At 36.7% G+C, this 72089-nt stretch overlaps 1 protein-coding gene and 1 pseudogene across 5 annotated transcripts; both read left to right on the plus strand.

The window, feature by feature from the left end:
* The first annotated feature begins 14811 nt into the window (after positions 1 to 14811).
* On the plus strand, positions 14812 to 21493 carry LOC145132644 (receptor-like protein EIX2). Of its 4 annotated transcripts, XR_013718167.1 has the most exons (4): positions 14814 to 18040; positions 20835 to 21019; positions 21131 to 21261; positions 21357 to 21493. XR_013718167.1 is itself a non-coding variant. In XM_079067511.1 (2 exons), the coding sequence occupies exons 1-2, from the start codon at positions 14941 to 14943 to the stop codon at positions 17603 to 17605; spliced, it is 2574 nt and encodes an 857-aa protein (XP_078923637.1). In that variant the 5' UTR covers positions 14812 to 14940; the 3' UTR covers positions 17606 to 17737. The 4 variants fall into 4 exon arrangements, 2 of the variants coding, with proteins under 2 accessions (XP_078923637.1, XP_078923636.1); XR_013718168.1 differs by lacking the exons at positions 20835 to 21019; positions 21131 to 21261; positions 21357 to 21493 and adding exons at positions 18926 to 19202; positions 19293 to 19571 and having other exon boundaries at positions 14815 to 18040; XM_079067511.1 differs by lacking the exons at positions 20835 to 21019; positions 21131 to 21261; positions 21357 to 21493 and having other exon boundaries at positions 14812 to 17502; positions 17594 to 17737.
* A 4192-nt stretch (positions 21494 to 25685) lies between these two features.
* LOC145130305 (heterogeneous nuclear ribonucleoprotein 1 pseudogene) lies at positions 25686 to 26734 on the plus strand (annotated as a pseudogene). The gene is made up of 2 exons (XR_013717758.1): positions 25686 to 25923; positions 26099 to 26734. The product of XR_013717758.1 is annotated as a heterogeneous nuclear ribonucleoprotein 1 pseudogene (transcript).
* Positions 26735 to 72089: the final 45355 nt, after the last annotated feature.

A 72089-nucleotide genomic window follows, 5' to 3' on the forward strand; every position in this document is an offset into this window, starting at 1 on the left:
TCATAAATACAATGTTATTCGGTTTTTTTATTTGTATTGCTCTTTTAAATTATTGACTGCTGTCAATTTGACATATTTGTTATTTACTTACTTAAACTTATTTTTCATGTTTTTTTTATTTTTTATTTTTTTGTTTTTGTTAAATATGTGCTTATGTTCGTTTCCATTTAGTGATTACTACTTTTTTTTGTTTCTCATTAGCACCTCACATTTGACCATTTAGTGTGGCAAATAATATTGGTTTCTCAGAATTTTATAATTGATTGGATTTCATGGAATAAAATGATGTAATAAGATGAAATATAATTTTTTGTATTTTAATAGTACCTGATGAATAAAATAAAAAGAATAAAAGGCTAATGGAATTGTCATCTAAAAGTGTACTTGATGAATACGTTATATAAAACATGGAATTTTTTTTTGTATTGCAATGAGTAAAGGGGCAAAATTGTCATTTAGATTTAAGTAAGATTTCATTTTTCTGTATTTTATTTAAACCGACTATTTAATGGCAGTAATTTTAATTTTAAATTTGTGTACTGTTGTATTTTTTTGAAACTATTAGTTTATCCCTTTAAACATCTATATTATTTCGTTGAGTCACGTGTGTTTAACAAGAGTCAATGACAATCATTATCAACTGTTGGATTGTATTTGCGTAGACTCGTCTTCACTCATGGTCAGTTATATGTAGTTGTTTCTCGCGTGACAAGTAAAAAAATGGTTGAAGGTACTCATATGTGACGAGGAAGATCGTCCAACCAATAAAACAAAAAATGTTGTCTACAAAGAGGTCCTTCAACAATTATAGATAATCAGATATTTTGTTTTATTTTTTTAGACATTTCAATATAATCAATAATACGAAGTCTCTTTATGTTACTTTACCCTTTTTTTTGTCGACTTTTTATAACTTTATATGTATTTTTTTATATGTTCTCCCGCGTTTTACGCGGGTCATAATCTAGTGATACAATTATATTTCAACTATTTTTTAAAAGTATATACATATTATATCATCCTACTTTGCAAATCTGCAATAGGATCCCAATATTTGACTTTACCGGTTAGACTTTGGCTAAAAAGTTACTTCTTCATCCCTTAATCTTTGGCTTAAGCCACTGAGTTTGTTATTCCACAAACAAGATTTTATAACAATAATTTTTTATTGTTGTTCGTAACAAACTATGTTGACCAAGTCTATTATTGTCAATTTGTTTTAAGTTTAAATAACAAACTATGTTGACCAAGTTTATTATTGTTAATTTGTTTTAAGTTTAAAGGTAATCTCCTTAATCTTTGGCTTAAGCTACTGAGTTTGTTATTCCATAAACAAGATTTTATAACAATAATTTTTTTTATTGTTCGTAACAAACTATGTTGACCAAGTCTATTATTCTCAATTTGTTTTAAACTTAAATAACAAACTATGTTGACCAAGTCTATTATTGTAAATTTGTTTTAAGCTTAAAGGTAATTTCCTTATGCCCAAGGGTATAATTGTCAACACGAGCACATACTCTACAAATTTTAATTTCTTTCATGAATCTTATATTCTTATTTATGCAGATTATCATTCCAATTATACCGTCAATCATAAACACTTTCTAAAATAGTTATATGTATATTTATCATGTTTCAATACATAGAATCCAGACATTTGTGATTAAATCGTTTAATAAGGAAATATTATCTTTAAATCTTTTCAAATTCATGTACCCTTATCAATTTCAAATCCGGTCATTTAATTATATCTTATTAATTATGGATGTAAATCATATATTTTTTTATAACTATTTTAACTTAATATAGTATCAGGACTCATGTTTTCCAATTATACCCTTTTCCATATTTTGTTATGATACACAGATATAGATATCTTATAAAATCACTGTTTACCATTCTATATATCCTTATTAACCATATATAATATTACGTATCATACAAATCACGAAAAAAATTGTTTCTTCAACCTCTCAATCACGAAAAAAAATTGTTTCTTCAACCTCTCTTTACACTTGTTGCTGCCTACTTCCATCATCTATCATCCATAACAGGTTTCATTATCCTCTGCAATGTTTGTTTTTGTTGTTATATTATGAATCATGTATGGAATGGTGTTTTGAATATGTTTATCATGTATGCAAATTGCTTTATTTTTTCCTTTCTTTCATGTTAAAATATTTAATAATTCTAACTCTTCTTAATTCACATTCTGTCATCAAACTTCCCTTGCCGAATGCTATTTGATTTCCGTCTTTATTGAATTGAAAACTATTTTTTTGGTGAAGGTGCGGTTTACACTTTTTCCTTCATTAAAACAACAATCATGACAGCAACAATCGCTGTCAAGGTGCATAAAACCAACATGCTGGAAATATATCGATGTATTAGGCAACAATGTTTACAAATAATATGGACCATTTATGTTACAATCTCCTAAATGAACATGTATTCAATATATTCTGCCACATGGATCATAATATATTTTTACTTTCAATGTTGTCCCATATTATCATTAATAACAATTATATTTCAACTATTTTTTAAAAGTAAATACACATTATATCATCCTACTTTGCAAATCTGCAGTAGGATCCCAATATTTGACTTTACCGCTTAGACTTTGGCCTAAAAGTTACGTCTTCATGCCTTAATCTTTGGCTTAAATCACTGAGTTTGTTATTGTAACACCGTAATTTTCAAACAAATTTTTCATTTAAAAATCGCATACTCTTCATAACATATTGTATAAAAATCTCGTTTATTCAATTTACAAAACACAACTCCATTAATAATCCAAGATCCTCAAACATAACTCTTTCTCTGGTGTGTACAATCAAGCCGGTACCGTACCGCGATCCTGAGAAACCTGAAACACATAGCACATAACACGGTAAGCACAAAGCTTAGTGAGATCCCCAAAATACCACATACAACACATAAGCCACTCGAGGCTATAACTCGGTATGACCCTTCGGTCAATGTGTCTCAGCGGAACCCTCCAGTCCCGTAACTCGTTGGACCCTCCAGTCCGGTCTAACTCGTTTGACCCTCCGGTCCGGTCTACTCGAGGACCCTCTGCCCTCGTAAGTCGTTGGACCCTCCGGTCCGGTCTATATAACACATAGCATACATATATCACAATGCACATAATCTCAAACATACACATAACACATAAGACCCTCCGGTCTGCACATAGATACCACTCTAGGTAATGTATAGTGAGAAGACTCACCTGGCAAGCCAGCAAATGACAGTTTCGTACTCGGAAATCTCGAACTAGCCTCCGCCTATCATATAGGATAAATATCTCTAATTAATGCTCTATTAATACTCGCCTATTCCAAAGGCCACCCTCTTTCTTTGTCTAACTTTTGAAGTGAATTAAAGACCATTTTACCCCTCCATGGTCTCCATCACTCATGTTGACCAGAACCCCAAAGTCAACAGAAGTCAAACTCAAGTCAAAAGTCCATGTTTGACCTGACTCGTCGAGTGCACTCATGCAACTCGTCGAGTCCCCACTTTTCCTCAGAAGTCTCAAGAAAGTCCGGCTCAGCTCGTCGAGTTGACCTCCAACTCGCCGAGTTATCACATGATCACACTCATCGGGACAAACCCTAACCGACTCGTCGAGTCAGGCCATGGACTCGGCGAGTCCCTTCGATCAGATTCCTCATTCAAACGATTTGAGGCAGATCCATCACCCTAAACACTAGATCTACCATCCTAAGGGTCGATTGTCACGTAAAGCTGCAAGCTTTACGTTTAAACATGACATATAGGGCTCATAATGCCAAAATAACTCTAACAATGATGATTAACCACAATAACTCTTATATGGCAAAATAAAGCTATAATCTTTGGACTCTCTTGTGACATCCCCATTTTCACGGCCAGAAAAGACCGATCTTGTTTATGCTTTATAAAAATCAGAGTACCTCTTTTAATAAAAATGTTGCGGAATTTGTTCCCAGTAAAACATGATAAATAGTTATCAAAGCATTTCCGAAGAAATGTATTTTTATTCATTTTAAAACATTTGGGATGTCATTGTCAATACAGAAACATAAGCATAAACATGACTTACATTTATTTACACTAGTGATCTACACCTCTTTAATCTCTTAGTGTAATGTAACTTCGTATCGGCACCTGTGATTCAAATAAGCTTGAATGGGTCAGGTTGGGAAACCTGGTGAGTACATAGGGATTTCAACCCACAATAATATAATTATTATGTTTAAACATCAAACAATAAACCCAATTACCTATCCTCATTATCTTCTTTACTCTTAAGGATCTACCCTAAGAATCAGCTATTCCTCGTTCATTCATTCCTAAGGATTATCCTAAGGAATAGGCACGAAATCCATCGTTGCTAATGACACATCTGTCAAGCACAACTGCTAATATTATCACTTAGGCGCATCTGCCAGAATTGTGACATTCTTTATGGGGCGCATCTTCCGGTATAGTTCTTTAGGGGCATCTGCCGGGGTTATGAGGTTCTCTATTAGGCGCTTCTGCCGGTAGAGTCCTTTAGGCGCATCTGCCAGGGTTATCTCGTTTATTGACAGTATCGTTTTCGAGAGTCCACTCGCAATACAGGTCAATGGGTTTTTAGAGTACAACGGTGAACACATCGTTCACAACACCTACAGGCTGCGAGCCTGCTAGTGTTCCACTGGACTGTCTAGAATAGTCCGTGGTTGTCATTCATACTCTGATAGATGACGGGGCCAACATTTGGGTAAAAGGCTTCTCACATCGTCCACCTCTCACCCTCACCTCATGGTCTATTTCACCTCTCACCTCATCATCCGACTCATATTTCATCTACCCATGTTTTACCCAACATATTTTGTAGATATAAAATATATATATATATATATAAAGTTTAAATCATTTAAAACATTTATAAAATTGTTCATCCAACATAGATAGCAAGTATACAGATAATATTCACACATAGCACGTAATTTATATTAAATACTTCATATCTATGTGTAAGATGAAGTAACTATGCATTCACCTGATAAGGTGGTCACTCGGTAGTCGGATAGCGCTTCGTTAATCTTAAAACAATTTCTCTCGGACAAAACCTAGTATCATTACCACTAGAGTTTAGTCTAACGTTAACCGCGACTAATTAATAGTCTAGCTATTATTACTATTATATAAGCGTTAAGCAACACTCTTATATAACTCATAATAATATCCCAAATAATTATTTTAAGGTCCTAATAATGTTACTATATTAAAACATAAGCTATACTAAAGATAGGGTAGGCATAACTCACTTACAACGGGTTTTTCACAAAACCGGGCTTCGCTGGAGCAGCGTTCCCGAGCCGAAAGGCTCTTTTCTCGGAGCCGTCAGGCGCTCTGGGGCTTCCGCCTCGTACTAGGGAGTTACCTTAGGCTTTGGGGGGGTTTTGGGGCTTAGAGAGATGTTCTAGAGAGAGAAAGAAGGGATTGAAGGTGTGAGGAATGAGCTTCACCCGAGACCTCTATTTATAGGTTGCCTGGGGCATCAACACGTCGTGGTGCCTCTCACCACGTCGTGGTGTTGCGTAGGCTCCAAGGTTTCGTCTGGTGCTGACACGTGGCATCGCACATAGGGTGGAAATCAGCCGATTTTCAAAAATTCATAACTTTCGCATACGAGCTCCGTTTTCGACGTTCTTTATATCCACGCGTAGGTAAAAATAAGATCTACAACTTTCATTTTGACTCCGTTGGCTAATTCTCGACCAATCTTAAATTTAACAGTACGAGGAGATTATACTGTTAAATGACCGCGAAAAATTCGTAACTCCTTTATACGGACTCCGTTTCCGTCTGTCTTTTTACCGTTGAGCTCTTATTAATGAGATCTTCAACTTCCATTTAGGTCGCGTAGGCCAAAAACCGCTCGAACTAAAATTCGAGTTTCGGGTCGTGCACTGCTATGCCAAATCTTAGAAAATTCATAACTTCTTCATACGAAGTCAGATTTGGGCGTTCTTTTTATGAACGCTCTCGGTTTAACGTCTTCTATGACTTTCATTAAGATAGATAAGGCTAAAAGTCACTCTATCGTAAATTCCCTATTTACGTCTCCCGGTGCCGTGCCAGTTTTGCCGTAAAACTTCGACGGGTCATAACTTCTTCGTTATAACTCGGATTTCGGCGTTCTTTATATGTACGGAAACCTTGAGACATATTCTAATACTTGGTTAAGATTATTTATTCTAAATAATCTTTTTGTCAAAAAGTCGTTTTCGACCCTATTATCTCTAAATTGACTAGCCCGGATCTACGGGCGTTACAATTATCTCCCCCTTAGGATGATTACGTCCCGGAATCATCAACGAAACAGGTCTCACATGATGAATCCATACGTTATCTCTTCATCCTATGTAATAACCGTAACTTTGATGTTTGCTTCGAATGAGTATATAACTCTTGGACTCCTTGACTGCAAGCGGTACTCGATCTTTGTACCTGCTCGTTAGACTTCAAATTATGACATTCGAGTCACAATCTCTCTGGAGACTCCTTCTTCTTCTTAGCAAACTGAAGATAAGTTCTTTTATTACTACAATGGACTGATGTGTCGTGTTCTAATGACCTCTCATCGTATGATGCAACGCTTAGACTCAGGTCTTTTAGAGTCAAATTCCAGAACGGAATATACCTTCCTTCATGTTCTAATGTGATATAATCACATTCTATCACGTAGAACTTCTAGGTACAAGCTTCTAATTTTAACAACGGTTGAGATACTTCTATTGATCGCTTCGACTATCTTTCACTTCTGACTTAAGTCAGATGCTACATCGAACTTGGTTCTCTGAACCACGTAACATACTCATCTTAGTCGGACTCGATTTGATATGACCACTAGGGTCGAAACAAAAATCATCTTCTTAGTCATTACCGAAACAATGGTAACGACATACTTGAATAAAACGAAATCAATTACTAGCTTCTTGGTAACCTTGTGACTTTCCCTGATCCAAGTACGAGTCCTGTGCTTCCGGTAGTATAGGCCTCTACTACCATTCACACCTACTCATACTCGTCCCAAGTATTTTGTCTTAGTTTTTCCAAGTCATTATCACAAAACCAATTTTAACACATACAAATGTGTCCAAACAATCATATAATTTTCCCTAGACTCTACTAGCACTTCTTCCATGCGTATCTTCAATCATCAATTCTGCTTCAACTTGGTTGGTGGTGGAAATGTCATACGATGGGACAACTTCAGGAATTATGCCAATCGTTCCATCATCCCGCCAATCGAAGGTGGACTTCGGATGTACCGTACTCTTCTAAACACACTATTATTTTACCCTACATATTCTAAAGGCAAGATACCACTCTTACGATATCTTCTGATAGGTGTCATTCACTATCATAAGCTTTTTCATTTCCTCCATTTACTCAATTTGCTACGAGCCTTCACCTTGACGTTACGTTCACGGAAGCATGCGTTCAGCGCATCGAGACGAGAATATAGATAGAGAAGATTTAGACGCATAATCCTCCTTATTACTCCGAAAATTTACATAACAGTTCTAATACCGTATTTAAACGTTTAGAAATCTAAACACATAAAGTTTCTAGATCCGGTCGGCAACAGACCATAGATCCGATCATATAATGAATATCATAAATCATTTAGCACATAAAAGCATGTTAGGTATTTTCCCTAAATAAGCTAGTGCTTGTGTCTATTCAGGTGTATTACCTAAATTTTATTAGACGCACTCCTCACAATCATTGCTTAGCATTCTAAGTTTAAGTCTAGAAATAAATCCATATTCCTAGTTCGCTTAAACTAATGCTCTGATACCAACTGTGACATCCCCATTTTCACGGCCAGAAAAGACCGATCTTGTTTATGCTTTATAAAAATCAGAGTACCTCTTTTAATAAAAATGTTGCGGAATTTGTTCCCAGTAAAACATGATAAATAGTTATCAAAGCATTTCCGAAGAAATGTATTTTTATTCATTTTAAAACATTTGGGATGTCATTGTCAATACAAAAACATAAGCATAAACATAACTTACATTTATTTACACTAGTGATCTACACCTCTTTAATCTCTCAGTGTAATGTAACTTCGTATCGGCACCTGTGATTCAAATAAGCTTGAGTGGGTCAGGTTGGGAAACCTGGTGAGTACATAGGGTTTTCAACCCACAATAATATAATTATTATGTTTAAACATCAAACAATAAACCCAATTACCCATCCCCATTATCTTCTTTACTCTTAAGGATCTACCCTAAGAATCAGCTATTCCTCGTTCATTCATTCCTAAGGATTATCCTAAGGAATAGGCACGAAATCCATCGTTGCTAATGACACATCTGTCAAGCACAACTGCTAATATTATCACTTACGCGCATCTGCCAGAATTCTGACATTCTTTATGGGGCGCATCTGTCGGTATAGTTTTTTAGGCGCATCTGCCGGGGTTATGAGGTTCTCTATTAGGCGCTTCTGCCGGTAGAGTCCTTTAGGCGCATCTGCTAGGGTTATCTCGTTTATTGACAGCATCGTTTTCGAGAGTCCACTCGCAATACAGGTCAATGGGTTTTTAGAGTACACCGGTGAACACATCGTTCACAACACCTACAGGTTGCGAGCTTGCTAGTGTTCCATTGGATTGTCTAGAATAGTCTGTGGTTGTCATTCATACTCTGCTAGATGACGGGGCCAACATTTGGGTAAAAGGCTTCTCACATCGTCCACCTCTCACCCTCACCTCATGGTCTATTTCACCTCTCACCTCATCATCCGACTCATATTTCATCTACCTATGTTTTACCCAACATATTTTGTAGATATAAAATATATATATATATAAAGTTTAAATCATTTAAAACATTTATAAAATTGTTCATCCAGCATAGATAGCAAGTATACAGATAATATTCACACATAGCACGTAATTTATATTAAATACTTCATATCTATGTGTAAGATGAAGTAACTATGCACTCACCTGATAAGGTGGTCACTCAGTAGTCGGATAGCGCTTCGTTAATCTTAAAACAATTTCCCTCGGACAAAATCTAGTATCATTACCACTAGAGTTTAGTCTAACGTTAACCGTGACTAATTAATAGTCTAGCTATTATTACTATGGTATCAAAGCAAAACTCGATCCTCCCCTAACCCTAATCTCTCATCATCGGCAACCTCTCTTCTCCAACTCCGATCTCCACTTTCTCCTTGCTATTTCTTCTTGTGTCAATTACTCTCCACCCTATTCTTACTGTCACCAATATTCACAACTTCATACCCCTCAAACTCGATATGGAGAATAGCTCCTACACCACCTGGTCAGAGCTCTTCAAGATTCATTTTCAAGCCTTTGAATTCATTGACTTCATCATCCACCCTACACCTGCTGATGCGTCATCGTCTAAAAAAGAAAAAAAGAAGACACCGACTTATCCTAAACTTCAGTCTCGCCTCGATGCCTTGGTACTTTAGTGGATCTACAACACTATCTCCCATGACCTCCTTCACACCATTCTCACTCCCGACTCCACCGCTGTCAAAGCTCGGGCAGCCAGTGCAAACATTTACCAAGACAACAATAACTCCAGAGCTGTCTATTTGGAGCAAAAACTGACCACAATCCGTCTTGACAATTTCACCAACATCACGTCCTATTGTCAAGCCATGAAACTATTTGCTGACGAACTTGCTAATGTGGGGGCTCCGGTATCCAAAAAACGCCTTGTTCTATAAATCATTGCAGGTCTTTACGAGCAATACGATGGGATTACTATGCTGATTAAACAACCTGATCCTCTTCCCGACTTCTATGATGTCCAATCCAAGCTTATAATGGAGGAAACCCGAAAGTTCAACCATGCATCCCACACAATGTTAATTTCTACTACCACCCCAAAAACCACTCCTTCACCTTAGCCACGGTCTGATAGTGGTGGTAGAGGTTGTGGCAATTTCAACAATCAGGGACGTGGCCAAGGTAGAGGATGGGGTAGCCATAGACGAGGTCGTGGCTCACAAAATCAACATCAACATCAGGGGTCTTTTTCTTTTTACCGTGGACCTTCTCCTTGGAATGGCTGGTAGCAACCACACCTTTTCCAAGGTACTTCCTGTCCAGCACCATCATCGCATCCACCATACGGAGAACGTCCACTCCGGGCTGTTCCACCTTGTTCTTACCCAACGCTGCCACAAATGACACCACCACTGTCATCAGCGCCTCATCAAGCATACGTTGGTATTCTTAGTCCTCGCCCTCCCTCTTCTTATGAAAGTTACAGTATTGGCCACACCCCTACTGATATTGAAAAAGCGTTACACACCACGCCCCTCAACCCACCGGACAACAACTGGTACATGGACACAGGAGCCACATCCCACATGACAAACAACTCAAGTACTCTCTCGTCTAATTTTAATAATAACTAATTAAATGATATCATGGTTGGTGATGGCTCTCGAATACCCATACATAGATCCAGCCATATCATTTTAAATTCCCATTTTCAACCACTCAAACATAACAACATTCTTTACTCTCCTCACCTTATCAAAAATTTATTATCAACAACCATATTTCCATTGAATTTGATGCCTTTGGTTTTCTTGTGAAGGACTACCGGACGCGGACACCTATCTCTGATATAATAGCACCAGGGATCTTTACCCGTTTCTTCCTTCTTCTTTTCAAGTTGTTGCCCCACTTGCTTTTTTAGTTATCTCTCAAAATGTCTGACACCAACGTCTTGGACACCTGGGACCAGATTTACTTAGTCGTTTAAAGAAAAATAATGTTATCAATTGTCAAACTACTTCCAGGATTTCTGTTTTTCATTCTAGTATTTTTGGCAAACAAATAAAAATGCCTTTTTTTATTTTGTGTCATATACTTCCTTACCTTTTGACATCATTCATAGTGACTTATGGACATCACCTATACTATCCACTAGCGGACACAAATATTAAATATTATTGTTAGATGACTACACAAATTTTTTGTGGACTTACCCCCTAACCCGCAAGTCCGATGTATATGGCATTTTTCCAAATTTGCTACTTATATCTCAACTCAGTTTGAACGTAAAATCAAAAAAATTTGGTGTGATAATGGGACCAAGTACAACAACGTCCATTTTCACAATTTTTGTAAACAAAATGGAATGATGTTTCTAGATTCTTGCTCACATACCTCTCCTCAAAACGGGAAAGCGGAAAGAAAAATTCGTTCTATTAACAACATCATTAGAACCCTACTCTCCCACTCTTCTGTCCCTTCCTCGTTTTGGCACCATGCCGTTCAAATGGCTACATATCTTCTTAACATCCTTCCCGCCAAAACCAAAATCTATCTCACTCCTACATCCCTTCTATATCCTAAACACCTGTCCTACAACCACTTGCGTACTTTCAGGTGTCTTTGTTTCCCTCTCACCCCTTCTTCTTCCGACAATAAACTTGAAAATAGGTCCTCCCCGTGTGTTTTCGTTGGTTACCCCTCCAACCACCGGGGGTACAAATGCTACAGCCTCTCTACTCACAAAATCATAATTTCCCATCATGTTGTTTTCGATGAAAGTGTCTACCCTTTTAAATCTACCTCTACACCCACCATATCTTACTCTTTCCTTCAAACCGACTCGCACCCACTTTTATGGTCTTCCGCTACCCCGACAACCAACACTCTCACCCCGTCACCGATCGAAACCGGACCAGCTGTCACCTCCCTTCCCCCTCTTGTACGAACCTACTCCCAACGACCAACACTCACCAACCGAACACCCCAAACCACTAATCCGCAGCCTTTCTCGCCTCCTGCTCCTACCACTCAAACAACCTCTAACCTCCTCCACCAGGACTATTCACACATGCTCCATGGATGGCATTACTAAGCCAATCCGACAACTAAACCTTTACATAAACACCTCTCTTGAACCCATTCCAAAAACTCCAGTTGCCGCCCTCTCTAGCCACCTTGGAACCAAGCCATGCGCGATGAATTTAATGTTATTATTGCTAATGAGACTTAGGAACTTGTACCTCGTCAACCTAATATGAATGTAATAAGATATATGTAGATTTTTAAGCAAAAACTAACCTCTGACGGTCACCTTGAGCGGTACAAGGCTCGTCTTGTTTGTGATGACAGGTCTCAACATGTTAGCGTTGACTGTGGCGGAACTTTTATTCTGGTTGTTAGACCGGCTACTATATTTATCGTAGTCTAGTCGAAGCCCTCTAATATTTATCTTTCACACGACCAGATCTTACTTATGTTGTTCAACAGGTTTGCATGTTTATGCACGCCCCTCACATTCATCATTTCAATGCATTGAAGAGAATTCTCTGGTACGTCCAAGGTACCTTATCCTTCAGATTACACATGACACAACCTAGTACTATGTCTCTCATCGGCTACACAGATGCTGATTGGGCTGGATATCCCGACACACACCGATCCACATCAGGCTATTTTCTCTACCATGGGGATAACCTTATCTCATGGGCATCCAAAAGACAATCTACTATATCGAGGTCTAGTGCTGAAACCGAGTACCAGGGGTAGCTAACAGTGTCTCCGAGTTGTGTTGGGTTCGCAGTCTGCTCCTAAAACTTTATCACCCTCTAATTAAAACCTCTATCGTATATTATGACAACGTGAGTGCTATATATTTGTCTGGTAACCTAATTCAACATCAACGCACCAAACATGTCGAAATTGACATCCATTTTGTTAGGGAGAAAGTTCGCAAAGGACAAGTTTGTGTTTTACATGTTTCATCTCGGTTCCAAATAACAAATATTTTTACGGAGGGGTTGCCACGTGTTCTTTTCGAAGATTTTCGGTCCAGTCTTAACCTACTTTCTCATCCGGTTACAACTACGGGGGTGTAATAGATATCACCGAGTTATAGCATGTATATCATATATAATCATTCAAAATATTGTATAGATTTTTTAGATTATCTTCCCTAATGGATGAAACTCAAAAGTTAGGTCAAGGGGGATTTACGATCGGCCGCAAAAGACATCCCACCAAAGGCTTTCCCAATCTTTCATTAGAATTTGTGGATTAAACAAAAGAAGTTAATTGAGAAATTGGATCTTCTCTGTTCGTCTTACTTTCCTAGCTCAGTAACGTTATTACTTATTACATATTATCTTTTAAGATTAATAAGATTTCATATTACCATGATTTTTTTCCTTTCATTAACCAATAATATTTTCATTAGCAAAACTATCGAACTTTGTTGTTCTCGCCACACTAGAATTCTCGTATGACCCGCCCTTACTAAGACGATCAAAGACGCTTACCCTCCCAAAAGCCAATTTGACATAAAACGAAAGCAAGAATAAGAGAAAACTCAAAAAGAATTTTTATCGTTCAATTCAAGATGCATCTAGTGGCCTTATATATAGGGAGAAGCTAAATTTAACAGGTAGGGCCAAATTTGAAAAATTGAAATTAACAATTTTGAAATTAGACAACTAAATTAATAAAAGAAAATTTAAAATTCAAGAAATGGCATATTCTGTCATTATGATGGGATCACATAAATCTTCGAAATGGGTTGAAATCGTGATCGAAAAGGTGGTAGGAAATTATAGGGTTTGTGGTGGAGATCTGGATACCAACTTGGATCATGATATCACTTTCTGAACTGATATTTCTACCCTATGTCTGGGTTACAAGAAATTCAGCCTAGGATAATCCAAGTGGACACTTACGATTTTAGGCACAGAAATCGCAAACCAATATGCTAGAGGATTCTGAGAGTATGATGAAAAACGAGAGCTTAAGAATGTGACTATCTTATGAAAAGAAGAGTCGTTTATATAATAAACGATATTAGGGTTTCATTAGGGTTGGGCCACTATGGATTCCTTTGGAAGCAAGTCAGGGTAATCCGGATTTTAATGAGGATTTAGGGTTACCAAAACTAACGAGTTTCGTTAGTTTTACCATAATCACCCTCAAGAATCGGAATATCCCACTATGTACCCATATGTAAAATTCGGAGAGGCCAGCCCTAAGGCTCTGCCCCTTGGACCCCGCTAGGGGCGCTGCCCCTAGACCCCGCCAAAGGGGCGCTGCCCCTTTGGAAACCCCGGACCCAGGGGCGCTGCCCCCGGACCCCCGACTAGTCGTCGAACCGGCTACTAGTTTGATCTTATACATGCGTGCACTCCGCACCAACCCGTACACATATTAGAAAACAAACTAAGAAGCCCCTTAGCTCACATGCTAATTCCAGTTACATAAAATGACATGGTGACACTAAAATCACCAACAAAAGGGCCTTGAATTTTGATTTACTATCTACTTAATTAACACAGTTTGGAGTATTCAACTTAGCACTAAGTTTTGTTTCTGTAACAAACATAACCGACTGCAACATGTTATGTAAAAATATTTTTGTTTTCTACTGCCTAATACATCGTAGAATTTTGTTGTTGCTATTTGGTCACGAAAATTTCATCGCCATCCCTTAAAAATCTTTCACTTTTCGATCGTTTAAACTTTAGTTTCAAAGTTGTTGGAAAGTAAATCGTATTGGATTATCCATGGATATTTTCTTCACTTGAACTAGAAGAGTCTTTCACTAATTTTGTCGCTAAAATTTTGCCACAGTACAATATGACACCGGTTTTTTTTGTTTTTTATTTTATTTTTTGTTGACAAAATTATTCACACGAATGAGCTACGGATTTAATATTTATGTATATATAATGAATGGTAGGTAGTTTACTTGACTTAACTTTTGTAGCCTTAAAAGTCAACAAGAAGACTTGATCAAACATCACTTATGCATTGACCGAGAAAACTAGCTAGTTTATTCTTTCCCATCGATTCATCATATGGACGCCCAGTTTCTAATTACTTGAATTAAACTAGGCTGGGATTGAATCATGGGGCTTCATCTCATTCTTTTTACCCTGTTCTTGATTGCCTTTGCCACCATAGATACGTGTGTAGGTGCTCAAAATGTCACAGTAGTAGGTTGCTCTGAAGATGAAGAACTAGCTCTACTCAAGTTTAAACGCAGCATCAAAGATGACTTCAAAATGCTATCTTCATGGGTTGGCACTGATTGTTGCTCATGGAAAGGAGTCCGTTGTGATGATTACACAGGAAGTGTTGTTGGCCTACATCTCAGAGGTAATATAACACGTTCTTATTCATGTAATAATGGAGGCTATGGCTACATCTCAGTTGTTGAAGACAATAATAGCCTTGTTAATATTAGTGAAGACTATTACTTAGTTGGTGAAGAGGTGAGCTCCTCTTTAGCAGATTTGAGTCACTTAAAATCCCTTGACTTGAGTGGGAATGATTTTCATGGAATCCGGATTCCAGAGTTCATTGGATCCTTGAAACATCTAAGTTACCTCAATCTCTCTAACGCAGGTTTCACTGGTATTATTCCACATCACATTGGAAATCTTTCCAATTTGAAGTCTCTCGATCTCAATTCATTATCAGAATCACAAAAGTTGATAATGGATGATATGGCATGGATTTCTGGCCTTTCTTCACTCGATCATCTTGACTTAAATGGAGTGGATCTTAGTGGAGCACCAAATCGTCACATGGTGCTTTACATGATTCCTTCGTTACTTGATTTAAGTTTGTCATGTTGTGGTATTTCAAATGTCGATCTTGTTCCTTATGTTAATTTGAGTAAAATCCTCCCCAATGTCATAAACCTGGATCTTAGCTTCAATTCAATTGAAGGAAAATTTCCTTCTGTTTTAACAAACATGAGTTCCTTATCGACCCTTGATCTTTCGGGAAACATTTTAAGTTCATCGATTCCTGTCATACATAGCTTGTTAAACCTTGACCTTTCTTATAACAACTTTGAGCATATTGGAATCTGGAAACAATGTCACCTTAAAAATTTGATTGTTTGGGACAATAATCTTGGAAAAGAAATGATTGGATCATCAACAAACGTATCCACATGTCCAAATTATTCGTTTGAGATATTGGATTTATCTTGGAATGGATTAAATGATTTAAGTCTTGAATCCCTTGGAAGACTAACGCGTTTAAGAGTATTACATCTCGGGTCAAACAGACTAAAAGGTCAAATCCATGAAGCTTTGGGAAGATTAAAATTGTTACAAGTAATAGATTTATCTTTCAACCAATTAAACGGACCCATTCCGGCATTTCTCGGGCAGCTGACCGAACTCGATCTTTCTTATAATTACTTGACCGGTCCAATTCCAGAATCTTTTGGAAATTTAGTAGATTTAACGGTTTTGAATCTGAAATCCAATCGATTAACGGGTCCCATCCCAGAATCTCTAAAAAGACTTGATTCACTACAAGTATTTTCAGTGTCTTCAAATTTGTTAAATGGGAATATTCCAGTTTCATTTGGGCAATTCACCGAACTCAATTTTCTAGATGTCTCAAACAATTCTTTAGAAGGATTAGTTTCTGAATCCCATTTTGCTAATCTTTCAAGGTTGAAGTACTTGGATATGAGTTCGAATAAGAATTTGACATTCCATGTTTCTGGTGATTGGATACCTCGATTCCAGTTAAAAACCGTTCGACTCGGTTCTTGCAAGATTTCAGATGAATTTCCACAGTGGATTCAAACCCAAAGGAATCTTGATGAGTTAGTGTTGTCGAATGCTAGCATTTCTGGAGCTTTACCCACATGGTTGCATCAGATGCCCATCATTCGTTTCTTAGATCTCTCTCACAATAATCTCAGTGGATCATTGAGAAACCTTCCAAATGGGTTTACAGACGAGTATGGAGGTTCACTATATCTTCAAAATAACCTTTTCAATGGGTTGATTCCTATGTCATTGTGCAAAAGGACTTCTTTGGAGATTCTTGATCTTTCCAGAAATAGGTTAACTGGGAAAATTCCGAATTGTTTAGAGAATCTGAAAAACTTGCGTATGATGTTATTCGGTTCAAATCGGCTGTCTGGTGTTATTCCAAGATCATTAGGTCATGTTTCTCCATCATTGTCATGGTTGAATTTGAATGACAATAGCTTTACTGGAGAGATTCCTCAAGATTTGGGGAAGTTAAGAGCGTTGAGAGTTTTAGATTTTGGTGATAACAAATTCTCTGGAAACATACCGAAATGGATCGGAGAAAATGTAACGACTTTGATGGTTCTTAGGTTGCATAACAATAACTTCACCGGAAGAATTCCACAATCTTTATGCAGAAATTCAAATCTTCAAATTTTAGATGTTGCATACAACGGATTAACAGGATCTATCCCTCGTTGTTTTGGAGAGTTGAATGGCATGATTGAGAAAAGAGAGCAAGATATTCGTAATGGAAGTTCCAGTTCTGGGGAGACAGTGATTCAGGTGATGAAAGGAGTTGATCTTGAATATACAAAAACTTTGGGTTTAGTTTATAACATGGATCTTTCAAGCAATAAACTTATGGGAGAAATACCTAAAGAGCTAACTTCACTTTCTTTGTTGGTGGGTCTTAATTTGTCTCATAATCATCTAATTGGGGTTATTCCAGAAAGAATCGGAAACATGAAGTCGTTATTTTCCCTTGATTTCTCAGGAAATGAATTGAGTGGGTTGATCCCTCAAACGTTAGCAGCTTTGAATTTCTTGAGCCATTTGAATTTGTCACACAACAACTTGTCAGGACGAATTCCAACAGGAAATCAATTGCAAACCCTAACAGATCCATCGATATATGCTGGTAATATATATCTTTGTGGTGCTCCACTCCCGAATGATTGTTCCTATGATTATGAAGATCCAAGAACCAGAACAAGCAACAACAAACTCGAAGCAAATGATGTGTCTGAGATATGGTTTTACTTGGGTGCTATGTGTGGTTTATCAGTAGGGTTTTGGGGTGTTATTGGAGTTTTGGTGTTCAAGAAGCAATGGAGAAAGAAGCTTTTCATGTTCGTCGAAGTAACCATGGACATGGTAAAGGTTGCAGTCACCATTAGAGTTTCCAAGATGAAAAGAGGGAGAGAAGCTGCATAGATTCTTTGTAAGTGTGGAACATCTGTTATAAGTAGCCTTATATACTTCCCTGCTGTGTTATTATGAGATAATAATTCAAATTATATAATGACAAAATTGCAAAAATGGTCCCTTTGTATGTAAATTTTTGGGGTTTTAGTCCAAACCCCGAGTTTTTTGGATTCATGGTCCTTTTGGAATTGTTTGTATGTGGAAATGGTCCCCGGATTTAACTTCCGTTAAGTTGTTACTGTTAACCCTCTCATGTGCCTCCTACATGAGGGTATATTTGTCTTTTCACTTATAAATGACCATTTTTGCACCTGAAAAAAATATATCTTTTTTTAAAAAAAAAAATTAATACCTATTTATTTATTTTAATAATTAAAAAATAAAAGAGGTCTCTCTCTCTCTCTCTCTTTGGGGTAAACCTGAAGAAACACACACATTACACTCCAATTCCCTGCCACGTACCCATCTCTAACCTTTGGCAGAAAAATTCAAGAAGATAATCAATCTTGGACCAGTCACCACCGTTCTTCCTTTTAGCTACCCGTGAGTAAGATACATCATCTTCTTCGGAAGTGGAGTTGGAATTTTTCTGGGTCAATCTTTGATGGATCAAGATTGATTAATATCTCTTCATCTCTATCTTCAAGATCTATATCTCCATGGATTCGAGCATAGTTCATTACAGCTTCCCAGATTTCTGATGTGGGTTTTAAATGGTAATGTCTAGATGTACTCCAAAGCTTGATCAAGGTGTCCAGATTTCCCAAAAATGGGTAAAACCCCTAAATAATGTTCGATTGTGGGGGAAATTCCATATTCTTTTTCACTTGTGCAACAACTGGTTCTAATCACAATGGTGATGAATTTGCTGATGATGAACTTTTGATGAATCGATACGTAGGGGTAGGATTCGAAATGTGCTCTAGCGGTGAAGGCTGAAGCTGTGGAGGTTGAAGCTGTGGCGGTGGTTTAGTTCAAGGGCTCCGGAAGCGATATGGTGAGCGTGTGTGAAACTCGAACCTTGGAACAATTCATTCTGGAGGACGTGGGTTATTGATCAGTGATTTCCCATTAACCCAAATCTGGAATCAAATACCAAATCTGGAGAACCCTAAAACCTAATAAACCAACAAGGTCTTCTTCAATTTCGTCATCATCGTCTTCATCTTCTTCATCGGGTATGTTTCTCAAATACACATTTTTCTTAATGATGTTGAAATTGTAAAATTGTGTGATGTGGGTTTGGTGTTACTTGGTCAAATACACAGGAAAACGTCAACAATCATCTTGGGCCTTTGATTTGTCTAAGTGCATTTGAGTTATCTGGTGCAGACGTAAAGAGATGATGATTAAACACAACTGATTGATCAAGATGAAATTAGGAGAGAACCAATTTGGGATCCGATTGGATGCACAGGAGTTGGAGAAGATTACAAAGAAGGATGACATGGTTGATGAACGAGTAGTTTAATTTGTATTTTATTTTAGAGATTTGGTTTGTGATCGGGTGAATCGATGACAATATTTAGTCTAGATTTGTTTTGCAATCGACAGTGTGTGTTTATGTGTAGGTCAAAGTTGCGTTTGGAGAGAGAGAGAGAGAGGGAGGGAGAGAGACCTCTTTTATTTTTTTGATTATTAAAATAAATAAATAAGTATTAATTTTTTTTTAAAAAAAAAAGGGATATATTTTTTCAGATGCAAAAATTGTCCTTTAGAAGTGAAAAGACAAAATATACCCTCATGTGGGAGGAACATGAGAGGGTTAACAGCAACAACTTAACGGAAGTTAAATCCAGGGACTATTTCTCCATTCAAACCACTTCAAAAGGACCATGAATCCAAAAAACTCGGGGTTTGGACTAAAACCCCAAAAATTTGCATACGACAGGGACCATTTTTGCAATTTTGTCTTATATAATACTAGTATACTAAATCTAAAGCTCCTTATAAATAGCGACTACTGGTTGATTTTTTTTGTTTTTTTTATGCGATATTTGTTTTTTAATTTACTTTTTGCCCGATCCATAAATGGTGTATGAGTCATTGGCCACTGTTTCTATTTCCCAATAGCATTACTCCACTACACCATCGACTCCATATTTGTTGCTCGATTCCATATGTACACGTAATTCTTCACCGTCTTCTTCTTCCAATCAATCTCTTCCCCCACCTTCTAAATATACCGACACTTCCATCTCACATACCAAACCCGTCTGCCTCTAAATTCCTCTCATACTCGAATTCCCCTAGATTTGGAGAGAACGGTGATTTCAGGGAAACGATCAGACCATACTGTTCTCGCTTCTGCTTCTTCTCGATCGACAACAATAGAAACTTAGGAAGGTGCTGATGCATATGCCGAATTGTGATTTTTTAGGGTTTATCTACGTCCATGTTTCACCTCCAATCGGTTCCTCTCTTTCTATCAAGTAAGTTGATTTGAATTCATATTTTGCTGAACAGGTGGTGAAATCATGTGATTGTGTTGTGTGGCCTTCATTTATGGTGTTTCTCCGACTGGTGGTGATGATTCAACATGAAACAGACAACTACGCCTAAATTAGAGACATCCCATGATAAATCGGTTGTCGTCCTTTTGTCGTTCTTCAGGCCAGATATGTTTCTTCTTCGTCTTTGTTTTTCTATATTAAGTTTCCCTCGCTTAATCTGCTATGTTTTCTAAATCTTTGTTCCTTGTTTTCTTTCTGGTGCTTACTTTTGGTATACGCATCGAAATAGAGTTTTTTTTTTTAATGTTTTATGCTTCCGAATTTTAATTGTTTGCTCTGATTTTGGTTGGTGGTTAGTTTTGATCATCATCTCCCACCTCCACCGTCGTCTACCTCCGCTAGGATTGTGTTTGCTGTAATCGCCAATGATTTCCGCTGAGTTACCGTCTTCTCCACTTATACATTTGTCAGTGAATTAATCAGCCATTTCGATGCAAGAAGAAATGAAGGGGCATCTATCAACTACAAGAGCCAATTTCTAGGTTAATATTCATGATTGATTCATCTCTTTCCTATTTTTTTACTTCTGTTAGCAATTTGGGTTTTGACGTTTTCATTTAACAGCCATTAACTGACAGCTCCATTGATTACAGTCGTTGGATTGCTGGACATTCTTATATCTGATGAATGTCTAATAAACGAACAATATGCAACAATTAGCCAAATTCATTGACGTTCAACAACTTTCCTTCGTCTCCCCAACATTATTTTGGACATTAGCAAGGTGAGATTAGCTGAACAATTTATAATTTCATCTTATTTTTTATCCATTTCCAATTATATGATCCACATTAACATGATTATATATGGAATTTGCAGGTTGAATCAGGAAAATTGGTACCGGAAGAAGCTGAATTTAACATGGGAAGAGAACTTGAAGGACTGCAAGATATGTTCACTGTACAGTGCAAAATGCATGATGTGGAAACTGTCATAGATCTCTCTGGTTGTAACGTCCGTAAATTTCACAAAAATTTCAAACTTTTTAAACATTCCAAAAACCATTCATTGTTTACAAATTGTTTTCAAAATTGTTTAACATCAGAGAAATCCCAGAAATCATAACATAAAATGTGAGGAGGTGCACGATCAAGCCTTCGTCTTCCCGCGATCATCTGAAGTACTTGAAACAAAATCCATAATTGTAAGCCCAAAGCTTAGTGAGTTCCCCCAAAATACTGATATATAATAAATAATACACATAATAACAACATGTAATGGGTCCACAACTTTACAGACTGGATTACCCCTGAGCCCACAGTATGAGTCTGGCTTGCCTTACATGCCCACAGCTCATATCTGGCTTGCCCCCCGAGCCCACAGCATAATTCTGGCTTGCTCTTGAGCCCACAACTTATGTCTGGCTTGCTCCTTTAGTCCTCAGACTGGAATATAAATGATTGGCCCTCCGTGCGGTGACCAACAAACCCAAGAGTATGCCAAATATGAGCTGAGGGCCATGGAGAGCATGTCAGACTCATACTAAGGACTCCTAAGCATTCCAGATGCGAGCTGAGGGCCAGGAGAGCATGCCAGACTCGGACATGTAACTGATAAATATACATACAAATAAGCAGACAATATCACAAGTAGTCCTACAGATCTACCAGACTAGCATATCAACTAGCATGTATATCTAACTCATACTCAGTATATCAATAACTACTAGGATATCAATCCAATTGGTCGGCCTTGGTGCCTTCGACCCCTAAGTATAGTGAGGAAACTCACCTCACAAGTAGCACTGATTGTCAAGATCCAACTCTCGAATCACAGCTCCGGACTCAACCGCCTACAACCACCATGTGACTCATTTCATTAAAATCCCAAATTACCAAAAATACCCTTAAAGTCAACCTTGGTCAAAGTCAGAGTCCACAGTCAAGGTCAACAGTCCATGTTGACCCCAATTCGTCGAGTGCATCTCCTGACTCATCGAGTTTCTTCATGTCACAGAAAATCGTGAAAACCTCGAGTTAACTCGTTGAGTTACCAAAGCAACTCGTCAAGTTCTTCAGCATCCAGAAAGCGGGAAAACCCTCACCAACTCGTCGAGTTGGCAGGGCAACTCGTCGAGTTTTCCTAGCCTTAATGCATGCAGACGCTTCCAAGCGAGTCTAATGCTCCAAACTATAGATCTGGTCCCCTAGGACTGAGATATCGCGTAAAGTTGTCAACTTTACGTCCATGCATGGCATTAAAAAGGATAAAACACTCAAATAAGGCTTATCAAGGGACCTATGGCATGAAGGAGGACCAATACTTGATAAATATGGCAAATTTATGTCAAAAGGGGCCATAAAACGTCCAGATCTGAAACCATGGCTTCATAATATGCTCAAATCCAAGAATGGTCCCAAAATAAGCTAATAATGGCCATAACTTCTAAAAGAAGAGATCTAGAAGAAGGGATGATCAAGATAACGACTTTATACCTCCAAGTGGTTGTAACAACACTGAAAATCCCGGATCTAAAGCTTCTCCCTTCAACCTTGCACCACCAACTTCAAGCTCCTTCAAGAAAAGCACCAAAGAACACTCTTTAAGCTCACAAACACTCAAAATGGGGAAAGAGGCGCGATTAGGGTTTTCTTTGGACTAAGGGGACAATGAGGGAGACCACAAATAAGTCATAAGTTATTTAAATAGGGTGAAAAACCCTGAAAATTAGGGTTTCATAAACAGTCGTCAACTCGTCGAGTTGGGGCCTTCCAACTCGTCGAGTAGACCCTGAAAATGTGCGGCCATTGAAACTCTACACGTCGAGTTGAGGCCTTCCAAAAGGGTTAGGTGATCGTCGGTCAAAAGGGTTATGGTGAACACAAACAACAAGTTCGATGATATATTGAGTACAAAAAAAAGGAAAATGATCAAATATGAACAGGCTCAATAATTAGTTACCCCTGAGTCATTTTCCCACTTTCGAATAATGAATTCCAGGAAACAACTATAACCAAATCCAATTAACGCACGCCACAATAAAATAAATAATTCTTGATTGGAGCTTTACTTTGAGGTCTTGTGGGTTTATGTATATCGTTTCCCTATGTATGTAACAAAAGATTATATTATGTTTCTCTTGTTGGAATAAAAATGTAGACCTTTTTGTGGTTATAATGTTATATTATTGTTTAATTAAAAGTTTTTTTTAAGGCGATGATTACAATTTGGCATTAAGATTTTGTTTTACATGTATAAGCTAGCTTATTTTTTAAGTTTATTGTAATTAGGAGTTGTTTGATATGTTTTTTACTGGATTTGGTAAGAGTTATCATGTCTGACTCGATCAGATTCAAACTTTTTGATACCAAAATTAGAAACTTTTGATTTGGTCATATAACCTTTAATTATAACACACATTGATTCAATCGGCTATTTACTCAATCAAATATGATTCAATCACTAATTATCAAACAATCTTTAAATGTTTGCTGAGAAATAAAATAGTTTATTATAAACTATAAATTAATTTTTTGATAAACTATTTGAGATAACTTATTTAAGTTTATAAACTAAAAAATTTAAGATAACTCATTAAACAAAGCTTAAATATGCAAACTTTAATACAGGTTTTTTGAACCAAAGTTGGACTCAAGGGGTGTTGATCGAGTAAAATTTCTGGGTTTCGGGTAGAATGAGTCGGGTAGTTTGGGTATTTCCTTAAAATAATAATACCCGATACCCGACCTATATTGTAATTCGGGTTCTCGGGTTTCAGGTATTCGGGTTTTAGGTCGGCTCGGGTATTTTCGGATATACCCGAAAATTACTGAAGTGTCACTTATTGATTTTTTTAATTTTTTTTTTGCATTTCGGTTGCTTTAATAAAAAATTTGGTAGCAAAATATTTCATACAATTAACAAGTACATATACGATAACAATACAAGTCATTATAATAAGTTATGTGATTTTTGCATTCAATTTCAAATTTTGATAATAAAAAAATAGTTTATAGACTACATGATCAATGTTTGATCAAATTTAGATTAACCAAACATGTTACATGATTTAATGCAAAAGGTGACTACATGAAAGTTATAAATAAATTTTTTTTAGCATTTAACTAAATTGCAGGGACCAATTATATAGTTATATTTCAATTCACAAAGAAGAAATGTAGACTAGTTGACAAAAAATTAAGAAACAGGTGCATAGTTGAAAAAAAGAAACAGATCCGTAGTGCACAAAAAAAATGAAGGGGAATGATCTAACATCTCATTCATGTATATATTCGTTGTAACATTTTGTTCAAAACTCCATTTCATTTTCAACAATTTCTAAATGTATTTACTATATATCGTTAAAATAATGAAGCCATATAACAATTGGTTTAAAGTATAAGGAACAATAATTATGTAAAATAATGATACAATTTTCATAGTTATTATAACTAGTGTATTAATTAGTTTTTTTTTTTTAATCGGGTATACCCGAATTTTTTTAAACCTACCCAATACCCGACCTATTTAAATATCGGGTTACCCGATTACCCGAATTTTCAAACCCGATACCCGATGTACCCGACCCGATCTACCCGAATTCAAAATGGGTCGGATCGGGTAAACGGGTATCGGGTATTTTCAACAGGCCTAGACTCAACAATAGTATATGGGTCATTTACGTAAATTGGTTAAAATTTGGATAATTACGGACCGACTCCACAGAAAGTAACCTAGGTCTATAGAAGTCTCCTGGAAGTCGGGAGTCGCCACCTCAAAGTCCGTCTATATCCGACGCCCCAAATCATCCCTTTTTTATCGATGCTTGACCTACATTCCTATCAATATACCTCTCAATTCTCCTGCGGTTGAAACCCTACAGACCAATTAACCTTTCACTGAATTTCGCCTCATAAAGCCCCAGCACAGTAAAAAAAAAAAGGGTTTATGTTCTTCCTTCTTGAACTGCCAATTTCACAACAAATACGCAAAACCCTTCTGGATTCTACTAAAACCCCAGGAAACCAAACATTGTTTTTCTTTATTTTTGACAGTTGTTTCTTCTGATGAGTTCTATCGTGGGGCTTTTTAAGATGGATTTATTTAGGGCAAATTCCAATCTTTTTCAACACCAAAACCCCTCTATCGGTTTCGCCTGAAACACAGGATTTGTTTCTGTGTAGGTAGATTCTTTTATGCTTTATTAAAGTTTAGGAATAAAATGGAGGGTTGTGATCAAAACAAGGTATTTGTGGGAGGATTATCATGGGAGACAACAGAGGATGTGTTGAGAGAACACTTCAGAAAGTATGGAAAGGTTATGGACGCTGTAATTGCTAAAGATAGAATCACTGGTACCTCTCGTGGATTTGCGTTTGTTTCCTTCTCTGAAGCATCGGCTCTGAATGAACTTCTTCTTAATACTCATACGATTCTTGGGAGAACGGTTTGTTTTCTTTAATCGCCCACTTATTACTTCTAATTTGTTTAATCAGTCTGTTTGATTTCTTTAATCAATATATTTGCATGTTGTTGTTTAAGATAATCCTTGACTAAATTGCTTGACTGTTTAATTAAATTACGATAATTCTTTTTGACATATTTTTTCTGATTCTTAACAGGTTGAAGTGAAAAAGGCTGTACCAAGACACGAATACAACCAAAACAGATTAAATAAAAAGGTTAAAACTAACGATGTTGTTATTAGCAACAATAATATAAAAATTAAGAAGATTTTTGTAGGGGGGTTACCTGCTAACATAACAGAAGAAGAATTCAAGGTCTATTTTGAAAAATTCGGTAGAATTACAGATGTAGTTGTGATGCGTGACAACATAACACATAGGCCAAGGGGTTTTGGTTTTATCACTTTTGATTCTGAAGATTCTGTTGAACAAGTTATGCAAAAAAGTTTCCATGAATTATATGGGAAGCTTGTGGAGGTCAAAAGGGTTGTACCAAAAGATGATAATGGTGGTGTTGGTGGTGGGAATGGAATCAGCAATTACCTCTCTGGTGGGAATGGAATAGGCAATTACTTTGTTCCTGTTTATGGTGGTTATCCTTATGGTTATTATGGAGGGTTTAACTATGGTTTGGGTCCATGGGGTTACCCATATCATGTGGGTGTTTATCCTAGTTACATGAATAATGGATACGGATTAATGGGTATGGGTGGGATTATGGGGTCTATGTCAAATGGAAAACCGATTCAACTCAGTGAGCAACATGGAGCATCTTCTGAGATTTGTAGATAATTCTTTGGTGAGAAGAGTAGCTAACAAGTAACAAGATGAAGAGGTTAGTGGATTCACATAGCTTTACCATTCTTGTGTGATTAACCTTTTTTAGGTGAATCTAACATATTATAAAGATGGTTTTTTCTGATGTATGATTTCTGGTTTTAATAATTGATGGATTTGGATTTGAATTTATGTAACCTCACTTTTGTGGGAATGTCTATAAGTTTTTGAGTTTTATTATGGGGATTGTTTGAATAAAATCTTGCATGCTGTAAATAGTAAATACTTATTTGAACAATCCATACAAAGTTTAAGGGATTGTTGTTTTAATATTCCACTTTACTAACAACTTCGCCATTTAATTCCTATAGTCTATTGAACACTACAAAGTTAAATAGATTTCCACATCAACATCATATTTCTCATTCAACCATTTCATGGACATTCAACTCTAAATGCATTGTATGCCAATTTGGCATCACATTATGATTGAATTTAGTGCATTTAACTCTCCACCTCATTCAAACCTTCCAATTGAACTATCACGAATGTTTTTTAAAGATGTCAAAAATATGATCAGTTTGTTGAATATGCCTTTCTATTTTGGTCATTTTATGACTAACCCAATTAAATACATAGTTTTAATATTATTTATGCCGACAATATAAGTAACACATTTGCATAGGGAACTTTTTAGTACTTTTGTAATTTAGATAGACACATCATATAAAACTAGGTGTGATAATCTTGTGTTGATTAAAAAAAAGTTAAATATAAATGTGTAACCTTAAGCATTTTTGTAAAGTAAAATTTTAAAATAAATACAAATGGTATGATAAATAAGTAAATAATTCAATCTATACTGATAAAAAAAATTATTGATATATTTTAAATAATTGTGTTGAATCCTTGATGGTGATTTTGTAGAGGAAAAGCTTTCAAAATCAACCAAAGTAATCGTGGTAATGTGATGATGAATGAATTAAATATGAAATCATATATACATTAAATTAAAATTGAATTTTGGAAAGGATTTGTAAGATTGAAATAGGCCAGAAATTGGGTGATTGATAGCGTTTCCTATTAAAATCGATATAAGCAACATAAGATATTTTGGAAAGGATAAAGAAGTAGATGCCAATTTCGAATTTTATACTCAAATTGATGCATGTTATGAGCTAAAAGATTGGAAACTATCGGTGACTTTTTAGAATTTAGAATAAGTAAAGAATAAAAGTATTCATTGCAATTTACTATCATATTAATTGCATTTAATACATCCACCTCCACCCTTACTAATAAAACAATAGTTCACTTGTCAATTTCAAATTCATACACATCAACATTTGTCACGTGTCATTTTGTCAGACATTTTATAAGAATTTGAATATTGATTACCGTTTTTTAGCAAAAAATTATCTCGGATATTGCTTTCCAAAATACCATATATAACGATTTCAATAAATTAAATTCATTTCAATGCATTGAATACATTCTACCCCTAAAAATATTCATCTCTTATAACAAATTTACAGCTTCTAATCCATAGAATCCGGTATTGAGATTTAAATTTTTTATACCATCATCTCTAGATAAGGTAATGTCATAATATACAATCCTTTAAATTAGGTATTTCAAAAAATAATAAAGCCATCCATCTAAAAATCCGGTATCACATCCTCCTTTAACGTGATAAGGCTAATATCTCCCAATATTTATAAAAATTTTGACGATTTGCATTTGATTAATCTACAAATATATAGCTGCATACGATAAAAAGCCTTCACAGTTTCATCATTCGTTCTATTGTTGTTTCATCATCATGTTTCTATTCCATCTGCTAATAAACAATTTCAACACAGTAAGTATTTCATCTGTTTCTTCTTGTTTTTCCTGTTTCTACCTTCTTCTTTTTTTCTATTCCATCTGTTTCTACCTTTTTTTTTTCTATTCCATCTGTTTCTACCTTCTACGTATTGTCCCAAAAAGACAAAAAAATAAATAAATAAATAACACAACCGCTGTATATCACGTAAAATTAGAATATTATTATGGAACTTTTTTGTTTATATTGTTTCTACTCGTTTCATGTTCAAAATTTGATAAAATACCTTTTTACATATCAGAATCCTATACATGACGATTTCCAAAAAATATAATGTATGGATTCTTTCTGTAACTGTTTTATGTCACAGTAACTGTTTCTGTAATAAACTCTCACACGTGGACTATTTATGTAAAATTATGTATCATTAACTTGGGATTCGGTTCTCTAGCATAAAAACATAATAACAAGAACAAGATATACATATTAATTTGTTCAAAATTGTATATAAAAATGTAATATCTTCATTAAAAGTTTGCAACTTTTTGCTTTTTTTTTTTTTTAATTATATCCCAATATTTCAAACTTCGAATCCAAAAATCTTTTTTGTTTCAACACTGATAAACATATTCAATCAATAGTTAAACGTGTTCTTTTTTAATAAATGAAAACTATTTTTCATAAACTAATTACAAAAAATATTAACAGTTAACTACTTTCTATAAACTAATTACCAAAAAAATAAATAATCTCTTAAAATTTTCAAGTCTTTATTTTATTTTATGTTCTCAACCTTGCAATAAAAAAATGCATTTTTTAACAACATTGTCCAATAATAAAGTAATATATTTAATAATATTTAAATACTTATTAAATAAAAAATAACCATAATTATGGCCATAACATATATACAGAATATACAAATCAAGTTTTTTTTTTACAATATCTCTATATAAAGATTCATTTCATCAATAATACAATAAATAGCAATATACTTCAATATTTATATCTAATACTAATATAGCATACATCTTACTTTGAGTTTTATTTCCTTTTTTTTCTTTTTAAGCATTGTACTTTCAAAAGTACAATGTTATATGATTGTGTATGTATTTGAAGTACATTACCATTTTATTGTCAACTTTCCTTTATTGTACATTTGTATTTTGACTTGCATACTTGAACCTTATTCTTCCAAATATTTTTTTATCGTCAAAATTAGTTTATGTTGGTTTTAATTATGGTTCGAATTGCAAAATTGAAAACTAAGTTTGAAATATTGTTGGAAGCTTAGAGTGGGCTCACAAAAAAGTTTATAACACAAAATGATATTTTATTGAACTCACACACACACAGAGAATACAAAGAGTTGTTGTTCTGTTTCTTTCACTCTTATTTTCTTCCTCACACAACTTATATTTCCTATAACAAGCTTCATCTATTTATAGTACTATTTGTACACTGACTTCATTAAATCAAGCCTACCATTTATTCTTGTGTTCCTACCATTCTTCAACATCCAACATCTGACATCAACATTCTTAGACTTCAACAACTTTCTTGGACTTCAACAACCACCTGTAGCAGCTTTCTTTGACAATGTGTTTCCTTTGAAAGTTGGGTTTGTTTTCTAACACTCCCCCTCAAAACCAACTTCGCATGCCAATCATCTTCACCAATTTTTCAAATCTATCTGTCTTCCAAGGTTTCGTGAAAATATCTGCTAGTTGTTCTTCATATACCACAGTGCACTACTTCAACTATTTTATCTTTCACCCGTTTTCGAATAAAATGATACTTTATGTTAATATGTTTGCTTCAATTGTGTGAAACTGGATTCTTCGTGAGTGAAATGACAGATTTATTATCAACATATATTGTAACTGGATCTTTGTTTATAAGATTCATTTCACTCAAAATATTCTTCAACCATATAGCTTGACATGCATATACTGTGACTGCCATGTACCCTGCTTCACATGTTGAGAGGGCAATTGTTTGTTGCTTCTTTGAAGACCATGAAAATACCGTCGAACCAATGTGAAAAACATATTCGGAAGTACTCTTACCATCATCCATATCTCCACCATAGTCGCTATTTGAATAGCCAACCAATTTTGCATATTGTGAGTATGAGTAAAGCAAACCCTGATTCAACGTACCTTTGATGTATCTCAAAATTCTTTTAGCTGCAATGAAATGGTCTTGATTTGTATTCTCCATGTATCTACTGACTATGCCAACTGCATACATAATGTCTGGACCCGTAAAGGTCAAGTATCTTAGACTTCCCACCAAGCTTTTGAACAATGTTGAGTTTACAGGTTCTCTAAATGATTCAACACTTAGCTTCATTCCTGCTTCTGCTGGTGTGCTGACTGGTTTACAGTCTTCCATTCTGAACTTTTGTAAGATCTGTGTCGCATACCTCTTTTGCGACATAAATATTCCATTTTTGCTTTGATTTACTTCGACTCTAAGAAAGTATGACATTTGGCCAATATTTGTCATCTCAAATTCTGTAGTTATCACTTTCTTAAAGTCATTAAACATACCTAGACTGTTTCCGGTGAAGATCATGTCATCCACATACAAACATACAATCATAATATCTCCATTTTGATTTATTTTTGTATATAGTGAATGCTCGTATGGACTCTTCACAAATCCATCCTTCTGGAAGTGTTTATCTATTCTTGTGTTCCAAGCTCTCGGAGCTTGCTTCAAACCATATAAGGATTTCTTCAATCAACAGACTTTATTTTCTTGATCTTTTTGAACATAACCTTCAGGTTGCTCAATATAAACTTCCTCTTCAAGATATCCATTTAGGAATGCTGACTTCACATCCATTTGATAAATCTTCCATTGATTCTGAGCTGCTCTTGTTGTCAGAAGTCTGATTGTATCAACTCTTGCTATTGGAGCAAATACTTCATCATAATCAACTCCATATCTCTGCTTGTAGCCTTTTGCAACTAATCTTGCCTTGTACTTTTCCACTTTTCCTTTCTGATTGGTCTTTGTATTATAGACCCATTTGACACCACTTGCTTTGTGTCCCTTTGGAAGACTTGTAATCTCCCACGTATCATTTTCTTGATTGAGTTGATTTCTTCATCCATAGCCTTACTCCACTTGCTTTCTTCTCTAGCTTCTTCATATGTTACTGGATCATATTCAACCATTAAACAAAATAGTGAATAGTCAAATGGTGAATGTAATGGACTCATTGCATCATAGATGTCATCTAGACTTCTTATTTTTGATGGTGCTTCTCCTGAACTGTTGTTGCTATTACTGCTTTGCGAAGTCGATGGTGTTCATGCAGGAGTTGTTGGACTAGAACTTGATGGAGGAGTCTGATCATTACTTTCATTATCTGGTGTGTTGAAATAATCATTATCTTCGTCAAAGAATAGACCTTGAGTTTTTCTTTCTTCGTTGCTCCATCTCCAATAATCAGCTTCATCAAATTCAACATCTCGTGAAATAATCACCTTTTTCGTCAATGGATTGTATAACCTGTACGCCTTGCTGCTTTTATCATATCTAATAAAGATACACTTCTACCCTCCGTCATCTAGCTTCTTTCTCTTTTGATCAGGAACGTGGGCATATGCGATACACCCAAAAATTCTGAGATGCCCAACTCCTAGTTTGCGACCACACCATGCTTTATTTGGAGTCTTGAATCTTACACTTATAGTTGGACATCGAATCAACAAATAAACAACACATAGAACGGCTTTTGCCCAAAAATTTCTTGGCAAATGTTTTCCCTTCATCATGCTTCTCGCCATATCAAGAATTGTGCGGTTTTTCCTTTCTGCAACACCATTTTGTTGTGGCGTATATGTTGTTGTAAGCTGATGAATGATTCCATGCTCTTTACAAAAATCATTAAACAAGTTTGATGTGTATTTGCCACCCCTATCAGATCTGAGTATCTTCAAATATTCCCCACTTTGAATTCTTTAAACTTATCAAGAGCTTCTGATTTTTCTTTGATAATGTACGCCCAACTCTTCCTACTGAAATCATCAATGAATGTTAGGTAGTACCAATTTTGACCAAGTGAAGGTATATCGTATGGTCCATCAATATTTGAATGAACAAGCTCTAATGGCCTTTTAGCTCTCCAAGATCTTCCAACTGGAAAACTTTGTCGGTGTTGTTTTCCTTTTGATAACAACTTCAAACCAGAGAATCCAAGGTGACCAAACCTTAAATGCCATAACCATGAGTCATCTTTAATGACTGCCTTCAAACACCTTTGCACCTCTGTTTATATATTAATGGGGAACAATCGATTCTTTGTCATTTGAACATTAGCAATCAGTTCTTGAAATTGATTTTTGACTGTAAGAGAATTATCTCTCATACGAATATCATATCCTTTTTTAAGAAGCTGACCAAGACTAATGATATTCGTTTTCATAGCAGGTACATAATAAACATCATGTATATACTTTTTATCACCATTCTTTGAGGGAATCATAATTGTACCTTTGCCTTTGACAAGAATCTTTGATAAATCACCAAAGCTAACGTCTCCATTGACCGTCTCGTCCAACTTCACAAATAGATCCTTATAACCACACATGTGGTTACTTGCACCATTATCAAAATACCAAATATTTTGCTTTCCTTCATCTCCTTTGTATGTGAGAAATATAGCAAGTCCGACATCTTTATCTTTATCTTCAGTTGCTATTGTAAACTGACTTATTTCTTCCATTTTTGGATATTTGCACTCATAACTAAAATGACCATAGTTATTATAGTTGTAGCATTGAACCTGAGACTTGTCACTTTGTTGTTAAAACCTGCCTCTTCCGCTTCCTCTGTTTTGAAATCCTCAGCCACAACCAGATGGCTGATATCTTTCATTTGCTTGACTTCTATCAAAAGATTCTCTACCTTGACCTCTTCTATCAGATCCACCTCTGTAGCCACCTCTATGACCACCACGATTTCCTCTTCCTCGTACATAGCTGTTGCTTGCTTGATTTTCATTGATGGACATCTTGCTTTGTAAAGCATGCTCCAACTTGCTAGCATCATTATACTGGTTCATTCTCTGTTCATATGCTTGAAGACTGCCCACAAGCTCATCAATTGAAAATTGAGACAAATCGTTTGACTCTTCAATGGCTGTGACTACATAATCGAATTTTCTTATTAATGAACGAAGTAATTTTTCCATCACCCTTACTTTATCAAGAGCTTCTCCATTTCTTTTCATCTCGTTTGCCACCATTTTCAAGCAAGTAACATAATCATTAATATTGTCCGAACTTTTCATCTTTTAACATTTCAAATTCAGCTCGAAGTGATTGGAGTCGTACCTTCTTCGCCTTTTCTGCTCCATGGAGTGATTTCTGTAGTATTTCCCAAGCTACCTTCGAAATCTTTGCATCTGATATTTTCTCAAAGGTTGATTCGTCAACACCTTGGAAAATCAAAAATAGAGCTTTCTTATCTCTTTTTCGTGACTCCTTTAACTTTGTCCTTTGAGCATCTGTTAAAGTGGATTCAGCTGTTGCGTCTACCGGCTCAATGTACCCGTCTTCAACTATATCCCATATATCTTGAGAACCGAGATCACCTTCATTTGAATACTCCAGTTCCCATAATTTGTTGGTGTCGATTTTGGGATTTGTGGTTGAATCATATTCGTCATCTCTTTGTTTTCTATAATTTTTCAGAAATATATGACAAAATCGAGCTTTTCTGAAATATAGGGACTAAACTGCAACTTTTCTGGAATTTAGGGATGAAACTGCACTTTTCTAAAGAATAGGGACCTGTCTGCAACTTTCTGGAACTTCAGGGGGGCTAAATTGCAATTTTTCAGAAATCTAGCCACTGATGACGTCACTGCTACAGTACCCGCTACAGTGTCCGCTACAGTGTCGTGTTTTCCGGTAAAGCTCCGGTGCTACAGTGTCGTCTTCTCTGGCGAAGTGGTTTTTCCGGCAAATATTCCGACAAAGTTTGACCAACTTTGACCGGCGATTTGGAGGCCTTCTGGTGGTCAAAAAATTCCAAAAAATATATTTTCGGAATCCTTGAAACGAGCCCTTTCCAACCGTGTATCCAAAAATGGATTCTGAGAAAAAACAAATCGAGCCAATTTTTTTTTGAAACGGCAAACTATCTAAACCTACTCCTAAATACCACCTATGTCTCCTAAGAGACTTGAACCCATGACCTCTTATTTGAGAGGATCACTCCTTACTGCTAGACCAAAAGCCTTTTGGTAATTCGAGCCAAATGACACGGTACGCAACCAGGCTGTGATACCACTTGTTGGAAGCTTAGAGTGGTGTCACGGACCGAGTTTCTGGAAAATTCCACGTTCATCTAGAGAACTCCGGAATGATCAAGTATCCTCGAGAAGTCTCCGAAGAGATCAATAATACTCTACGAGACCCCGGAAGACGCTAGAAAATTATAGGTGTCCGCGGAACATGATGGAACGATCCGGAATAATCAAGAGAGCACTAGAGGAAGCTAGAACGATACGGAAGACCCTAGACCATCTTAGAATCCTCTAGGACACAAAAGAGTAGTATAGAACCTTATAGAATTTTGTAAGTAGAATAAGATCTTGTAAGAATGATCTAGAATACTCGGGAATGTCCGTAACCTGGAAACTTCTCTTGAAGAGGTGTAAGGTTCCTATAAATATAGAGAAGGGCTCATTTTCCCAAACCATCGAGAAGTTGCATTGTAAAGAAGTTGAGTTATATAATAGAAGATTTCTTTCTTAATTCGTAGCATTCCTTTTCGTACTTGAAGTGTCCTTTGTCGTGACTCTTGCTTCCTAATTTCGTTAGTACATCTAGATCGTCGAAGTTAGCCTGACTTAGTCGGAGAAGCACTAAGTGGCACATGGAATTGACTAGTCTAAAAGAGTCATCCCGTGACACGTGGTATCAGAGCCTGGTTCGTACAAGCAAGAGATCATAGTCATGTAAGGAGGAAGTAGTGAAATGACCAACATTCTCCCTGTCGCCGAAGAGAAATGACGGAAGTCAAGGAGGAGGGACCAATCCATTGACCCTTTGGCAAGCTTAGAAAACAAGCTTACAAAGGTGGAGATTAGCATCAATGAGATCCTTGAGTGGAAGGATACCGTCGATCAGTTCGTTGCATAGATTAGTGACACGAGCGATGGATTGAAGGAGACCATCGGTGTCATCAAGGAAGATGTACTTGGACTTATCAACACCTTACGGAATGAGTTCCGTGAGAAGGTTGCTACGCTGGAATCCGAAGTAAACTTGTGCAAGGCAGCAATCGTCGGAGGAGTCGTTGCGAGTAAGTTGCCGCACACGGAAGCACCCAAAACATTGAAGTATGGAGGAAAACGCGACCCTAAAGAACTCGACGAATTCTTTTGGTCGATGGAATGTTACTTCAATGCTAGTCAAGTAAAGGAAGACAAGACGAAGGTCGATACGACAGTCCTTTACCTATGTGAAAGTGCAGCTCTATGGTGGAGAAGGAAGCACGAAGACATTAAAAAAGGCTTATACACCATAGACACCTGGGAAGAGTTCAAGAGGCAACTTAAGAGACAATTTTGCCCACATAATGTCGTAGACATAGCAATGAAGAAACTATGTGGGCTAAAGCATATTGGATCCATCTGATACTATATAGTCGAGTTCACGAGCTTGATGCTAGAGTTACCCGACATGCAAGAGAAGGACAAACTTTTCTATTTCATGGATAGACTACAATCTTGGGCCTACAACGAGCTCAAGAGGAGAAATGTCAGAGACATCGACGAAGCTATTGCCGTAGCAGAAGATCTAATGGAGTTTCGGAGAGAAACCACGGTTAAGAGAAATAGTGGGGGAGAGCAATCTACATCTGAAGGAAGATATCGAGATTGTCCGAAAAAGAAGACCTTTTAGGAGATGGTGTAGCAAGAAGAAGAAGAAAAAGAAGCTCACATGAGTTCCATGCGACTTATAAACTCTATGGCAAAAGACGAGACGAGGGAATCGAAAGGGAGTGGTTCTAAGATAGGAAGTCTCATGCTAATCGAAGCCAAGGTAAATGGAAGAAATACTAAGGCGCTAATAGATTCAGGTGCGACTCATAATTTCCTTTCTGAAAACGAAGCTAAGAGATTGGGGATTAGCTACACGAAAGAAGAAGGGCGATTGAATGTTGTCAATTCTCCATCCAATCCTATCCTAGGAGTTTCACGCGGAGTACCCATGAAAATCGCGGAATGGGAAGACAATATTGACCTATTAGTCGTACCGATGGACGACTATAGCATGGTAGGAATGGAATTCCTTGATGAAGTACGTCCATGGTCATTTGAAAGTGATAACACCATGCGTATTACTAAAGGTACAGTCATTCACATCGTACCAATAGAAAGGAGTAGAACAAGGTCTCGAACGCTATCATCGATGAAGTTTAACAAAGACATTAGGGAAGTTGGGAAGATACGGGAAAATACCCTAAGTTGGAAAAAGAAAGATAATTCACAAGAGACTAGTGATCAAACCAGGAAGTATGTGAAACCAAACAACATAGTTAAAGGTGTCGACACATATCGGTGAGAGATGGAGTCACGATCAACCTTAAGGATTGCTCCGATATGTCATGAGGCTACAAGAAGACCCACAACAGGCGAGGAAGTAACAACACAAGTGACAAATACTAAAAGACTTGATGATGACGTCAAGGGTTTAAGTGGGGGAGGGTGTCACAGACCGAGTTTCTGGAAAATTCCACGTTCGTCTAGAGAACTCCGAAACGATCAAGTATCCTCACACAACTTTTATTTCCTATAACAATCTGATCTATTTATAGTACTATCTCTACACTGACTTCATTAAATCAAGTCTACCATTTATTCTTGTGTTTATACCATTCTTCAACAACCAACATCTGACAGCAACATTCTTGGACTTCAACAACTTTCTTGGACTTCAACAACCACATGTAGCAGCTTTCTTTGACAATGTGTTTACTTTGCAAGTTGGGTTTGTTTTCTAACAAATATAAGTACCTAACTTTTAATTATAACTAGTGTAGGATCCCATGCGCTACATGGGTTAGATGGGTGTTTGTTTTTCTGTTGAATGTGTATGTTTGGATGAATTGAAGGGATAAAGTGGATGTGGGTTAGATGGGTGTTTATTTTTATGTTGAATGTGTATGTTTGGGAAATGAAGGGATAGAATGGATGATAATATTTGAAAAGCTTATAAGACATAATATTGGGATCTTCATTATGCTGAATGGGCCAGGTGTAGGTGTTTCTAGCCTTTGTAAACGGGGTGGGAGATTGTTTGATATAAGATTTATAGACATAAGCTATTTGTTTATGAAGTAATATTATTTTTTTTATAAAAAGTTTTTTACATGCTTTTTCACATAGCTATTTTGTTAATGGGGCCATTAGTGGTTTGTTAGTGACAACGAGTGGAGTAAGTACGTTTTTTTATTTAATATTATGTGGACAAGCACTATATTACGTACATAGGTACTACATCAAAAGAACATGGATTTCTAGTTGGGAGGGTGAGTTTCCATTGTCCTCTTGTACTTGCCAATCCTTTAATTTATGGATTGAGGCGAGCATGAACGATATGTTGTCCGCCATGGAGACATCTTCGACCTCCGCTTATTGCTGAATGCTTTTTATGGAGTTGTAGTTCTCGTCGTGTGTGTCTATTGGGATAGTACCTTCCTTGGTATTTGGCATGTTGAATCCTTCTTCAAGCTTTTTCTGAGCAGCTTCTATAATATCGGTTATCTCTTGGACGTACTCGATAAGTGCCTTGAGTATGGTGTGAACGTCTTCATTCTTCATGTTTTTCTTTTGAGGGATGGAGTTGTGTTATTTGTCTAGGTAGATTAATGAATATGTTGTGTGCTTCTATGGATGTTTTGTTTGCCTTTGGGAAATGGCCAGGTGGATTTGATAATAGTTGTGGTGTAAGTACGTGGCCTTGTATATCTTTCGAAGTGTATTGGATGTTAGATTAGTAAGTCTATTTTCATGATGTGCTGGCTTTTGTTGGTAACTGTGGTAATAGCCTGTGATGTAGCTTTTGATAGTAGGTGTATCATTCCAATAAAGTTGTGGACATTGTTTTGTTTCGTGTTAGCCGGTAGTCAATATTCCTCAAAGCGTTACATGCATTTCTTATTTATTTTATGGTGTTTTTAGTCGATTGGTTTTCTTAATTTTTGTAATGAATACTTTTGTAACATTTTTATCTTTCGTTGTTATACCGATGTTATTTTGCATAAAACGTAGGTTTTGCAATAGGCGGATAGAAAATAGTAAATTTAGGTTTTACATACATGTGAAACTGAAGGATACAACTGAACTGGAAGAGAAGTACTTAATTATTATAACAAGCATACGATCATAATATAATGCATGGTGCTACGCATAAGTGATGTTCTATCTATCTGTCTGGAGCGTCCCTATCCATGTGCCTGAGTGTGGAACTGCATCGTTGATTTGAGGCGGGTACTGGGATTCGACAGTCATTTCTTTGACTATACTTGTAGATAGGTAAATGGAAATATTTTTTTTATTGGAATCCTTTCAGATAAGTTATAGATGATTAAATATGAGGTAGTTGCTGCATAATTACCTGAATAAATTACATTTACTATAGCCAGAGACGATGGGATGTTTCGTTTTCTTTAAAATATTTTGTGAAAGATTGTTTTGCTTTAGATATTGTTAGAGGTTATATTTTATGGAGGTTTGCTCTATTCAAAATTCAAATAACTGAGGGTAAATGGGAAGTAATGTTTCGTCATGGGTATAAGGGTATTAGAATAGGTAATGACTGTCAGGAATATTTAGTGATGGATATAAATGGCTCTCTGAAATTGCAATAGACTATAACGTATGTTGGAAGAAAAAAATATATAAATAAATAAATAAACTTTTCAAGAGTGAAAAAGTTGAAACGTATCGGATAAATGACAAGATATTAAGTTGGGCTACCATTTTTCGGTAATTGTTTGTTAATTGGGCCTATCATAATTCTTCTATCATGTATCAATGGGCCACAAGTGGCGAATGTTATGACTTTTGTCCGTGTTAAAATCATGTTTGCAAAAGCTAAATGTTTAAATTTTGTTATGATTGGAGATTTACATATTTGTATTTGATATCCATTCTTATCAATGTAGTTTGTGATACCAACAAAACATGCATTAGAGTTGTACATCAATTTATATATATAAGCTGCTTACATACTCAAAAGGTATGTAATAATGTGTCTTTAGTCATTCCATATCATATCAAAATAGGATAGCCCTCATTATGTCATAAGACGACATTGATCGCTTTCACTGCTTGCGTTTATGCGTGCCTTCTTTATCAGAAGCTGATTTATCTGTATTCAAATAGGAATATGTCACACCTGAGTACTCTTTCTATTGTTCAAAAGAAAAAACATTCACGTATACCTTCAAAGGACAAATTCCTTGCAAACATTGTGCTATGAGATAAGGATGATAGTGGAATGTTGGTACGACCTTTGGTAATCGTCTGTTGTGTCGAGGGAAATGGAGTTGCTAGAATTACAGATTAACTTATGGAGGTTCCATCTTCGATACCAATGACTATGAATCGAATGTTGTTCTTGGTGGAGGATCTCATCATATGAACAAACATATGTCCGAGTTTCCCTTCGCATTGTTTGATGATAAGCGGTAAGGTTTTTTTGTCCCTGTTAGAGACATCTGATATTATTTTATCAGGACCATCACCAAATAGTTTATGTGTTGTGTTATCAGATAAGGTCGTTGTTATAAATCATGTAGGATCGGTTATAGTTACATTCAGTTTAAACCTGCATACGAAATAGTTGTCATTGCTATTAGTTGTTAATGGTGTAATCTAATAGTTTAAAGTATGAGTGCTTACTGAAAGATTAGGGAGTCTAGTATTCCATGTCTAGTACAAAACCATTCATCACCCTGTTCACATATCGGATCCTTACGGTTGTTATATATGACCTGGTACCAATAATCCTTAAACGTAATTTTTGATATTGTTCCTCTAATAGAAAAAGTTTTCCCCTGTCAACATTGATAAGCTCGTGTTTATTATGTAGTACAATGTATAATTATGGAAAAGGTAATGATGTATGTCATACCAGTAGATCATAATGACTCTTGTTCATAATGTCTTTTAACATTGATGAGATTCCAGAAGTTGTAGTTGGACGTTTTAAGGACCCACTAAAGCTATAAAAGGAGAGAAAGTGTGTATGACAATAATAATGTCAAATATAGTGTCAAGTTTTTTGTAGGCATTATATACCTTTGTCTCATAATTGTTGTCTCTGTAATTTGTTAGAAAGTCAAGGTAATAAAAGGCTTGAAAATTATGAGAATCATGTGTACACTTTCAGATTAAAGTATTTTGGTGGTACTCTCAATCTTCTTTAATCGGATAAGACTCAGAGAGACAAGAACAAAGAGTGTTTTGATGATGTTTCGTATGTACTAGAAAATGAGTCCAAAAACCGATTTTATGATCTCTGTCTGAAAACTTTCATATGACAGTATAGAACTGTCACAAACCACCAAAACGGTCATAAAAACGAGTATTTAGATAAAAGTCAAAATGGGTCAATTCTCAAAAAACCGGATTTCTGATGCATTTTTTATATAGTAACATAAACAAGTGTGTACTCCACACCTTCCTTACTTGTTTAATATTTATCAAGTCACTTTTGGTCAACAAATTAATCTCATTACACTTAAATAAATTTGATGATAACAAATCACCAACATAATTTGGGGGTTGACATACACGTGGATTGCGCTTGAAGAACCATATCGGACAACACCTATGACAATTGCGATGAAAAGTGATTATCAGTAAGGATGTGTGAAAATGTAAAACCTATATTCGTTGCTATATGTATGTGTATGTTATTTGTACTGCTACCGAAAGAAGATGGTTTTAAGCTGGTAATAGCAATAATCGTTGTTGTAGGAGGTGGTGCAAGTTCTTCACGATTAAATTTGTCAAGGTCATCGATGCATTCCTTCCAAAGATTAATTGCGAGTTCATCGCCACTAATATATGTTCAAAATATAAAGACATGACAGTAATAATTGAACAGACAAAGAAAATTCGTGTTTATATAATGTTTGTTGGATTAGGTGTCAAAGTCCATAACAATAATTGGTATAAACTTGAATTGATAGTAGCACAATCGTTTTGGTTGCCTTCAAACCTAACAATTGAATAGGATAACTTTTAGATAGAGAAGAATGATTTATTAATTTATTACTTGGTTAATAAATTAATTAGAAATCAAAATAAATGATTTATTAATGTATTACAGAAATAATATATTAATTAGAAATCATATTTTTTAATTAATATTTAATCAGAAATTAATTTGGAATTAATTTTGGGATTAAAGTAATTAATTAACACTACAGGGACTAAAGGTGACAATGTTCAATAGTTGAGCATTGGGCTATTCTAAAACCTCCCTAAAGAGGGGGAACGAATTCTAGATGATCTATAGGGTTTCCTTGTTCTCTAAGGGTGCCTTGGATGCCTTAGGGGGGAAGTTAAGGGATTAGGGTTATCTTAGATACATCTGCCTTATCTAATACCTTCCTAACACCTATATAAACCCTCCTTTGGGTTAAATTTCGGTTATGACTCCTCTAAGAGCCTAAGGGCCAAAATTTCTCTTCTATTACTCTCTCTCTCTCTCTCTCTCTATAGTATTCCTTGGTTGCTTGAGTTTGTTTGTGAACCATTAGAGGCGCGACACTTGTGGCGCTTGCTACCAAAAGTCATTCAAGCAAGGATTCAAGATTATTTACAATAACAATCTTAAAGGTATATATTATTACCCAATTATGTGTTTTTCGATTATTATCCATAGATCTAGGGTTTATACTTTGTTGTTCATTATTGTATGTTCAATTAGAGAAAACGTAGATCTTTAATTAGGGTTGCATGCACACATAGGAATGTATGTTTTGCTCAAAACTCATCAGTGGTATTAGAGCCTAAGTTTAGTTTTCTATTGAATGGATACTAATATGAAATTGAACAAGGAGGAGAAAAACAGAATCGTCATTCTGTTATTCGAACACATCGTGGTGTTCTTCGAACACGACGTGTTGGATTGCAACACGACGTGTTGGTCCTCCAACTCGGCGTGTTTGCGTTTCAGATCTTGATTTCGGATTTTCTTGCCTAACTTGATTTATTTGGTTAATATTTAGTAATTATATTTTATTAAACGTCCCATAATCTGATTTTTGGTAATATTAGATAATTAAATAAGACCTAAATGTTAGGAGATAATTATGAATTGGATAATGTTGATTTTATTTAATTATAATTATCCTTATGGATATGATTAATAATTTAATTAATTTTTAATTAAAGGATAATTAATATATCCATTATTGGTTACTAAATAATTAATTTGATTATTAATTGGACTTAATAATTAATGTTAATTTTAGGGTTGTTTGAGATTTAAATTAAAAGTTTAATTTTTGAAATTTAAAATGTAAACCCTAAATTACATTTTTATGGATCTTATTATTAATTTAATTAATTGATTAATTAAAGGATAATTAATAAATTCTTTAATAAATCCATAATTGGTTTAAATTAAAGGATAATTAATAAATCCATAATTGGTTTAAATTTAATTAAGTTAAAAAGTTTAATTTATTAAAGAATTAAAACCCTTGCTATTTTAAAATGTTTTAAAATACACCCTTATAGTATATGTAGCATTAAAAGTTTAATATTACTATATATATATATATATATATATATATATATATATATATATATATATATATATATAAGACAAGTCAGTCGAACCGCTAGTACGTCTCATTCACGAAGTCATGCTATAAGGAGAGTTTAAGGAAGCGGCCTGTAAAATGACTGTCATTGGGTATCCATTCTTACCCACCGCTCTCTTATATAGTGGAGGGTCGTTATCCGAACGGGTTCGATAGGACAATTAATCCTCATTAAAAGTATAATGATAAAGTAACTAAACCATTTTCTAAAAAGATCCCACTCTTAGTTACTTTAGGAAAAATGTTTGCACATTGCACCTTATTGGTCGTTAGTGGAGTGTGTGTGGTTAACCGGCACACTAATATGGGACTAATATTATTGGCAATGGGTATCTCGTAAATTATCATTGATTAATAGAGTGTATGTGGTTAACCGACACATTAATTAGATGATAAATGACATCGAGAGTACCAAGCTAATTTTCATGGTTATTCACATCTCGTTTGTGATCCTCGGCATCCCAGTCACAAAGTGAGAGCATAATCGAGATTAAACATGCCATTGAATAGTTCAATGAATCTCAAAATATCTAGGAGTTTCATAAGATTGAAATTGGTAAATGCTTTACCTACCTAAAATAGATTCGAATTTGATTACGACATCCCTCTTCAGAATTCGAATCGAAAATACGGATCCTAGTCTTAATTTAAATTTTTGGGTTAATAATTAAGGATTAAAAATCAACTAACTTGAATCCTATATTCTCTCATCATAGATGTCAAGTTCCGACAACAATGATCTTCCTCGTCTTTCTAGAAATATTTTTCCTCTATCAGAATATGATCTTCCACATATTGATCAAGGTGAAATAATGTTCTCTTCTTCAAGCAATGGTGGAACTGGAAATCATGCTTCTCCAACTCTTCCTCCTCCTCCTCCAATGACTCTCCCTAAGTCATGTCTTCTTCAAGTTGGAAAGTATGAAGTTACTCGAGCCCTGTTGGCATGCAAACGTCAAGATGGAAAGTCTGTGTGTGCGCATGTTCTGAAAATGAAATCGCACATTCACAGATTGGGGATGTTGGGTGTCGTTTTCCCAAGGGAGATGGCCATTGAATTGGTTCTAGTTTTGCTTCCTGAATCATATAGTTAGTTCATTAAAGACTATTATATGAGGGACCACGACGTGACCCTAATTAATCTAACATATATGTTGATTGCTACTGAAGCAGAAATGCTTAAGAGCACAAGTTAAGCAAATATGTTTGAAGGATCTGTCTCCCAAATTTCCATGGACATTGACAATGGAAATATTGGTAGTCCAGAAAATGTTTCTCTTCCTAATGGAAAGGGATCGGCTAAGGTCAAACCGTATGACCACATGGTAAAGAGAAAGGTTAATTCTGAGATAGTCCCATGTGCTATTCTTGAAAGGTCCATATGTTTATATTGCCAATTGAAGGGGCAATGGTTGCGAAGCTTCCCTCACTACCTGAAAGATCTTAGAGATGGTAAAGTCAAGTCGTATGACTCTACTTCAGGTACATCCACTATCTAACTCTATTAAGTTCCTATTCATAGATTCTTAATACATGATGTGATGATTACATTTTGATGTTTTGTAGAATCTAAGAGAAAGAAGGAAGCTTAAGAAGAGTAAGCTAAATCTGATCGTGATAGATCGATTTCGGTCGCATAGTTTGATGATCTGATTTTTGAGCTGCTGTTTAGGAGTTATGATAGATTGCTTAGGAAATATCTAGAAACATAGTTTTCATATTTTTGCATTATAAGGACAATTTTCCACTTATTATAAATAAAGTGATTTGTTTGATTTATCAAGTTCGTTTATTTTACATTTCCTTGCAATGTCATTTATGAAAATTGGTGGTTATATTTCTGTTATTAGCAATGATAAATATGGATGTGATTCTTAATTATATCGTTTGTGGTAATTTCATGATTGACCAAGTGAAAAGAAATTCTCATCACCCAAGTTTCAATTGGATAGGAACTTGGAATCATGCAATTCAAATTGTGTGATGTATGAGAATCTTGATATTTGGAATATTAAGACTAATTCATTGATCACATGTTTATGTGAGTCAAAGTGAAGGACTAAAGGATCTAGTACACATTGATGTGGACTATTTAGATCCACCACAAAGGACGATAAGTCTATTCGTCATGGGTTATTGATGGTTCAGTAAATATGGTTGTGTTTATAAGATTAAGCATAATTCTAACACATTGAAAAGTTATTAAAGTGTAATAGAACGAATAAGAAGAATCGGTTAGGCAGAAAGATATAGGTTTCTCCAATCTGAAAGGAAATGAGAGTATTTTAACATCATGTTTTATGATCATCTTAATGGTTATGGAACTATATCACAATTGATCCTTAAAGAACGTCTTAGTGCAATTGTTTGACTAATAAGAGGAATCAGATATTGGTGAAATGGTTTAATCAGGAGATGAGTCATACTTCGTATCAAATCAAGTTTTAGAGTCATACTCTAGTAACTATAAATCGTATCTTGAAGCTTATTTCAAACTAAGTAGGTTTATAACACATCATGAAATGTGGAGCAGAAACGTTTTCTTACTCTAGCACATTTGGAATTGGTAGTTGTGATGATTTGGTTAAAACAAAGGATAAACTAAGACCAATTCAGTGAAGTGTTTTTCTTTTCAAAATCCACACTAACTTTTGAATATTTTTTTTGCTTGTCGAGGAATGTTACTTAACAGAAAACTTATATGTCAAGAAGTCAGTGGGAGTCTTTTTGATTTTAAAGAGTTTCAGGAGTCAATCAAGAATAAACCTTTTAGTTATCACTAGCACACGACCTGAGGTTGATAACCTATTATGTTAAGTTGATGTATTCTTGTTTCTGTGCACCTTCCTGTTAAGTTGTCAATGCTTATGAGTTCTATGGTTCTCATGTGACTGCAAAAAGCAGAGCATGTTTTTCAGTGATAGTACATTGGTCAATGGAAGTGATCTGCTTGACAACTTGGAAGCGTTGGTAGGCCCTTGTGCTACCAGAAGGCGAGAAAATAATAATAAGCAAAGTTCAGTCCATGAAACCTAAATTTGATTTTGGTTTTGTCCTCAACCTTATCTTATGATTGTAGGTTGGAAATGACAAATTCGCATGGATAGGAACACATACACCATAAAATCTAAGTGGCACAAGGTTTCACTCTAATTCATGAAAATGATTATGAGGAAACACTTTCGCTAGTAGATTTTAAATCTGGTTAATATCATTATGGTTAGCAGTTATGATAATTGCGTTCTCAAATTCACATATGATTACGACATCTCTTTTCATAGTTCGAATTGTGAGAAATGGGAAGAAATAGTTTAAACGTTTAGGAATTATAGTTATAAGTTTTGAAAGGGTTTAGACGCACGCATATGCTATCTAATGAAGGTGTATAAGCTTGAGAAGTCTAGATGAAGACTTATCGAAGCACCACGTATCAAAAATCTGAACTTTAGTAAAAGAGTCAATAATATTGATTTCTGAAAGTCCAGTTGATTTCTGGGTACATGTCAAAGCTGGTTGGAGCATAATTGTTATGCTAGTGGGAGCATAACTGTTATGGTAAGTATTGCAAGTTGGCAATACTAATTGTAGGAAACAAAGATCTCAAATTTGCAAATTGCAGATTTTGGAAATTGTTTTGCTATAGAAAGATTTAGGGGAGAGGGAACTCATACTTCATTTCAAATCTAAAAGTTTAGATTGAAAGTTTAATAAAACTTAGCCTTAGACATATATGAATATCGTGTTGAAATGATTCAACATAGGAAATTCAATATATGGAAATATTATAGCAAGAGACTGGTCAAGTACCATGTCTTTATGTGAGACATTATGTGTCAAATCCCATATGTCTCGGATATTCTATTGATTTCATATTCTATAATACTAACTTGTTCTGATTTTCCAAATGCCTAGGGCATCAACATGGAAAAAGGACTATAACAGGATGTGACTAAAGTTGTTAAACAGCTATCAAGAACAGTCTGAGGTTTACCAAAGGATTGGTTGCTTGTGGAAAGTTGGAAGTATAGTATTAATTTGGACGGGCCATATTGACATAATTATGAATGGAGGAGACTCTTATTCGGAATTGATAGTCATATGGGAATATGGAAATGTTTCCATAGTGGGAGTTGGTTATTGAAATCTACATGTGAGTTAGAAACTTTAATGCTAGAAGGATGTTCAAGGAGTGTACTTTGAATTTGAGACTTCATTGGCAAAGTCTCTATGACTTTGAAGCCTCGACGTCACAAAAGGATCATTGCATGTAAGGTTGAACTCTAACACATTTGGTAGTAACGAAAATTTTGAAATTGTGAAATAAGCATCATTAGAATAATGTCCAGTCGATCTTTTCACAAAGGAAGGACGATAGAAAAACATAGTATGCATGTTTATAACATGGCATGACTGATGTTTAGTTCAAGTGTTTAGTTGATTACTCGAAACATTATACAATGAATAAAGTCTAATTAATATGGTGATTAAATAATAAGTGTTTTATTTATATTCAATAGTTTTGAGACCATAGTTAATTAGGTTATTATTGTGTTTCACTTCGCATGTTTTACTTCCAGAATAATTGGATTATTCAAACATCCACAGTCATACTTTTGGAAGTAAGTAGTGAATTAGATTGTCATGAATCAGACTGTAGATTGTCTAAGGGGTTAGACATAGCAATGGTTTCCTGCGGTATTCATGAGTACTTTTGAAATGGGGATTTAAGTATTGGATTAACCCACACTCAAAGAATTACTTCATGGATTTTATCACGAGTTATTTTGAGACGATAATATCTTATATTCTTGAGACGGAGATATATGAGTTGTTGTTTACGAGTTAGTTGTGCATTGATTATACGTAAACACATCAGTCACTTGATGTTATAAAATGTATTGTTGTGCGTGATTTGATGAGTTAATAGTGCAAGCATATAAGTCAAAGTTTATCCATTCCCTTTGCCTTAACGGGAAAAGAGATATCCGTGGGCCCTCAATGATTTAATGATGACATCTATAGCGTTTGGCCAAGCCTGGACTGAATTGATGTGTTCAATTAGTAGTCTGATATCAGTCGTCATAAATCAAAAATCGGGAAACAAATCTTGGACAAAGAGATTGATTATAATACATGTCTCATGTCCATACAATATCTTGTAGAACGGAGGAATATTTGATCACTTATCTAAGGAAACGTTACTGACTAGGTCAGAGTTCGACAACGGCTTTTGGTAGCTACATTTTGCTGATCAATTTGGTAGTTAGACTGGCAGTTATAGTTATTTGACGTATCTAAGTGGGAGACTGTTGGATTAGGTGTCTAAGCCCATAACTATAATTGGTGTAAACTTGAATTGATAGTAGCACAGTCCTTTTGGGTTGCCTTCAAACCTGACAATTGAATATGATAACTGTTAGAGAGACAAGAATGATTAATTTATTACTTGGTTAATAAATTAATTAGAAATCAAAATAAATGATTTATTAATGTATTATGGAAATAATATATTAATTAGAAATCATATTGTTTAATTAATATTTAATCAGAAATTAATTTGGAATTAACTTTGGGATTAAAGGAATTAATTAAAACTGCAGGGACTAAAGGTGACAATGTTCAATAGTTGAGCATTGGGCAATTATAGAACCTCCCTAAAGAGGGGGAACGAATTCTAGATGATCTCTAGGGTTTCCTTGCGCTCTAAGGGTGCCTTGGATGCCTTAGGGAGGAAGTTAAGGGATTAGGGTTATCTTAGATACACCAGCCTTATCTAATACCTTCCTAACACCTATATAAACCCTCCTTTGGGTTAAATTTCGGTTATGACTCCTCTAAGAGCCTAAGGGCCAAAATTTCTCTTCTATTACTCTCTCTCTCTCTCTCTCTTTATAGTATTCCTTGGTTGCTTGAGTTTGTTTGTGAACCATTAGAGGCGCGACACTTGTGGCGCTTGCTACCAAAGGTCATTCAAGCAAGGATTCAAGATTGTTTACAATAACAATCTTAAAGGTATGTATTATTACCCAATTATGTGTTTTTCGATTATTATCCATAGATCTAGGGTTTATACTTTATTGTTCATTATTGTATGTTCAATTAGAGAAAACGTAGATCTTTAATTAGGTTTGCATGCACACATAGGAATGTATGTTTTGCTCAAAACCCATCAATTTTAACCTTGCATCAGTAAGCACTAAGACAAAACATGATTCCCTATCGCATTTCTTGCATTCTCTAACTCTTGATTATAAACCAATGAAGTTTGCAGTTTACATAGTAACATATCAGTAATCAGGCATGTGATATGTGCTAATGAGTTTATATTCATACCTGGAAGGAGTGGAGGATTTTCAACAAAGTCATTTAAAGCAGGCTTGGAGACAAACTGAAACCATGTTTTTGGTATTGTAACTGTATCCGGAATTCGTTTGATTGCGGAAGAGAGGCCAACATTGTGACATCCCTGTAACATCCGTACTTTCAGGTATATTATTGTGTGATTAATCTTGAGATTCATGGAGTGACTAGGCGAGTTGTGAGTCCAACTCGTCAAGTAGAGTCGAGTGTCCACGTGGGATTAATGAATGGACTCGACGAGTCAGAGAGCCGACTCGCCGAGTAGGTGCTGGACAGAGAAACCCTAATTCCCCGGGGTTGGGGCCTATATAAGGGAACTTATAGCCCCATTTACGCCTCACCGGTTACCCTACACCCCTATGATTAAACCCTAATCGCCATTAGAGCTAGAGAGTGAGTGAGGAGCTAATTGGAGTGGTTTGTGCATCCTTTGAAGGAGATTTGGAGAGCTTGGTGTGTTCAATCAAGGAGGGGCTGTAGATCCAGAGTTCTTCAGTGGTTAGCTTCAATGTAAAGGTAAAAAGCTCCTATCTTGACCTTTCCTTTGTGAGATCTTAGTTTAGGGAGATTTTGAGGGTTTTCTCCCATCCATTCTTGGCAATGAGTTATTTGAGCGTATCTTGAGGTTGAAACCTCAGATCTGGACTGTAGAAGGACTTGAGAGACCAAAGATCCAAGCTTTATTGAGTTAGAGACTAGACCTTGAGAACCAAACCCTCGAAAGGCTTTGTATTGGCATTTTTGAGGCATTTATGCCATACATGAACGTAAAGGTCGAGACTTTATGCGACTTTTGTGTCTTAAAGGGCTAGATCTAGGGTTTGGAATGATAGATCTGACTTTGGACGTCTGAATGGGAAATTAGATCGAAGGTACTCACCGAGTCCATATGCTGACTCGACGAGTCGGTGAGGGTTTGTCCCGATAGGCTTGATCATGTGATAACTCGACGAGTTGGGGGTCACCTCGACGAGCTGAGCTGGACCTTCACAAGACTTCGGAGGATGAGAGTGGACTCGACGAGTTGCATGAGTGCACTCGACGAGTCGGATCAAACAAGGACTGTTGAGTCGAGTTCAACTTCTGTTGACTTTAGGGTTGAGTCAATCATGAGTAATGGAGATCATGGAGGGGTAAAATGGTCTTTTACCCACTTCCAGAGTTAGAGAGAGAAAGAGTAATATTTGGTTTACTTAGAGTTGTGAATCGAGTATTAATTAGAGAATATTTACCCTATGTGTTAGGCGGGGGCTAGTTCGAGATTCGAGTACAGGGACAATTGCTTGCGTGCCTCGAGGTGAGTCTTCTCACTATACTTTACCATGAGTAGTATTTGTGTGTGACTGAGATGTCTTATGTGCTTATCTATGTATTGTGATATCCTGCATTATTTCTTTGTGATTTATGTTGTGTATTACTCAGAGCTTACAGAGTTAGGACCGGAGGGTCCACAGAGTTAGGATCGGAGGGTCCATCAGAGTTGTGGGACTGGAGGGTCCCACTGAGACACATTGACCAGAGGGTCTTACATAGTTATAGCCTCAAGTGGCTAATATGTTGTATGTGGTATTTTGGGGAACTCAATAAGCTTCGTGCTTACCGTGTTATGTGTTATGTGTTTCAGGTTCTTATCAGAATCGCGGGAAGGCGCCGACTCGATTGTACACACATCTGAGTAGAGATATATTATTGGAGGATCCTGGATTTGTGATAAACAACTTTTGAAAAATGTTGATAAATTGATACTTGTGATTTTTGAGAAAATGTAGCATGTGTTTTATTGTGTTTTTAAATGAAAATTTTATTTGAAAATTTATGGTGTTACAAGTTGATATCAGAGCCTTGGTTTGAGGGATTCGGATACACCTTCGGGTATGTCTGGACTCAAACTGACGATTTGAGAAAGATTTTCAAAAGAGATAATTTTTTCTAAAATGAGAAAGAGTTTAAGAGAAAACGAGTTGGAGCAGTGTGTACAATCAGCCAGAGCCCGACCGGTGATTTCCCAAAATACTCTTACTTTTGTGTTATGAGATATTTATGAGATATTATGCATGCTAGAGATAGGCTAGGTATTTCATGGTTTCCCAAAAATAAAGTCAAAATTAGCCGACGAAGTCTAAACGAGAGTTGTAGATTATATTCTCACCTACGCGTGCATATAAAGAACGTCAAAAAACGGAGCTCGTATTCGAAAGTTCTGAATTTCGGAAGTTTTTGAAGCAAAAACCAAGAAATATTTGGAAACCGGGAAATTTCGCATGGTGCATGTCCGGTCATGTCGCCTCACATGCGAGACCGCCCCGTGTCTGCTTGCTGATTTGACCGAAGGCGCATCCACTCCGGTTCCTACGCGTGGCGGTGTGGTGTTGTCCTCCGAACTCGGACGCGTGTGTCCCTGCGAACCGAGACGCGTGTCTCGCCTGCCTTCTCCCTCGGTCCGAGACTTCGGCCCTATAAAGGCCCTGCGAGATCTCCCGGTTCTTAACTCATTTTCACACCAAATTTCCTTTATTTTCACTTCTTTCACTCCCATAAACCTTCTTACAACCCCCCGAAGCCCCGGTATCATATCCAACACCTGAAGAACATCCCGAGGTGCCAGAAGTCCGCAAGAAAAGAGTCTTTCGGTTTCTAAACCTGACCCTCGCAAAGCCCGGTTTTCAGCAGTAAAGCCTTTTCTAGCAACGAAGTGCTGCCCGAATCACCACTTTATCAAGTGAGTTCATACCCCTATAATCTACCTTTTTAATGGTTTTAAATGCTTTTTAGGGGGGGATACAAGTTAAACACAATTATATTGTGTTAATAATTACATGTGATGTCAATCACATAAATGTTTTTCTTATGCCTTTAAATATTGTGTTAACAATAAAAGATTACCAAATACTTCCAAAATGACTTAAAGTCATGTAAAATCATTAAAGTCATGTATACTCTTTTCAAAATCACATAGACTCTTTTTAAAATACCGATAAACTCTTTTAAATGTGTTTATAACTCTTTAAAATTATAATTATCCAAAGCATGTTCATATATCTATAAGTATATATATAAGACCTAAAGGGCTTAGACTATAGAGTTTGCCTTGTTTCCTTTTCCTTGTTTGGATGTGGGCTTTAGGTGGGGTTATTTGTCCGAAAGCCATTCCTTTCTTAATTATATATATTATACATATGGAATATAAAAGGCGACTTCAGTCGGTATCATTACCTTTGTATCATGCTGAGCAAAGGCGTACTTTCATGATAGATCATGCTAATCAGATAGAACATATAAATTATAATAGGTATAATTTGTGAAAATAACAAGAAATCTATTTTCTAGATAAGTATACGAGATCTAAATTACTTTGACAAGAAAAGGTTATAATTCAATCTTTACTCAAACTAAAATGTGATGGTACGTCTTCAGGACAAAGCAATACTTGCTATGTTATATCCTTGTAACCAGAGTCTCCTGGAGGGAGAGCGGGCATTGTGTGTATAGATCTATACAGGACCGACAATCCCACATCCCGACTGCTAGCTACAGTCCGACAGACCAGCCATGGGGTGACAAATGTCACATATTCAGTTTCGACACCAGTAGGTCGTCGTGTTCATTCTAGTCCAGCATGGTTACAACTTTATCACATTTTAAACCCTAATTAACCAGGTTAATATTAGGGTAGTTATTCATAGGTAGTTTATTTTTAAGAAATACTACTGTATTAATCTCCTTCCATAAATAAAACTGAAACAGTTTTATGGAGATTTAAAACTACTATTCATAAACGGTTTTATGGGGATTTAAAACTACTATTCAGTTACGACACCAGTAGGTCGTCGTGTCCATTCTAGTCCAGCATGGTTACAACTTTATCACATTTTAAACCCTAATTAACCAGGTTAATATAAGGGTAGTTATTCATAGGTAGTTTATTTTTAAGAAATACTACTGTATTAATCTCCTTCCATAAATAAAACTGAAACAGTTTTATGGAGATTTAAAACTACTATTCAGAAACGGTTTTATGGGGATTTAAAACTACTATTCAGAAACGGTTTTATGGGGATTTAAAACTACTTATCATAACGGTTTTATGGGGATTTAAAACTACTTATCAGATGGAACTTAGTCATTCACTCTCTTTAAACTAGTATAACATAAAGGACCCATAGTGGCTAATTCTATAATTCCTTAGTTTATACATCAGAGTTATATATAAGTAATATCCGATTGATAGTGAAATGTGTGACTTCCGCCTTACTTCCTGTTCCTTGTTTGGTTGTGGGCTTAGGTCAGATTCACCCATTTAACTGTCCATTCGATATTAGGTTATATATAACTAGTATAAACTAATTAATTGCAGATGGGACTATTGAGGTTATCATATTATCACATCAGGAAATATAGGATTTTCTGGAGGAACCAACGAACTTTTCCAAGAACTTAGAGTATACTTTATATAACTAAAATACTTATGAACTCGCCAGCTTAAATGCTGATCTACTCTTTCAAAATAACTTGTATTCTCAGAAATCCAGTAGACAGGTACACTCCCGAAGCTTTTGAGAATACTACCTAGTACCGTACTGCGACTCTTGTCTTCTACTGTATCTACTTTGATGTTTGAATATGTAATGTTTAAACACTTATGTAAAACTTATACCTATTAATGCAATGGTTGTTTGTACTTTGATTACTATATTGCATGTGTTGTGATACTTACATGACGTCCTCCGCCCCTGAACGTTTCCGTCGTTCTAGTTTGGGGGTGTGACACTATGGTATATAGATCTGCAACATAATGACATTTTGAACAAAAGCAAATACAAAAAAAAAGACGACAATTGGAAATAATAAAGAAACGTACATGCTTCTACTTCACCAAAAGTTTTATCATCCTTAAGAAAGTGGATAAAGGCATCAACCTTTAGCTGGAAAACTCTTGTAGTGATATCAGCTATGCTCTGAGGATCATGTTGATCATGTGTTCCCATATAACGTCTAATTTTCGGCCACTTAGCATTACACGTAAATGTGATGAAATATTCTGGACTTCCGTACACTCTGCATATAGAAAGAGCATTCTGATAATAACTATACATGTAGCGGGGGCCACCAAGAAATGGGGAAGGAAAAAAACCACGCTTTCCTACCACCCGAATCTCCTTATCCCCTTTCAAAAAAGCATCATACACCCACTGACGTATAGAACACAAGCTTTCCTAGTGATTTAGAATGTAGTCTAACTGACCTTCTTCAATGCACGTATAAGCGTCAACCAGGTATTACTGAAAAAGACGACATGAATTAAGAATGAGGGAGAACGTAGAATGGCATGCATGAATCTAATATCTATTTTACATATTCATTGTATGATTCTTAGTGTTTGCTCCCCTCTCATTGAAAAGCTTTATACGCGGAGATCAACCATATTCGCCAAACAGAAACAACAACGGATATTGTAATGGAATATAACTCGGATGGAGTTTACTAACACGTTGAGGACGACCATATTTCGAATGGATAACAATATCATACATGCTACAATTAGTATCATCACCTGTGACAATACAACCTAATGTACCGGGAGCCGACAGCCCATATCTACGATCAGACACATCATTAAGAAACTGCACTGAATATGACTCAATACTAAGGCTGTCAGCAATTTATTTTGTTGTTTTGAAAGTACGGACATATTCATTATGAGTCGCTAATAAGTGCATCAACAAACGAAAAACACCCACATCCAAAGCCGTTCTACTATCCCAAACGTCATGCCTTCTGCCATTAGAAGATTCAAATGCTTTAAATCTATTAGAAACCTCATTTGCAGAATAAAAAACATACATCTGCAAGAATCGAGAACCTTTGTTTTCCTCCGGTCATAAAGAACCTATCTGATGAAAAATTTGTCCCGAAGTCTTAAAGACATACAGACCACAGACTCATCAACTTTTTCCCTAAATGAGGTCATAGAAAACATACTATTATATCCCCTGATGTTATCCAAAAATGAAGATTCCATATACTTCAAAAAGTTCAGCTCGGGGCTTAAAGGGAAAGGGAAGTACAACTGAGCCCAATTTACAACATTGGGTATATATAGGTCGATTCATACGAGAAAGACCTACAACCCTTTGCACAAACCAAAACAATGCTCCGCAAAATTCACACTCACATGTACAATCACCACAATATTGTAACATCCCCTCTGACACGTATCACAATATTGTCCGCTTTGGGCCACTCGACACGAGGACTTCCCAGGGGGTAACCCATCCCGATACTACTCCCGCCCGAGCACGCTTAACTGTAGAGTTCTTATGGGATCTGCTGCCCTCACGACTTTAAAACGCGTTGTAACAGGGAAGGTATCTACACTCCTCATAAGGAATGCTTAGTTCTCCTTCCCAGCCGATGTAGGATCACGTGCAATCCACCTTCACCCCCCATTATTGGGTTCGACATCCCCGTCGAACACATCGAACCGTGCCCTAGCTCTGATACCATTATCGGGAGCCCAAAGCGGACAATATTGTGATACGTGCCAGAGGGGGATGCTACAAATGGTATCAGAGTTAGGGCACGTGTCGATGTGTTCGAAAGGGATGTCTAACCCTATAATGGGGGGGTGAATGTGGGTTGCACCTAATCCTACATCGGCTTGGAAGGAGAACAAAACATTTCCTTATAAGGGGTGTGGATACCTTCCTTGTCACAACGCGTTTTAAAGCCGTGAGGGCAACAGATCCCATAAAAACTCTGCAGTTAAGCGTGCCCCGGCGAGAGCAATCCATGAATGGGTGACCCCCTGGGAAGTTTTCGTGTCGGGAGCCCAAAGCGGACAATATTGTGATACGTGCCAGATGGGGATGTTACACCAATGCCCACAGAAGAATCACCAACTGAGATGAGAAGACAATTACGCTTAGACTGACGCGAAAATGAAGGACAACGTAGAGAAGAAGAGGCATCAAAGGAAAGCACCTTCCGCTTTGACATAAAGAAACAAAACAAAAGCAACAGAACAGAGAAGTAGAAACCGAAAGAACGTAACAGATAAGTACCACTAAGAAGGCAACAATCTCCAACAAAAATCGACAAACATGAGCAAGGAACAACGAAAATTACATCAACTAGAATAAAGCACAAAAGAAATTATAGAGAAAAAAAACCATACCTATATAGTTTAACCAAAGAGAGAAAATGAAGAAGATGTTCCACCGAGTAAGGAAAATCATAGCTCAACATTCCAGTATCCCTTAGAGAGCAAGAAAACACCACATAAACAACAACTCATCATTCCACCATGGTTTTCCGATTACCGAAGCATACCCACCGACAAAGCTCCCTCTTCAGGTGACATACAAAATGGACATACAAAATTAGAGAAATAAGGGGGAAAAGAAATCAATAAAGATATACATTAAAAAAGAGAAGTTACAGAATTAGAGAAATAAGGGGAAAAAGAAATCAATAAAGATATACAGTAAAAAAGAGAAGGCATGTAAAAGGTAAAAAAAATAGGAATTTTTTTAACCGTACGTACTGTTCCTAAGGCATTGCGCTTTACTTATATGTTTAATAGAAGTACCTAACTTTTTAAATAAATTAAAATATCATAACAGAAAATACATAGATAACCAAATTAAAAATTCCATTAAATTACATCCATAATCTTTAGAATAGCATATGACACTGGAGGGAATAAATAATACAAAATCAAAGAATTATAGGGCTTAAAAAGCAAAAACGTTATCTGGGATATTCCAGATTGATCATGTCACACCTTCCCCGGCCGTTGGCGGAAATGTTGAGTGGTGATGGTACATAGATTACCCAAATCACAGAGCGCAAACCATAACTATCTATTAAATGAAACCCATCTATCTTCGAGTTGATAGTCGTTCCTTGCCTTGATCCTTACTCTATCCTAGGAACACATGCGATTTTTGGAAAACGTCAATTTGATGTTGGTGAGTTCACAGGTTTTGAGATAAACGTATAATAAACTCTTTTTGAAAACTTTCTAGAAATTTTTACGATTCTTAAATTCATGGTTTCCTATGCTTTATTATATACCTCTTGATTTATTATCTTTTTAGGACATTATGATAATCCTATCTTATTATCTATATAGGATGCTTTACAAATCCTAACTTACTATCTTTTTAGGATGCTTTACCAATCCTAATTTATTATCTTTGTATGACATTTTGTTAACCCTTGGTATTTTCGACCTATGCTAACCACAAAGAGGAAAACAAATTTTCTCTCATCTCTCCCCTCTATCTCCTTCAATCCTATGGTTTCTTGTGTTTCGGTGTGATGCATTAGAGGCTCGCATACATATGGAGCTAGTTTTTCAAGGATATTACCAAGAGTTTTTGATAAGCTTAATTAATTCAATTTAAGCTATAAGATATGTGGTTCTATTCATGATTTTGATTAATAGGGTTTATAGTTTTGTTTCATAAGTATGTTGCTATTAATTGAGAAAAGACATAAATCCATTAGTTTGCATGTACCCTTAAGAGTTAAGTGAAATTTCGCATGTACAAATTGATTGTAACCTAAAAACCCAAACAATGGTATGAGATCCATGCTCTTCTATTAACTGTACATAGTAGATGAAACCAGAAAAACAAAATATTTGATAATCTGTATTCCCACTGCGTGGTAAGTCCTCTGCCACAACATGGAAACTGCCTGAAATTCGAATTTCGGGATTTTCTTGCCTTATTCAAAAGATATGATAACTATCAAATATTATTTTAAATTTCTAAAATCAGAATATAATAACTAGATAATTATAAATCCTGATTTGAATATAAGGAAGATTTTAAAAAGGTAATTATCCAATTATAAGATAACTAGATAATGTGATTATCCTTTAATAAGATTTACATTAATTAATTAAAAGTTTAATTACAAGATAATTTCTAAATCTTATTTAGTTAAATACTAATTGTTAAAAGTTAATTGAATTAATATGATTTGAACCTTCTAATTTAAAAGTTTTAAAATACACCCCTATACATATGTATAAGAGTATATTACTATATGTATTATTAAAATCAGTGGAATCAATACTAGAACTCATTCACAAAGCCACACTATAATAGATATATAAGGAAACAACCTATAAAATGACTGTTGAATGTGTGTCTTTTTCACTCACCACTTCTTTGTGTGGTGAAGGGTTGTTAGCTAAATGGGTTTGATAGGACACTAACACATTAAAAGTATAATGTATGAAGTATAGAAAATTCTAAAATCTCACTCTAGTTACTTTAGGAAAAATGTGAAATTTTATGCTAATCCATGAAAACGTATGTTATATCTTTGCAAGTCCTTATTGGAGCGTGTATGGTTAACCGGTACACTAATTGTAACATCCTGTTTCGGATCGTCCGAGATTAGGGTTTGTGGGCTGCAACCCAGGCATGATGAAGTCTCGGGGTTGCGACGAGTTGCTGGAAGCGTAGAGCATCTCAACACCTTTCCGTGGGTATGAGGTTCATGGGAATCGGAGTTATATCGAGTTGAGAAATGTGGAAGCGAAGTACGCTGGGCGTACGTATGAGTACGCTTAGCGTACTAATACGCGTGATTTTTAAGCAGGAGCCACCTAGTACGCTGGGCGTACCAGAGGGTACGCTGGGCATACTAGGCACGAAATGGAAACCCTAAATGAGGGGGGTGACCCTATATATAGAATGATATGGCCTCATTCCTGACCACCATCCTCAGTCAATAAACCCTTTCAAACCCTAATCCTCGTTCTTTAGCTTATGTGTGACCATGGTGAGCTTGTAAGTGTTATTGTGGGATTATTAGAGTGAAGAAGGAGCATGGAAGAGAATAGAGTTGGAGTCCAGGCTTTGGATCTAATCTTTTATGTGGTTGGAGCATCATTTGAAGGTATAAAGCTCAAAGCTTTCTCATCCTTTTGTTTTGTGCATGATATGGTCCATTTTAGGGTTTTTGGTCCTAAAGCTTGAGGCTTTATGAGTTGTTGCACTCCAGAGCTTATTATCTGTCCTTTCAAGTGTTTCTAGTGGAGAGGATCCATAAAAATGAGGTCTTGAACGTTAGAATCAAGTCATGCATGAGTTATGAGTTTTATGAGAAAAGAGAATGAGTGTTTTGAGTGTTGATGACTAAATCAACCATGCAAAGGCTTAAAGTCACTGAATTTATGGAGTAAGAGATATTAGGGGGTCCAGATCTAAGAAATGAGTTAAGGTCTTAACGAGTTAAGACCAAGAGGATGGACTAAGCAAAGCTGGGCATACGCCTAACGTAATTCCAGTACGCCCCGCGTACTGGGTTGGTGTCCCCGATCAGATTCGTGCATGCTAGTGTACGATGAGCGTACTAAGGGAGGTACGCCCCGCGTAACCTCTCTGTGAGCCTTTGGGCTGAATTTATTATTGGGTCCTAAGGGTTGTGCCAAGGGTTGTGCCTGGACTTTTGGGCTTGTGTATTAGTGACTTTGAGCAGAGAAATATTATATTGTGCTTTGGGCCCTTGAGTTGGGCTTTTCATTTAGATTGAGAGTTGGGCCTTGGGAGAGCCCAATTATTATTGGGCCTTGGTGGGCCCAATGGGTTTTAGGTCATTGATGGGCTGGTTAGTGGACTACCTTTAGACCTAATGAGTGAGAGTTTGGACCTAGTTCCTAATTGGGATAATTGTGGGTTTGGCACAGAGTTAGTGGCCGGTGCATAGCAACAGCGTTTATAGGGGCCGTTCGTCATCTGAGGTGAGTCTTCTCACTATACATACCTTGAGTGGTGATTTGGGTGACCGGAGGGTCTTATGTGCTTATATTGAATATTGTGTTATCCTGCATTATGTCTTTGTGATTTATGATGTGTGTTACGCTGAGCTTTATTGAGTTAGGACCGGAGGGTCCACCCGAGTTATGGGACTGGAGGGTCCCACTGAGACACATTGACCGGAGGGTCGTATCTGATTTATAGCCATGAGAGGCTAATGGGATATGTGTGGTATTTTGGGGAACTCACTAAGCTTCGTGCTTACCGTGTTATGTGATATGTGTTTCAGGTTTTTCTCAGGATCGCGGGAAGGATTCGGCTTCATTGTACACACCAGAGAAAGAGTTATGTTTTGAGGATCCTGGAGTCTTAATTAAACATCTATGGAGTTGTGATTTGTGAATTAAATAAATGAGATTATTGTGAAATGTGTTATGAGAATTATGTGATTTAAATGAAAATTTTGTTTGAAAATTTACGGTGTCACAAGTTGGTATCAGAGCCTTGGTTTGAGGGATTCAGATGCACCTTCGGGCATATCTGGACTCAAACTGAGGATTTGAGAAAAATTTTCAAAAGAAATGATTTTCTAAAACGAGCAAAAGTTTCTAAGAGAAAAACGAGAAGGAGCAGTGTGTACAATCAGCCAGAGCCCGAACGGTGATTTCCCAAAATATCCTTACTTATTTGTGTTATGAGTTATTATTGAGATATTAGTGATGCATGCTAGAAGATAGGCTAGGTATTTCATATATTAGGGCTAGAGTTGCCTGATTTGTGATGCCTTAGCCTAGGAATTTTCCTATCTGTGATGTGCTTTGAGTATGTGCGGAGTAAGAGTATCCAGCAGGAATCTTTTAGATAGAGAGAGCTTTGAGTAGAGGAGTAATCTAGGAGAGATACCTAGATGAGCAGTGGATGATCCTACTGAGAGAGTAGTTAGATACCCGCGTGGGGTAGAGTTGCTTGTGTACGATGATAACATTCGAGTGTGAGTAGAGCAAGTGGAGTGGTAACCTAGAGTGGTTTTACGTGTTGGTAGAGATTATTCGATGCTCGAATGTTGTTTGCTTCGTGCTTTGTGGGACTCTTGATGATGGGAGTCAGCTACTAAGTGAATATGACGATATTCAGGAGGTAGATGGCTGGCATCATAAGGAGTTCTTCAGCAGCTGATGGCAGAGAAGTGAGGGAACCTAGGAAGAGCCTAGGGAGTGGCCTTAGTCATATGAGTACGCTGATAGAGGAGAGTAGTCGCTGGGAAGCGACCAGATTTAGCGAGATTGGTGGTCGAGAAGGTTGAGGAGCTACTTAGGAATTCTGGGGCGATCTGTGTGGAAGGTACGGGTAGATGTGGCAGGTAGTATGGGCCCGTACTACTGAAAGCAGAGGACCCATGCTCGAAACAGGGAGGATACCAGCGGTTCTAAGTAGCAGATTGAGAGAAGATAACATGGTTCGGGTACCATGATCCATAGCAGATTGAGAGGTGATCACATGGTTCGAGTACCATGATTCGTGGCGGTTAGAGCTTCTGGTTTTACCAGTTGTCCCATTGTGGTTGATTAGTCAGAGAACAGATGTGATAGAGTGTGGGGCCAGAGGGCCATGTCGAGCAAGTTTTAATGGAGCATACCTGGAGAGGGAAATCAAGTTAGTTTTGAGAGATTTTCATTGGTGAGATGCCAGTTGGAGTCGCAAGACACAGGGGTGAGTAGAGATGAGACTTTATGGAGAATTACGGTCCGAGTTGAGCAATTGGCCGATAGTTGAGATGTCACTTTCTATGACAAGAGTTGCCCTGTTTCCGTTTCCTGGGAGAAGCAAAACGAGATATTGAGCTTCCGGTTTCAGAGTTGGAGGTAAACCCCGTGGGGTAGCATAGGGTTGCAACCTTTTCACCAAGGTAGTTGGGCATTATGTTTGCTGCAAGGTATTCCTTATACCACGGGAGAGCTATTAGTGGAGACTGAGATGAGGGAAAAGAGATGCCTTAGCCGAGTCAGGCATGCCTTCAGCAGCGATTGCAAGTGATCAAGAGGAGTATACTGGGGCGGTGACCCTCGTTGTCTACGTTGTGTATCGACTGTGAGAGTGATGTCTCTCGCTTCCATGATGATTTCTGCGATGGGAGGCTGGTCGAGGAATCAGAGACGAGGTGCGTGATAGCATATTATTCCAGATGGAGAGTCAGGACTGTTTCGGAACAGTTGGGGTATCCGACGGTGTGTCGGTCTGAGGCTTCGAGATGACTAGAGGCAGTCACGTTGAGAGGATTCTGAGATTTTTGTACGAGTTACGGGATATTTGGAGTTGCTTGGTTTCCATCGGGAATATCATTGATGTGATTACGTGGCACGTTCCAAGAGTCAAGTGTGATGCACATGGTGAAACAGTTTATGGAGTAGATTGTTGGTGTGCCAACTGGTGATGGTTCGAACTCTGAGTGGGGGAGAACTGGGTATTCTATTGAGAGGATCAGCGATCCGTTTAAGTATGATTAAGAAACTGGTTATGAAGATCTGCAGTGCGGACACAAGAGACCTGGGTTATTGGTGGATGAGGCGAGGTGCAATGGGATGATGTATGTGTATGTGCTTAAGAAAGGATGAGTGAATCCACGGAAGGTGGCTGTTGGTCAGAGAATTTATTGTGGCCAAGGATTTTTTTTCGAGTTGTAATGTTGAGTTCGAGGCGGTTGGGTCGCTGAGTTCAGGGTGCAATTGCTGAGATTTGTGGGTATCGATATAGATTGTGATCTATACTCCAGGAGGGGCAACAGTTGATTTGTCAATCAATTTCAGAGTCGGTATGAGTAGTTTCGTATGGGTAGAGATCAGTACAGGATGGAGCTTCGGATTTTGTCAACGTGTTTTCAGTCGTTGACGATTCCTCCGTGTTTCTATTTGTGAGATGGGAGTATTTCGAGGATTTCGAGTTGTGAGAGTGGAAGATCAGCGTTCGAGGTAAGATATTATGAGGATCTGAGAGGGTATGTTGCGGTATGCGGGTATGGTGCCGTGAGTGGAAGATCTGTGTGACATCCCCATTTTCACGGCCAGAAAAGACCGATTTTGTTTTTGCTTTATAAAAATCAGAGTACTTCTTTTAATAAAAATATTGCGGAATTTGTTCCTAGAAAAACATGATAAATACGTTATCAAATCATTTCCGAAGAAATGTATTTTTATTCATTTTAAAACATTTGGGATGTCATCGTCAATACAGAAACATAAGCATAAACGGAACTTACATTCATTTACACTAGTGATCTACATCTCTTTTAAATCTCTCAGTGTAAAGTAACTTCATATCGACACCTGTGATACAAATAAACTGAGTGGGTCAGGTTGGGAAACCTGGTGAGTACATAGGGTTTTCAACCCACAATAATATAATTATTATGTTTAATCATCAAACAATTAACCCAATTACCCATCTCCATTATCTTATTTACTCTTAAGGATCTACCCTAAGAATCATCTATCTCTTTTTCATTCATTCCTAAGGATCATCCTAAGGAATCGACACGAAGTCCATCATCACCGGGGTTTAGGCACTAAGTCTGCATAGTCGCCAGGGTTTATACAACAGGCACTAAGTCCGCATAGTTACCAGGGTTTTGGCACCAAGTCTGCATGATCGCCAAGGTTTAGGCACCAAGTCTGCATGATCGCCAGGGTTTAGAGTACACCGGGTGAACACATCGTTCACAACACCTACATATTGCGAGCATGCTAGTGTTCCACTGGACTGTCTAGAATAGTCCGTGGTTGTCATCCATACTCTGCTAGATGACGGGGCCAGCATTTGGGAACAAGGCTTCTCACATCGTCCACCTCTCACCCTTACCTCATGGTCTATATCACCTCTCAACTCATCATCCAACTCATATTTCATCTACCCATGTTTTACCCAACATATTATGCAGATATAAATACATATACAGTTTAAATCATATAAAACTTGTATAAAATCGTTCATCCAGCATAGATAGCAAGTATACAGATAATATGCACACATAGCACGTAGTTTATATAAAATACTTCATATCTATGTGTAAGATAAAAGTAACTATGCACTCACCTGATAAGGTGGTGACTCGGTACTCGGACACCGCTTCGTTTACTTTAAAATAATTTTCTTCGACGAAACCTAATATTATTACCACTAGATTTTAGTCTAATATTTACCGTGACTAATTATTAGTCTTATTATTATTATTATTATTATTATTATTATTATTATTATTATTATTATTATATAAGCGTTTAAATAATACTTTCCAACCACTATGTACAGACAGGGGCCAAACATAAAACACTGGAGGGCAGGACCATTTTGGCATATAGCACTTCTGAAATCCAACAACCCTATGTGGCCCTTTAAACCAGATTCCCCGTACCGCAAGTAGTTAAAAAGATATTATAATAACACTTATATAAGTCATAATAATAGCTCAAATATTTATTATAAGTTCATAATAACAATACTAATTTTAAATATAAGCTATATTAAAATAGGTAAGCATAACTTACTTACAATGGGGTTTTAGCTAGGAGTCGGGCTCTGCAGGGGCAGAACTTCGTCGCTGAATCTTTCTAAGAAAGATTTGTGTAGCGCTTCAGCGCTCACCTTACTATACTAAAACTACAAAAAGAGAAGTCGAATCACGAGGGACTGAAATGATCGGGGGATAACAAGAGAAAGACTCTTGAATCAAGAGAATGGTGCAAGAAATATGAGTGCCCAAGCCTCTTATTTATAGTAATTACAAAAACTACCCTCCATAATTACTTAATGACCTTATATTTATATAAACGACTAAACACCCCTTCATAATACTATTTTAAATAGATTTAACGATATTTTTACTAAACTAATGTCGAAAGTACTCAACACTAGTCTTATAATAACCGCATCGTCAATACCTTTCTAATGATATATACATTTGTATATATATGTGTACGTATATATGATTTATACTTTATTTTAATACGTAAATATGCTATTATAATTTGTAACTCGTTCATACGAACTCCATTTTTGACGTTCTTTATATCCACGCCTTGGTATTTACGAGTACTACAACTTTCATTTAGACGCCGTCAGCTAATTCTCATTCTATCTCAGATTTACAAAACTGTATCGAATTTATCGCGCTCGAAGAGTACGGACCAAGTTTCGTCCATATCTTTAACATACGAGCTCTATTCTCGAATTTATTTATATCCACGCGTAGGTAAAAACAAGATCTAAAACTTTATTTAGACTCTATCGGCTAATTCTCGACCAATCTTAAATTTAACAGTAGGAGGATATTATAATGTTAAATGTCTGCGTAAAATTCATAACTTCTACATACAGACTCCGTTTTCGTCTGTCTTTTTACCGTTGAGTTCCTATTAATGAGATCTTCAACTCTCATTTAGGTCGCGTAGGCCAAAAACCGCTCGAACTAAAATTCGAGTTTCGGGTCGTGCACTGCTATGCTAAATCTTAGAAAATTCATAACTTCCTCATACGAAGTCAGATTTGGGCGTTCTTTTTTTGTATGTTCTCGGTGTAACGTATACTACAAATTTTGTTTAGATCACTAAGGCTAAAAGTCTTCTACCGTAAATTCACTATTTACGTCTCCCGGTGCCGTGCCGGTTTTGCCGTAAAACTTCGATGGACCATAACTTATTCGTTATAACTCGGATTTCGGAGTTCTTTATATGTACAGAACCCTTGTAACATATACTACAACTTGGTTAAGATTAATCATTCTAAATAATCTTCCATAAAAAACTCATTTTTGATGCTCATCGTCTCTAAATTGACTAGCCCGGATCTGTGGGCGTTACAATCTGTGGATGAGACGAGACATCGTGAGGTTCTGTGATGGCGAACCGGGGTATCTGAGTATGACGCCCTAGACTTTTGGGATTATTTGAGACTTGAGTTTGTGAGATGGCAAGTGGAGTAACGAGTGGCTATTGTTCCAGTGAGAACCCTTCAGCTAATTGTCATCAAACGAGATTATCCAAGTGGCTATTGTTCCAGTGAGAACCCTTTAGCTAATCGCAGTGAGCCACGAACCCTCCCTACTTCAGACTAGACCTCGGTCCAATCAGGAGGTGACACCGAGGCCCTCGCATGCGCAGCCACGTGCGAGCCACCTGCGACCCTTCGGATCTGCTGACATGTGGAGACTTCTCAACCATTGGATCAGCAGCTTCGGACCTCCTAGAAATAGAGGGCTTGCGAGCCTTCTCGGATGCATTTGGAAAATCACCATCTTTCACCCCTTTCTTCATATTTTCTTCATCTTAACATCCCCCAAAGCCCCGGGATCGATTATAACCCCCGGAATACGCCACGAAGAGCCCGAGAAGCCTGGAAAATTTATCTTTTCGGTTTCGAAGCCAGACCCTCGCAGAGTCCGGTTTCTGAATAAAACTCCCGGTTTTATTAGAAACGATCGTTTTAGGAAACGAATTGTTGCCCGATTTTCATCAAATCAAGTGAGTGTATAGTCACTTTCATCTTACACATAGATATGAAGTATTTTATATAAAATACGTGATATGTGTATATATGTTGTTTGTTTATTTGAGATGGACGTTGAATGAATGTTTTATACATGTTTAAAATGATTTAAAATGTATATATATATATATATATATATATATATATATCTTCAAATATGTTGGGTAAAACATGGGTAGATAAAGTATGAGGGATAAAAGTACAGTATAGATGTACGTTGGTAGCTATGTATTTAGTACGTTGGCAGCTATGAGACGTAGTGCCTATTGTATAAACCCTGGCGACTATGAGACGTAGTGCCTATTGTATAAACCCTGACGACTATGAGACGTAGTGCTTATTGTATAAACCTTGGCGACTATGAGACGTAGTGCCTATTGTATAAACCCTGGCGACTATGAGACGTAATGCCTATTGTATAAACCTTGGCGACTATGAGACGTAGTGCCTATTGTATAAACCCTGGCGACTATGAGACGTAGTGCCTATTGTATAAACCCTGGCGAGTATGAGACGTAGTGCCTATTGTATAAACCCTGGCAACTATGAGACGTAGTGCCTATTGTATAAACCCTGGCGACTATGAGACGTAGTGCCTATTGTATAAACCCTGGCGACTATGAGACGTAGTGCCTATTGTATAAACCCTGGCGACTATGTGACGTAGTGCCTGTTGTATGAACCTTGGTAGCAATGGACTTTGGATAAATTCCTTAGGTCAATCCTGAGGAATGATAGGATGAAGGATAGTCGATTCTTGATCGACGTTCGTTAGTGCTTGTAGTATAAACCTTGGGCAGCGATGGACTTCGTGCCTATTCCTTAGGATAAATCCTTAGGAATGAGTGAGATTTGATTTTTAGGGTAAATCCTTAAGAAATAAATAAGATAATGGGGATTGGGTAATTGGGTTGATTGTTTGATGTTTAAGCATAATAAATTATTTATTGTGGGTTGAAAACCCTATATGCTCACCAGGCTCCCAAGCCTGACCCACTCAGTTTGTTTGTATCACAGGTATCGATACGAAGTTACTTTACACTGAGAGATTAAAAGAGATGTAGATCACTAGTGTAAGTGAGTGTAAGTTTTGTTTATGCTTATGTTTCTGTATTGACGATGACATCCCAATGGTTTAAGTGAATAAAATACATTTCTTCAGAAATGATTTGATAATATAATTATCATGTTTTTATGGGAACAAATTCCGCAACACCTTTTAAAAGGATTACTCTGATTTTATTTTAAAAAGCATAATCGAAATCGGTCTTTTCTGGCCGAGAAATTAGGGGATGTCACAGTTGGTATCAGAGCATTAGTTTAAGCGAACTAAGAAATTGTAGGATTTCTAGACTTAAACTTAGAATGCTAAGTGATGATTGTGAGATGAGTGTCTACCATATTTTAGACACGAGCACTAGTTTATTTTAGGAAGGATGCCTAAAATGCTTTTATGTGCTAAATGTTTTGTGTTATAGCTATAATGATGCTATTATTTGTTCGGATCTATGGTCTGTTGCCGACCGGATCTGGAAACCTTATGTGTGTAGGATTCTAAGCGTATGATTACGAGATTAGAACTAACATGTGAACGTTTCGAAGTGATAAGGAGATTTATACGTCTATCGTAAATAAAGCTTTCTTATCTTAAATTCTCACCCGGTACACCAAACGTCTGCTTGGGTGTACAAAACGTTATGGTGAAGACTCGTAGAGAATTGAGTAAATGGAGGAAATGAAAGGCTTATGATAGTGAATGACACCTATCGGAAGATATCGCAAGAGTGGTATCTTGTCTTTAGAATATGTCTAATAAAATAATAGAACGTTTAGAGGGGTACGATACGTCTGAAGTACACCTTCGATTGGCAGGATGATGGAATGATTGGTGTAATTCTTGAAGTTGTCCCATCATTTGGAATTTCCATCACCAACCAAGTTGAAGTAGAATTGATGATTGAAGATACGCATGGAAGAAGTCCTAGTAGAGTCTAGGAAAATTTTATGATTAATTGGACACATTCGTATGTGTTAAATTGTTTTGTGATTTTAGGACTTGGGGACAGCGAGACAGTACTTGGGACGAGTATGAGTAGGTGTGAATAGTAGTAGAGATCTATACTACTGGAAGCACAGGACTCACGCTTGGATCAGGGAAAGTCATAAGGTTACCAAGAAACTAGTGATTGATTCCGTTTTATTCGGATATGTCATTACCCTTGTTTCGGTAATGACTAGTAAGTTGGTTGTTATTCCGACCCTAGTGGTCATATCAAATTGAGTCCGACTACGATGAGTTTGTTACATGGTTCGGAGGACCAAGTTCGATGTAGCAACTGACTAATGTCAGAAGGTTAAAATTAATGCGATCGATAGCATCGCGCTCGTTGTTAATGAAGCTGGTAGCTGGAAATGCTATATGCTAAAATGTGATTATATCACATGAAGATACGAACGAAGGTATATTCCATTCTGGAATTTGACTCAAAGAGACTTGAGTCTAGACGTTGCATCATCCGATGAAGGTCATTAGAACATGACCCGTTGATCTGTTACAATAGATAAGGGGAAGTACTTATCCTAAGAAGAAGAAGGAGTCCTCAATAAGGATTTATTTTGTAACTTGTAGGTTACGATTGAAAGTCCAACCTAGTACGAAGAGCAGGTGTAAGATTGAGCATCATGGTTATTACTTAGGATGGAAAGATAACGTATGGAATCATTATATAAGTCCTATTTTCGTTGATGATTTCGGGACGTAATCATCCTAAGGGGGAGATAATTGTAACGCCCGTAGATCCGGGCTAGTCAATTTAGAGACGATAAGCATCAAAAATGACTTTTTGATGGAAGATTATTTAGAAGGATTAATCTTAACCAAGTTGTAGTATATGTCTCAAGGTTTCCGGATATATAAAAAATGTCGAAATACGAGTTATAACGAAGAAGTTATGACCTGTCGAAGTTTCGCGACAAAACCGGCACGGTGCCGAATGTCATAAAAAGTGATTTTTTGATAAACTACTTTTTAGCCTTAGTGATCTAAACAAAACTCGTAGTGTTCGTTAAACCGAGAGTAGGTATAAAAAGAACGCCCAAATCTGACTTCGTATGAGGAAGTTATGATTTTTCGAAGTTTCAGCTTAGCAGTAGACAACTAAAAACTCGAATTTTAGATCGAGTGATTTTTAGCCGACACGACCTAAACGGTAATCAAAGGTCTCGTGAATAGTAGCACAACGGTAAAAAGACAGATGAAAACGGACGTCGGATGAAAAAGTTATGAATTTTTAACGAATTTCCTGTTCCGGTCTGTTAAAAATAATAATATAAAAATTAAATTCAAAATTAGCCGACAAAGTCTAAACGAAAGTTGTAGAGCGTAATTTTACCTACGCGTGCATATAAAGAACGTCAAAAACGGAGCTCGTATGCGAAAGTAATGGATTTTAGAAGTTTTGGCGCGAAAACCGAGAAATTTCGCATAGGTGGCTTCGGCCACGTCACCTTCGCTTAGAACATGCCACGTGTCCGACATTTTACTGAGTCATCGGAGCTGCTGAGTCATCCGAAGTGGTCCAATGGGTGTCCGACGCGTGCCCTTTATCACGTGTCCGAGCCTCGCAGTGAGCCACGAACCCTCCCTACTTCGGACTAGACCTCGGTCCAATCAGGAGGTGACACCGAGGCCCTCGCATGCGCAGCCACGTGCGACCCTTCGGATCTGCTGACACGTGGAGACTTCTCAGCCATTGGATCAACAGCTTCGGACCTCCTATAAATAGAGGGCTTGCGAGCCTTCTCGGATACATTTGGAAAATCACCATCTTTCACCCATTTCTTCATATTTTCTTCATCTTAACATCCCCCAAAGCCCCGGGATCGATTATAACCCCCGGAATACGCCACGAAGAGCCCGAGAAGCTCGGAAAATTTATCTTTTCGGTTTCGAAGCCCGACCCTCGCAGAGCCCGGTTTCTGAATAAAACTCTCGGTTTTATTAGAAACGATCGTTTTAGGAAACGAATTGCTGCCCGATTTTCATTAAATCAAGTGAGTGTATAGTCACTTTCATCTTACACATAGATATGAAGTATTTTATATAAAATACGTAATATGTGTATATATGTTGTTTGTTTATTTGAGATGGACGTTGAATGAATGTTTTATACATGTTTAAAAGGATTTAAAATGTATATATATTTTATCTTCAAATATGTTGGGTAAAATATGGGTAGATAAAGTATGAGGGATAAAAGTACAGTATAGATGTACGTTGGTAGCTATGTATTTAGTACGTTGGCAGCTATGAGACGTAGGCCTATTGTATAAACCCTGGCGACTATGAGACGTAGTGCCTATTGTATAAACCTTGGCGACTATGAGACGTAGTGCCTATTGTATAAACCTTGGCGACTGTGAGACGTAGTGCCTATTGTATAAACCTTGGCGACTGTGAGACGTAGTGCCTATTGTATAAACCCTGGCGACTGTGAGACGTAGTGCCTATTGTATAAACCCTGGCGACTGTGAGACGTAGTGCCTATTGTATAAACCCTGGCGACTATGAGACGTAGTGCCTATTGTATGAACCTTGGTAGCAATGGACTTTGGATAAATTCTTTAGGTCAATCCTGAGGAATGATAGGATGAAGGATAGTCGATTCTTGATCGACGTTCGTTAGTGCTTGTAGTATAAACCTTGGGCAGCGATGGACTTCGTGCCTATTCCTTAGGATAAATCCTTAGGAATGAGTGAGATTTGATTTTTAGGGTAAATCCTTAAGAAATAAATAAGATAATGGGGATTGGGTAATTGGGTTGATTGTTTGATGTTTAAGCATAATAAATTATTTATTGTGGGTTGAAAACCCTATATGCTCACCAGGCTCCCAAGCCTGACCCACTCAGTTTGTTTGTATCACAGGTATCGATACGAAGTTACTTTACACTGAGAGATTAAAAGAGATGTAGATCACTAGTGTAAGTGAGTGTA

Source organism: Lactuca virosa, chromosome 8 (genome assembly GCF_052849685.1).
Source record: "Lactuca virosa cultivar CGN04683 chromosome 8, Lactuca_virosa_CGN04683_v6, whole genome shotgun sequence".
Lineage (NCBI taxonomy): Eukaryota > Viridiplantae > Streptophyta > Magnoliopsida > Asterales > Asteraceae > Lactuca > Lactuca virosa.

Excerpts from the sequence above, each read along its gene's own strand:
- LOC145132644 (XM_079067510.1), top strand. The coding sequence starts at position 14,941 with ATGGGGCTTCATCTCATTCTTTTTACCCTGTTCTTGATTGCCTTTGCC.